Below are 72,089 nucleotides of genomic sequence, written 5' to 3' on the forward strand. Positions count from 1 at the left end.
CCATGAGACCTCTGCCTTATTTGTTGCGAGGCTGGAAGGTGTGTACCTATTGGGGTATCTGGGAACAGGTGGACCAAGATCCTTGCAAACCATAAAGCTTGCAACCTCAACCAAGGGAGAGGAACTATTGAGCCCAGTCAACAAATGATTACTCAGGTCAACAAATGAAAAAAGAGGAATGGGAGTGGAGGTCAAAAGTTGAAAATTAGGGAGCCAGAATGGGGTACTCCAGGCAGTGCCCACCCCTCCTCAAAGGCATCTAGGGAGGCAGTAGGCCCTGCCCACAGGACCTGCACTCAGAGGCATGATTTGGCAAGAGACCAGAAATAGGCACCACAGTCAGAGTACCACTCCTACCAAGCTAGCTTCCCTTGTTTTGTGATGGATGGCTATCTTGGCCACTGTCAGGAGGAGGTTGATGAGAAGGTTTTGTGACTTTGTGGGACCATGGAGCGGGTGTGCTAAGATAAACACAAGAGGGGAAAAGTAGAGCCAGTACCTCAGTAAGAGACTTGGAAGGATTCAGAAGTGGAGCTGCAACCCGACACATGCTACTTCGATGTGTGCCAGGGTTTCCCTCTTGCTGCAGAAAGGGCAGGTGTCAGGGGATTCCATGAAGTATGCCAGATACAAGCCTGTGCTCATAGCGTCATGGAGAAGCTGCCAATTAATATCCCTGACAGGCCATGGAACCACAGTGGAGTACAGATTGGACCTCCAGGGCTCGCTGCCCTCTCCAGTGGTAACAGGTAGTACCCGTTGGTGTCAGGGCAGGATATGAGGACAAGGAAGTGAATGGTATGAAATATGAGCATGTACAAAGATATTTTGGATGTGATTCAAAGATCCCATGGCTGGCTGACATTCAGACTATCAAATTGTGTGATGAGGATGGCCAGGGATCGCAGAGGCCCAATGAAGAACTCTGGAGAGCCGGAGGTGAGGGGGCGGATACATGCTTAAGAAAAGTGAGCAGGAGGCAAGGCTGCCCACATCTCCTGGAGCACACAACAGGGGATGTGCATAGTGGGCCACTTCATACACTGACTGAGCACCATGGAATCCACCCAATCCCTCTGATCATAGCCTGGAGGTCTCTAAGTCTGGGGACACCAGCCAGGACCATTCGCCAGTGCACCAATGAGGGAATCGCCATTCACATGAAGGTCTGGGTTATATAGCAGGAGTTCCATGAGGAGATCCTCCCCATCAGAAGCTGCTATAGACCTGGTTACTGAAACTACCTTCCTGGTCCCGGAATTAAAAAAAAACGGCAGCTAAGAGCGAGCTCAGGAGGGCCTCTCCGTGGAGATAACTGCCAGTCATATTGGAGCCTGCGGAGATAGTGGGGGTGGCGTGCACTAGCATGCTCCATGCTGGACTACCTGCACTATCAAGGAGTCTCTGCAGAGCCTGAAAGTTGAATATATGGACCTGAATGTGGATGCACACTGGGCCCTGTCTGCACTCCCTCAGGGGAGGCTCCAGACACCTGCACAGACACAGCCAAAATAGCTCAGGATTTTCTTCTGGAGGCTGGCCAAGGTTCCTGAGGGCATGCTCAGGATGCTGAACAGGTGCTAGAGCATAGACAGGACCAGCTGGCTGATCACCAGCACCCTCCCCAAACAGGAAAGGGACCGGAGCACTCTGCCCACCTCCATAACTGGTCAGATACCCTGGCCTCTACATCAAGCCAATTCTCCAGTGAGGCAGAATTGGTGACAGAAAGATACACATCAAGAAAGAGTAGTGAACCTGGACCCCACCAGATGGCACAAAGTGTGGTAGGAGGAAATACACCTGCCACCCATTCCCAACCATCAGGCTCTTGACCAGTTGACCTAGGTGGAGGAGGCCGCTGAATAGATGGCTTGGGCAAGCCTCTACCATTACCAGATGTCCCGGGCCAGAAGAAGCACATCATTGACATACACTGACAGGATGACCCGCAAATACAGCTCCCAAAGCATCAACCCTCTTATGGAGGGAAGGCTTGACAGTGATGATATATGGTTGGCAGGACAACGGGCATCACTGACACACCCTTTAACTGAAAGTGATGTATCGTCAAGGCCCAGTAGCTCTTGACTAGATACTCCACAAAGGAATCCAATACCTGAAGAAACCCCATGAAGCAGAGCCCAAAGCTGAATGCCCACAGAATATCCATGAGATACCTGTGATCTACCCTGTCAAAGGGTCCAGGGACAGAAGGATGAGTAACAGCCCATTCCTACAGGCTAGATGGAATAGGTCCAAGACCTGACAGAGATTGTCAAAGATGGTCCTGCCTGGGATGGTATAGGCCTGGTTGGGGTGGAACATGTCCACCAGCATTAACTTCAAAGCAAAATGGCTTTCACTGTAACTTTGTAGTCTGTGCTGAGGAGCGAAATTGGGAGTCAATTCCTTAGGTCACGGGGGTCCCCCCTTTTAGGCAGCAAGGTGAGTATGGCATTCCTGCATGACAGGGGGAGCACCCCACTCCCCATGGACTCTGTTCAGATGGTGGCAAGTTCTGGGTCAACAATGTTCCAGAATGTGCAGCAGAACTCCATGGTCAGCCCATTATGCCCAGAGGTTTGTTGGTGGGCATCAGACAGAGGTCTTCTGAGAACCTGGCCAGAGTAAGAGGTTGCTTTAGTTGCTCCTGGTTGTCCATGCTGACTACAGGGAGTTTTTCCCACAGAAGTGGGCAGACACTGGAGTTGGTCAGATCTGGGGAGAAGAGACTGGTGTAGCAGGCTTTGGCCCTTGTCCACATCTCCATCAGATCTGGGAGAGGGGTACCATCCTTCACCATAAGACAGGTGATGTGATATTGGCACACTCTTTTTCTGTAGGCCATAGAAGAAGTGGGAGCCATGATTCATCTATTGAAAGAGCTGGATTTAGTAATGAACAAAAATGTTGTGTAGGGCACCAGGGTGTAGGTTGTCTTGCTAGCGGTCACAGCTGGGCTGAGGTTTGCCCACCAGTGATGGGTGTTGCTAGGCTGGAGTTGGAAGAATCAGAAGTCAAGGTCCTGTAGACAAGAGTCAAGGTCAGAGTCAGGCCAGGATCAGAGACCGGAGATCAGAGGCAGTAACCAGGTTATAATTGAGAGGCAGTAATCAGGGTCAAAGTAAGGCTGGGTCAGAAACTAGGGATCAAGAGATGAGGGAAAGTCTGGCATTGCAGCAGGCCGAGGTCTGAGTGGTTACCCAGATAATTTCCTGGGATTAAATAGGGGCACTTGGCCAATTAGAGAGTGGCAAGGTACTGTCATTCTGTGTCTGTTGGGTAGTACTTCCTGCAGTGCCTACTCTCTACAGTGCCTGTTGGCCTTCCTGGTGGTACTGTGGGAAAATCAGCTGCCCCAGGATCTGCAGACCTGGTTTCTTACGCCATGGGCCCAATGGTCATTGAGGTCCTGGACTTTGTTCTGCTTCTCCTGACACTCTCTGCAGGGGCATGGATCCCTGAGATGAGAGGCCAGGCATGTCTCCAACTCCAAAATCTTCCACTCCAACTGCTCTATTTATTATGCTGACTCATAATGCAGCATACAAAGGGGCTAAGTTAAGGTTGCACAGCTTGTCATGTACTTCTTGTACATGGTAGGTTGCAGGGCTGCTACTAGCAGGTCAGACTTCTTCATCAGACATAGATTGACTACAGAGCTTACTTTTCAAAGTGATACACAACAGATCTGTTTGCTATAAAATCCTTTAATGAGCTGCCAGGTATGGCTAAGGTTAGCTTAAATAAGGTATTTTACACACAGCACCACCTGGTGGCTGAAAAATATAGTACACTTTAGCATTTCATTACATCTCCCTCTTTGAGTTCTACATTCCTACCATTTACAAAATATACATTACACTGCCTTTGAAGTCCAGTACACGTAAATCTGCTAAGTGTCTCTGAATCATACTATTTTTCTAATTATACAGTCCAAATGTGCAGCAACTTAGTCATCTGGTTGTCCATTAGTTGCAGTGAGTTTCAATGAGTCCCTATCAGGAGTTGTGCTGGACTATATCCAGCACGCTGCTGTTGGTGTTGACCTGTAATTCAGAAGAGGAAGGAATAGTTCTTCCTGCTGTAGGATTTTCTTGACTATCTATACAGTTCTCTCAGCCACCCAATTAATTCACGGGTAAAGTGGGCTGCTAGTAATATGATCAAAATAATATTTCTTTCCCAATTACTTAAATTCAGCTGCAGTGAATTGTGGTCTGTTGTCCATCACTAATTGTTTTGGAATATCGAAATGACCAAAAGTTTGGTTTTGCAATAACACTCTGACGTTATATCTTTCAAGTATATTATTTCTATATACTTGGAAAATTAGTTCACAGCAACTAGGTAATCATGTCCTCTGAATTCATATAAATCTGCATTTTCATAAACCACATTTTTCTGAGGTATAAAGTATGCATCAAACATAGCCAGAACCCTTTCATAAGCATTTTTGTGACTGTCCTCAGTAAAGTGAAAGGATTCGAAGATATTCTCTGCCTACCTTATTATGCATAAGTTAAAGAAAATACCTGAATATCTCCAGTTTCCTAGTGGAGCTTCGTAACAATTTGAAATCTTTCAAAATACTGCTTCCAACCAGCCACAAACAATGCTTCTGATTCCCCACACTGGTTATCAAGAAGCTAAAATAAAAATATACACAGCCCCCTTTACTGCATTTCAGTCTCTGGCTACCAGTCAGCCACTAGGTCCAGTAAAGAGAGAAGTTATTTAAAACTCTATGCTCTTTACCAAAAAGGTTCTTCTGATCCCAAAGGGTCAGAAACATTACCAGATCAATATAAGTTTAGATCTTGCCCAAAATACCACGCTGCCAGCCAATCCTTTAGTACCTAAAACTAAAAGTTTATTATAAAAGGAAAGAAACAAACTATAAGAGAAATGTTAAATGATTAAAGCAATCAGACACATACAATTGATTTGAAAGTCCATATATATCAGGTTTCTAGTAGAATTGTGGAGTTTGCAGGCTTGTATGGTCCCTCTGGTATACATCCAGTACCTGGTTGGGTCTCAGTCCTTTGATTCACAGCTTAGTTGTAGATGAGTTGGTTGATCCAGAGGTAGGTGAATGCTGAAGACTGAAGACAAAATGGATTTGGTGGAGCTGCCTTTTATGTCCCTTGGCCTTTGCCATGCTGATTGTGGAAATTTACAGGAATAAGATGGAGTCCAGGGTCACATGAGTAAGTCCTGGTGACTCATGAGGTATATCCACAGCTTCTCCCCTAGGGCCCATTGTACCTGTGCGTTTCTTTAATGGGCCATTAAGCAGGTGCCTGTGCTGCAGCCAGCCTGTCTGTGGTGTCGCCCAGAAACACGGCACAAGTTGAAATACAGATACAAACATATCCGTAACTTCCATTACATATATAACACATGAACATAAACATTAACATCTTACTTAGCACATTATAGCCTTTCTAACAGTACCTGACATGGCAGATCTCATATGAATTATTATGATTTTGACATATTGATGTTAAATAATATAACAAATGGCCCCCCTAATCCAGTCAGCATCACAACAGGATCCCTTTCCAGTCACCAGTGTTACCACACAAGGTTGCGTGCTAGCTCCCATGCTCTTTTCCATCCTTTTTTCAGCTATACTTATGAATGCATTTCATAATATTGACAGAAAAATATTTATCTGGTTCTACACTGATGGGAAGTTGGTCAATCTGCAACACTTCTATGCACACACAAAGTAGTGTATTTACTCAATAAAGGAGCATTGTGTATTCAAATACACTAAATGTGCGGTTGGGGTCCATTTTCATGTTGCAAGTTTTCATTTAAATGCACCTGCTTCAAACTGGATCAAAATTCCAGTGTTTGTTAAATTCAGTTTAGCTTTAAACTTGTAAATTACAAATATAATTAATAGAAATGGGAAGGATATTGTGTCTATGTACTGCCACAGGCAGCTGCATTCCAACAGTACAGCTGGTATCTCACAATCCTCTTGTTTACCAGAAATGATCTCAACACAGTTATTGATTTAGGTCATTAGGCCTTTTTTTTTTTTTTTTTTTGGACTATCCCAGTCTTTTCTCTTGTATCTTTTCCCATTAATATTTGTTATAATATTTTATCAACTTTTGACCACTTTTCCACAGTTGAACTCAATAACTGGAGCCTGATAAGCACATGTGTACAATTGGGGTACACTAAGTCTAATTTACTTCAATGGGACTTAAGTATGTGCTTAAGAGCTTTACTGAATCTAGGCCTAAATACTGATTAGCTGGCGAGGTTGCAATACTGAAAATAATATTGAATTATAGCTCCAGTGGGTAGCAGAATTATTTTGGAGTTAACTGAAATACATCATTTGTGATCAAAAGGTTTCTCCTCTAAATATGCCAGGTTGAGTGTAGAAGAATCCATCTTAACTAGAGCTATTAAAGAGGGAATTGAATACCCCAGGGAACTGATAATGACATTTGAAGCCTAAATCATCAGTTGAAATCAAGAGTAGCTGACAATTAAAATGTTATAACCCCAAACAGCCAACAGATTATATCTCTGTGTACTGAGTCTGGCTAGCCCAGAAATCAAACGATTTTGATTTAAAAAAAAAATTCAGTACATATCAATGTTTATTTTAAGCATATTTTTTGTTTTCCTTGATTTAAATTTTCACAGTTGCACAAAATTATGGGTTTTAAGCAATTTTTGATTTACCAATTTAAATGATCACAGTTGCAGGAAATTGTAGGGTGGTCAGACAATTATTTAATAACAGATGTTGAAATTCGAAAACTGCTAAAACACAAAGTATCAACATCACATGTCAAAATACACAAAGTAAATATCCTTAAATCAAACTCTAAAGTTTTCAAGCAGCATTTTTATTACTTTGCTTACCTGTAAATTTCAATTATCGATGGAAATGTTTTTTCAATGGTGTGTGTGTGCATGGTGAAATCAATGTATATTGACATCTACAGATTAAAATCTAAACCTTCCAAGCCTGTATCAACGCAATGTATTCCAAGCAATGTATTAATTTTACCAAACAAGAGAAAATCATCGCATCCACAACTGGCACTCCTTTTGGTGGTCTCAACATAGATACCAAGGGCTGAACATATCCGAAGCTTAAACTACCATCATTAGAGATGGTTCCTTCACCTCAGAGTTAAGAAAACATATGAGGCAGTGTGGGAAAGCTTAATCCTGCTGCTAGTCCTATTCTGTTCAGAGGCCTTCAGGCTATGGGGCTGTCAATCTGGTACTTTCCATGCATTAAATTCACTTTAAAAAAAATCAATTAAAAGAAAGCCCAAACATATAAACTGTTACCATCGCTATAATTTGACTAAGAATAGATTTGAAAAGACATTCTACTTTGATGGTCTGGACATAATGTTTTGGGGTTTTTTTGCAAAGAAAGGGCTAGAGTAACAAGAGGACTTAGACACCATCCACAAAAAGGAGGTCCTGGGGGTACAGGGTGCTATCACCCTTCTCCCAATAGCCCAGCTGTTAGGGCATTCACCTGGGATGTGAGACCCCCAGATTTGTATCCCTGCTCTGGAGCAGGGCCTTGGACCCTAAATATCTTCCCTCCTAGCTGGGAGCCCTAACTACCTGGCATAGAGTAATTCTCTCTGTGCTCCAATGACTATATAAACATATACTAGCAGCTGGAAGCCCATGCTGTCACACAGATGTAATTCATAAAGTAGTGTGTGTAAAAAATGGTTGAGAATTTAAAAATTGGATAGTAACAGAACATGAATCCTAGTGATGATTGAAGTTGGTGATATTCTAAAACAAAAAAGCTCTCAACTCCATCTCTTCATATTGATGTACCAGTAGACATTCTAGCTTCGGTATGATATTGCGGTGCATGACTTATGTTGTGCTGGGAGAATTCTGAGGATTTGTGCGTGTAGCAAATGGGGTGTGTGCTGTGATGAGAGGCTGTGTGTGTTTGGGGTTATATGTGCTGGCTACGTTGTGTTGATTTGTGTCTAGGAGGTTGTGCTGGGATATCTGTGTGGATTTGTGCAGGTGGCAGTTGTACACATGGGTGTGGCAGTTGGGCCAGATAATCCATCATCTGCGCAATCCCTTTTATACAGCCAATGAAACTCTTACATGTAAGTTAGCTGGACAGTAGAGTAGGAGTGGGTGTTTGGTTGAGTTACCTCTGATATCACAATGGTCTAAGACTTTTGGCATAGCATAGATAGATGCCTTTCCGTAGCTGTACAGTACATAGATGTATTTTATAAGTCAAAATGACTGAGAATTTAAACACTGGATGGAAACAGACTGTGAATCCCAGTGAAGATTCAGCTTGGTGATACTCTGAATGAAAAAAGCCCCCAGGCATGCTTTTAGCTGTTTCCTTCACTTCACACTGACCTCTACAGACCTAAGAGGCTTTGAAGTGACAACCCTGGAATCCTATTATATAGATACAAAATGCAACAGCTCCACATCAAAACAACACATAGGTTGGTGATTAGGGCACTCACCTGGGAGGTTACTGGATATAGGTGTGTGTAGAACCATCACCTTACCTCTTTTTCAGCTATGTGAATGGCACCTACATTTCCCTTATAAATCTAGCTCCTCCTTCCCAAATCAAAATGTTTTGTAAATGTCAAAATTAACTTTTGACATTTCCTTCCCCTTCTTTTTTCTAACTGAAACAATTTGCTGAAATCAACATGAATTCATGAAGTGTTTCAGTGGACCTAAATCTGCATTTCTCAGCCAAAAGAATTTCACTTGAAAAAATTTTGCCCTGCTGTAAGTAGAAGTTGAACAGCATTTCTCCCGATGGATCTGTTTTCTAGGAATACAAACCATTGGAGAAAAAGCAAGTATTCCTGTTTTACTAAACACACTGACCATATTCACGTGCTTTCAATAAATATCACTAGTAAATCTTCATACAGCATTACGAAACTGTAGCTATTCATATGGGCAGATTACTGTGGTGCAAGTCTTACCACACTGTATACCCGACACATGAAGAGTTACAATATAGAATGACAGATTAGATTATTTTACCAGTTTCTGACAGAGTTACAAATATTAGTTTGTTGGCACTCTTTAATTATTGTCTTCAGCTGTGCTAGCTACATAATTAGTGTGCTCTTATGTTAAATGAGGTCACAGATTCATAGATTCCAAGGACAGCGGGGACAACGGTGATCATGTAGTCTGACCTCCTGCATAATTCAGGCCACAGAACTTCCCTAGACAATTCCTAGAGAAGATCTTCCAGACAAACATACAATCTTGATTTAAAAATTGTCTGTGATGGAGAATCCATCACGACCCTTGATAAATTCTAATAGTTACTGAGTCTCACTGTTAAAAATGTATTGCCTTATTTGTCTTGCTTCAACTTCCAGCCATTGAATTGTTATACCTTTCTCTGCTAGACTGCACACCCCATTATTAAATGTCCCATGTAGAGTCAGCTCTTAACCTTCTCTTTGTTAAGCTAAATAAATTGAATTTATTGAGTCTTTCACTATAAGGCACGTATTCAAATTGTTTATTCATTCTCATGGCTCTTCTCTGAACTCCGTTCAGTTTATCAACATCTTTCTGAATTGTAGACCCAGAACTGGACCCAGCAGCAATCACACCAGTGACAAATATAGTAATAAAATAACCTCTCTACTCCTATTTAAGAGTCCTCTGTTTACAGATCAAAGGATCATATTAGCCCTTTTGGGCACAGTGGAGATCATGTTCAGTTGATTAACCATCACAGCCCCGAGTCACTGCTTCCCAGGGTCTAGTCCCACATTTTGTAAGTATGGCCTACATTCTTTATTCCTAGATGTATATATTTTACATTAATCATATTAAAGTGCATATTGTTTGCTTGTGCCCAGCTTACCAAGTGATTCAGATCACTCTGTGTCAATGACCTGCCTTCTTCATTATTTACCACTACCCGAGTTTGTGGGTCATCTGCAAACTTTCAGTGATAATTGTGTTTTCTTCCAGGTTATTGATAAAAATGCTGAATGGCATAAGGTCAAGAAACGATCCCTGCGGGACCCTACTAGAAATGTTCCTGTTAGATGCGGATTCTCAGTTTACAATTACATTTCAAGACCTATCAGTTAGCGATCTTTTAATACATGTGATGTTAGTCATGTTAATTTTATATAATTCTAGATTTTTTTTTAATCAAAATGTCATGCAGCACCAAGTTAAATGCCCTAAAGAAATCTAAGTATATTATATCAATACTATTACCTTTATCAACCAAACTTGGAATCTCATTTTAAAAAAGTTATCAATTTAGTCTGACAGGATCTTTTTTCCATAAACCTATACTGATTGACATTAGTTATATTACCCTTCTTTAACTCTTTTACTAGGTGAGTCCTGTATCAGCTACTTCATTACCTTGCATTATCTTAAAGAAACTGAAAACAGGATTAAATGTAGGCTTCCTCCTTTATCTTTTCTGGGTAGATCTGAACACCAAGGATCAGATCTTTAGCTGGTGGAAGTCAGAGTAGCTTCACTGATGTCAATGTAGCTATACTGATTTACATTATCTGAGAAAGTGCCCCTGGAACTGGATTTTCCATTCTGTTACACCAGCTTTATGTCAGTGTGATTGCATTTGCTAGAGAAGCCAATGGAGCCATTATCAGTCACAACTGGTTGAACAGAATGGCCATAACATTACTAGATTTCACAGGATCCTGTCAAAGGCAGCTTTAAGACCTACATAAATAAAGAGTGTCATACAAAATGTTAGGAATATTGTAAACATTTTATTGGTACACTTAGGCAGTTTTAAGTAATGTTTACATACAACAACTCATTCATTTAGTTAAAAATTTCAAACAAAAAAGGCAGTAGTTTGGCACAGCTTTTTCAAGACGGAGAAAGAATCTCAACTAAACTACAGAAAATCGAGTCGTACTACAGAATTCACATATAAGTAAGATGTTGATGTTTATACTGACTTAACATATTACATTGGCAAAAATAAGTGAACATATTCCAGATTGGTATAGAAAAGTGTATACCATGTGCATGGTAAACGGAATTAAAATAAGCAGAAAATGCCCTGTTTTAAAAGGGAATCTCTTTTCCAAATAGGTTTGTATTTTAGTGCATGCCCCTCCCACAGGCTCTGCATTTAGAATATTTCTATATATACAAAGAGGTACAACAAAATTGTTACAGTATTTATTGCAACAAACTAAGCATACCATAATATACACAATTTAAATACCCCCCCGACCCTGTTGATATATTGGCTTCTTATTCCTTCTCTCTCTGTTGATCTAAGATTAATTTCTCTCAATGAAAGGCACATACTTATCTGCAACAGAAGAAACAGAGGTGATAATCTTTAAATACAGAAACACCTTTAAAAACAAAAAAAAATTAAAATATTTTAGCTCTAACTAGTTAAACTGATCAAAAACCCAATAACTTCTGGTACTGATAATAGGAGTCTGCCTCATACATAAAATATCCTTCCCTATATCTCTTACATGATGAAATTGTGCATTTTGAAGCATGATTATTTCTCCGTGCTGGGTTCATCTTATTTCAGTCCAAACATGTTTACAATTATGATCTACTTAAGTGCCCTATTCAAAGTAACAAAGGGTTTTGTTTTTTTCCTGATTCACAACTTTAAATGTAAATTTCATGGCTGGCTTGCATCAGGATGTTTCACCTGAACAAAACAGATGCTTGCTTTTGCAAATCTTATTGTTGAGGACACGCTGAGGGCTGTATTCTAATCTCGGGGACTTTTGTAAATAATTTGAATGCCAACAAGTATTCTCTAAGCAAGTTGTCAGGTATTTGTTTTACACTGTGTTCTGTTGTTTTAGAGAACAGTGTGGCAAGTCTTTCCGAAGGAGCAATTTACAGTTTGTATTTTACCTGTTTTGTAAAATAAGATAAAAACACCTATTTCTCTATGACATTTGTCTATGGGTATCAAAGAGCCTCCCAAGTGGCTGTTATCAGGAACTTGGTTTCAGTTTTCAGTGCTGCTGGCTGTCTACTTACATGTATGTACAAATTGCAATCCCAAATCATCCTCAATCAAATCGTCAGGACAGTTCCAAATTGCCCTCCTTGTTCATAAAGCCCTCAATAGATAAACTTCAGTCTACTACACAAACCGTTTATTTATTCTCCTTCTACCTAGCACCAGCCTCACCTTGATCACTTCACACAAACTTGACATAGTGCAAGCACCTAAAACTTCGTTGCTCCTACGAACTAAAAAAAACCTGTATGTATTCTCAGCCTCAGTAGCACCATTTATTTTCAAAGCTGATCCAAAAAGTTATTCTCTCTTATTTCTCTTGCTCACTTCCGTTTTTTATTTTAAACTAGGCACCTACTTAACTCTAAGTTGTTTTTGGATAGTTAACACAGATGCTATACAAAATGAAATCAGATGCCATTTATTAGACTTTTGCAATACTTAAATACACATTAAGTAGTCATCCTTAAACTTGAAATTATGTTTCTTTTGTGTTACAATTTTAATTTCACTGTAGAACGTAGTAATTTCTGTTTTTATCTAAATCAGTAAATAAAAATGATGAATCAGTCTCAAAAACAGAAAAGGATTTATCCACAAAACAAAGTTTTTCCTATACAGTCTGGGTTAGAGTTGCAGCAGCTCTCTATGATAAAGATTTTGTGCACATCAACAGCACCAATGATAAAAAAATCCTTTGAAAGTAAAATTACACCAGTCAGCCAGATGTTCAGATACATCAAGTACCTTCCCTACAGGCATCTGCAAGATTCTCTTCCCTCCCTAAATCAGCTCTCCAGGTCTTTAAATCCTTACCTGTCATTCCTTCAAGAATCATACAGATCTTGATAATCATTAAACATACTGGTTGAAAAGTGCTGAATTTCAAAAGATTTAATTACACCAAGGCTTGTCAGGAACCCACCGAAGTCCCACAAGAGTCAACATGCTCCTAATCATGAAGATGCTCTGTTTAAGTACCCTACATCCAGGCTTCAAATTTCTGTACTAACCCTTGAAGCAATGCTACTGAGCAGCATTACGTAGTAAGTACAGTGTGTAAATGACAATGTTAATTTAGCAGCAACTATTTCAAATTCTACTCTGTACAAATGACTCAAATGGTTTACCTGAACAACTATGGAGGAAAATATTGTAAGAGAAAAAAGGATCCTAAAAAGCTGCTCAATCAATCTCTTGCAAAGGTTGACAGATTCTCTACTAGTTAAATAAATTGTGCTATTTGACAGCATGTAGCAAGTCTTGAGTTACGTAGATTTTCAAGATTAATCTTTTCTTATATTATTGACTGGATAAAATTGGAAGCCCCTGGAAGCAATTTGCCCTAGCTTTTCATCCTGAGATGGTGGCACAAGATACTTGAATAATGAATTACGACTGTGTAGCTCTTTCCTCTGCAATACACATACAAGAACAAGTTCAGTTCTCTGCAACACTTTTACCTTAATACTTCTTAAATGTGAGCTTTTAGCAGGCTATCTTTGGAGATGTTATTTATGCTTTGTGTTGTGCACATAGTACAATTATGATTTTCTAAATTGGTTAACTGAAACGCTAGGTCAGGGACACTGAGGCTCGCAAGCCACACGTGGCTCTTTAATGTTCTCCTTGCGGTTCTTTGCAGCACATGATATTAAAACAATATGTGATTGAATTATTAACCAACTGAAGTTATTAACCAATCAGGATGAATGCTGATCACTAATTTGGCTCCTGAACCACTGAGGGCTGAGAATCATTGCTTATCGTCTAGGTTAACTTAAATTTGGTTAAATTGTCCAGAGTTACTCTGTCTCAAATCACTATTCTTGCACAACTCAGACTCACTCTTAAGTTTTCAGCCTTGTGGAGTATAGCAACTCTACAGAGCAGAAAGTAAGCTACATTCTCCTCTTATGAAAATGGAAGCAAGCACATGTGATTTTTCAAAACATTGCATGAGCAGGACATCACCACCATGCTGGTATATTAAACAGCCAGTATAGGGATGGATCAAAATCCCTTTATCTGCATAAGAATAAGAGTATTTAAAAAAACTGAAGACAAACAGAAGCCCAAAGCAAAATTTGTTTTTGCAAAGATGTTATTAGTAACAATGCAAAACAATGGATTTTATAAAATAAATGCTTTTCTATCCAGGTTCTTTTACTATGCCCATCACTGTGGCATCTAAAGCACCTTAAATTGCGAAGTATATAACTGATTTCTAAGTGCGTATCACTTTCCATTGCATTGCTAGTATGGTCCTATAATCATTGTTTTACCATGGAGAAGTCACATTTTGGTTTTTTATACAAATGCCACTTCAAAGTAGCAGTGTGAATTTTTCTATGGATAGTCTATTCATAGAAAACAACTCCATCAAGGCATGACTGTTACCTTCAGGTCCAGGATATGCTGGTTCCCCATGACCACCACTCAATTTTCTTTAGTTTTTTTAGATTCAGAACAAAATGGCTGGTTCTATTTTGTGCTTGAAGCATCTTATCAGAATCTTCTTAGGCAGTAAAGCTCTCCAGCAGCAAGATACATTCCCCATTGTGTTACTTATTTACATTAACAGCTGCCCCAGTGTATAGCTGTATAAGCAGATAAGTTAAGTGTGGGTAATCTGCCCATAACATCTGTCATTCTAAAGACTACAAAATGTCTTTCAAATGAGCAATCTTAATTTATTTTCAGTCATTTCTATATTCTGCTTAATATGGTTAAGCTTGGTGATAAGTGATTATACTCTGCAGTGCATAAGTTCAACTCAAAGACCACAGAGGTGGAAATTAGGACAGTTTTTCCTCATATCAGAACACTGTATAATAAGTGTTCTAAATGACAGTCTGGTAGATGCCAGAGTGAGAGCCGAGGGCCAATCCATTCCAAATTCAGATCTTTGTTTGATTTAAATAATTGAGAAGCTATCTTGCAGTATGCTTACATTAAGCATAAAGTGCATGGATTTCAACAACTCTACCACATAAAACAATAAATAATGAAGCATAAACTAGAGTGGCCAAGGCATAAAATTATGGCATAACTGTCACAGTCCATATGGAGGGCCATCTTAAGAGGAAGGAAGGTTCCAGACTCTAGCCACTGCACTGGCAACCTAAGTTAGCTATCATAATGGAATAATTTTCTAAATATAAACATACTGGTTTAAGAGGACTTAAGTTCTAAGTGTTAACACTGGGCAATTTGATCCAAGAACAGTCATAAAAATAGAGGTCTTTCTAAATTCAAAGCAGCAAAATCTAAAAAGGAACAAATAGTTGCAATGACTTTGAAACCATCCTAATAACTACCAAAAAGACGGGAAGAGTAAGGTTTTAAAAAAAAATGGGGCACACAAGATGGTTTCTCTTAGTGCGCAGTAAGCTTCAAGCTATGGATTCGATTTTTTGGCATATTTGTAGAACGTGAATTAAGTTTAGAGAATGACCTACAAAGGTAGAAAGCGTGGTTGAGAGAACATTTAATACATATGCTGCAGTGTCAATATCTAGAAAATGTAATATAATCTGCAAAAGATATCTGAGAGGAAAGAAATCAGACTGAACCATATTGAATTCAGCCAAAACTAAGAAAAAAATATACAGGAAAGAGTTGCTTATCTGTACTTTTGTTTTATAAAGGTAACTCCTGCATGTGAGAGACTGGCATGGTCTGTAGCATTAAGCTTTAAAAACATTAAGCTGCCTCACCACTCAGAGAGACAAAGTGGGTGAAATAATATCTTTTATTGGATCAACTTCTGTTGGTGAGACAGAAATTTTTGAGCTTACACAGCGCTCTTCTTCATGTGTCTAAGCTTAGTATTTTAAGCGGTCTTGCACCAGCTATATATTCCTTTTAGATCAGATACTATACTTCTCAGCATGTGACATAACATTTAATCTCTTTATGAAGCAGAACTTGAAAGCATCTCAGATTCCTCCTTGCTTTATACAAGACTTGTTTACAGGAGTACAAAGTAAATTTAGAGCCACAGATACCAAGAATGGATATTTGTATCTAATTTCAGAGTGTAGCTTAGACTCCTCGTATACTTGAAAAAACTTAAATCCTGCCGTCTGGGTGGCATTTATTGGAAAGCTGATTAAAGCGCCTTCCCTATCTCTAACTACAAGAGAGAAAGTAAAGTCTTCGCATACCCCAAGCATTGGATTCAGGCACAGAATTGCAAGCACACTTTTTTCTACATAGAAGCGAGGAAGATTGTGGCACATATACCCAAGGGCAACAAAGTTAGAGTTTTAATAACTGTGCCACACAGTTTTCCCTTGGTATTTATCCCTGATGAAATCTAAATTAAGAATAGTTTTTTTCTTAAATATAGATCTAAGTGCCTAAATTTAGCATTCCCAATTCACACTGAAGCCAAGATTGTGGATGTACATAACTTCTGAAAACTAAGCCACTTTAAAGAGTCCCTAAGTTTAGACTCATTTTTAGTGTATTTATGTGGCCCACCAGACTTTCAGAATGTAAGCTGAGAGTCCAGAAAAAGTAACTGCATGTAAAATTGTAATTTGTCCCTCTATCGAATAAGTGTGACACCTCTGGCTTAACTACTTCATTTGAAAATTAGGAAGTACAGTACATTCTGTGTTTTTGAATATGTAGTAAAGTTGTTGGACCATCATCATTCCTCCACTCCTACAAGAGTACATTGAACTTGTAAACACTAACCTTCGAGGATGATTGGCATCAAACAGTGTTGTATCATCATCATCATCATCTTGTTCTAATGGTGTCAACTCCATATTTTCTATGTTGGTGTCCAAAACTCCATACCTTCGGGTCTTTCTGTTTCTTTTTCTGAGCCTGAAATATAATGTTTTTAAAGTTTAAGTCTTTGAATTGCTGGAATAGAAAGTTATAATTGTGAGATTACTGTATTGAAGAGAACAATATTATTTCCTTAAAATATAGATGTGTATTGAAATTCTTCATATTTGCAAGTTACATTTAATATATGCTAATAATTTAAAATATTTTCTTTATCTCAGTGGAGTAAAAGTAAAATATCAGAAAGTGACATTTCCCTGAGAGCCAAGTTCTCAGAACAGGAGGTGTAAAACTGAAAATAAACATATAAAACTGGGCATCTATATTTTTGTGCATAATTACTGTAACAGTGGTTCAAAGATAGGTAGTTGCAGACAAGTGATTTTAGGCATCTAACTAGCTACGTGCAAATGTCATCTGTGATTTGTGGTGATTATACATACAAAAGTAGGTATGCAATTGAGTATGGACCTCTGGTTCCGAAAACTCTCTTTAAGCCAATAGTGATTGTCAAAGTGGAAAATCCTGTTAACTTTTACATCACGTGCTGTACAATTCTATACTGAGGAGTAAATGAACAAGGCAGAGAAAAGATGTCTGGCAAAAGAGATTATAATGAAATTGGATCTTTCTTTAAAAAATTCCACAAAATGAGCAGAACCATAGATGCTGTAGTGTTTTCACTCAATATCTGCAACTAGACTAAGTAATAAATACTACAATTCTTATTAGACAACTATTTGTTTCCAAGCCAAACTATCACTATTACACATGCCAGTAAAAAGCATGTAGCTAAATGCCTCCAAAGTATAACAATCTATTCTTTATAGAAACAAGGACTCATGATCAGATACTTTATATCAGAGCCTTCATTTACTTATCTGCATATTCAGATTATGCCACTGTTTGCATTCCAGGTTCCTTTTTCCAGGCATTTAAGATATTATGGTAAAGAGAAGGTTACTCATCTTGTGCAGTAACTGACGTTCTTTGAGATGCATGTTCCTTTGGGTGCTCCATTCCAGGTTTTGGCGCATCCTTGATCAGAGATTTTGTCAACAGTGCCCATCTGGGTTGTTCTTGTGCCGTCCCCATCTTGCGGCGCTGCTGGCGCCTTTACAGCACTCGCAACCCGACCCCCTGTTCCTTCTCTACCACAGAGCCGTAACAACACGACTCCAAAGTAGAGGGGAGGAGGGTGGGTAGTGGAGCACCCACAGGGACACACATCTCAAAGAACATAAGTTACTGCACAAGGTTAGTAATCCTCTCTTCTTCTTCGAGTAGTGCCCCTGTGGGTGCTCCACTCCAGGTGACTCTCGAGCAATGCCCTCAGCTAGCGGAGGGAACTTTGGAGTTGTTAGGTTGAATGGAGGAGAGAACTGAAAGTCTGATTGCTACATCATGTCTTGATTCCTGATCGATTGCATAATGCTTTATGAAAGCGTGGGTCAAAGCCCAGGTACTGCTTTGCATATTTCAGTGATTGGTATGTTATGTAAGAAGTCTGTAATGTAGAGATTGATCTAGTTCAATATGTCCTGACCTTTTGGGGCTGTGTTACCCACTAACTGCGTGTAGCATGTGTTGATGCAACTAGAAATCTACTTTGATAGCCATTGGGTGGATATGGCATTGCCTTTGGAATGTTCTGTAATTGACACAAAAAGTTTGGGAGATTTGCTGAATGGTTTTGTTCTTTCTAGGTAAAATGCAATGGCTTGTCTGACGTCCAACGCATGGAGGGCCGCACACCATGCATTATCGTGGGGTTTTGGATAAAATGTAGATAAATGAATGATTTGGTTAAGAGGGAATGCGGATGTCACTTTGGGGAGGAATTTTGGACGATGTTGAAGCGTTACCTTATCTTTATGAAATATTGTATACGGTGGGTGGGCCATAAGCACTCCAAGTTCACTTATGCGTCATGCTGATGTAATTGCTACTAGAAATGATACCTTCATCAACATGTACATTAACAAACAAGTCGCTAAGGGCTCAAATGGTGGTTTGATGACAGTCCTTAGTACTAGATTGAGATCCAAAGGCATTGTGGGAGGACGCATGTCTGGGTACACATTTTGTATGCCAGTCATGAAACGTTTCACAGTTGGGTGTGTGAAGACTGTGGTATCATCTATGAGATCGTGTAAGGTAGTAATAGTTGCTAAGTGTACTTTAAGGGAGTTAATTGGTAATCCTGTTTTTTTTAATTTCCAAGAGATAGTCCAGTATAATGGGGATTGGCGTTACTATTGTGCTGATCTGCCTCTGTTGACACCATAAGAATCTACGCCATTTTTGAAGGTAAGTTTTCCTAGTGACAGATTTTCTGCTATTAAGTAAAATATGCCTTACTGGTTCTGAACATTGTAGTTCAGTTTGTCAGAACTAGTTAGGAACCATATTGTGAGATGTAACTTCTTCAAATGCAGATGGACAATGCATCCCTTGTCCTGGGAGAGGAGATACTTGAATGGGAAAAAGATTGGTGTGCGAATTGAGATTTGTGTCAGGTAAGTAAACCATGTTTGTCTGGGCCATGCTGGTGCTATCATTGTATCACCTTCGCTTTGTCTTTGCGTATTTTGTGCATGGGTTTGGATATCATGAGGATGGGTGGGAATGCATAAAGGAGACCAGTATTCCAGATGATAAGGAACGCGTCTCCCATAGAGTCTCTTCCCAGACCTGCTCTTGAGCAAAAGTAACGGCACTTGTGGTTCATTGTTGTCACAAACAGATTGATTGTGGGATAACCCTATTGTTGAAATATGTTTTCCAGCACTTCGTTGTGTAATTGACTCGTGATTGTTGCTGAATTGTCTGTGGTGGTGTTCTGAATACCGGGTAAGTATGCCACTGAAATGTGGATATTGTGGCACATGCACCAATTTCATAGCCTTATCGCTTCTGAGCATAGGATTTGGATCTTGCCCCTCCTTGCCGACTGATGTAAAACATACAGGTAATGTTGTCTGTCATTATTTTTACAGTTTTTCTTGCTATGAGAGACAGAAAATGTAGACAGGTATTGCAGACGACATACAACGCCATCAGATTTATATACAATTTCATTTCCTGTATTGACCATTTTCCTTGAACGGTGTGTTCTTGTAAGTGTGCTCCCCCATCCAATTAGTGATGCGTCTGTAGAGATCATGATGGAGGGTGTTTCCCATATGAATAGAATCCCTGTTTGAAGGTTGTTGGGCTGTGTCCACCATTTTAATGATTGCTTGATTTTTTTTGGCATTACCACAGTTTTGTATAACGATTGCCTATGTGGTCTGTAAACTGTTAAGAGCCACAATTGGAGGGCTTGCATGTGCAATCATGCATGTTGTACTACAAAGGTGGTGGCCGCCATGTGACCCAGCATTTGGAGGCATGTGCGTACTATTGCAGGGTTGATTGAAGAAAGACTGAACCGGGTGGAGTGATAAGGAGCATTTATTCGGTTACACCCTCTAGCCCACTTGTTCCCTTCGCCTCGCGACCAATGAAGTGAGCCCCGAGTGAACTACTTTACAACTTTTTATCTAAAATAATATGTAAATACACACACTTCTACAACGCCTCATAAAATACCTATTTGGTGATATAAATGGTTATAAAATGAATATTAATGGCTATAGGAGGCATATAATTATACTCACCCCTGTTTATTATTTACAGAATTACCTTACAGAGCGCAGGCGCATTACCTTGAACACAGTATGTAAGGGAGGGAAAGAAGATAATGCTTTCTTTCCACCAAAGGCCTTGTGCAGGAGGGAAGATAGTTATTCTGTTAGCCTCATCCCCCGGGCAGATAGCCAAGAAGGGAGGAAAAGAAGAGAGATAACAGACACTAACTAGAATTCATACCAATTAGCAGAAACAAGGTTTGCCCGTGCCATGACCCTGTTCCCATGGTACCCCTCCATAACTACAAGGCTAGGAAGGCTGCTGTGTGATTAGTGCATAATTTTTGCTTGTGCAGTACATGGCCTTTTTAGCCCAAGCCAGGGGTCCCGCGGAGGACAATTCATGTCCAAAGCCTGGGCCTAATTCCCAGCCCCCCCTCCAGGGATGTGTCCCAGCGCTGTCCTTCTTTGTCTCCACACCCATACCTAGGTTCAAGGTTGGACTGTTTTCTATTATAGATTCCAGGTTCACAATAGTATCAAATCTCTTTTTTGTTAGGAATGCCCTGGCAGTGAGAGAATCCAGGTGCATGCCCATAAACTCTAGTTGTTGCACAGGCTGTAGGGTGGATTTTTTGTCATTGATCATCAGTCCTAGCATATGAAATAATGTCCTTGTTGTGTGAATTGCTTGAACCGCCCCCATGCATGTGCATGCCCTTATCAGGCAATCGTCCAGATAGGGGAATATGGTGAGCCCTAGTCTGTGAAGGAAGGCTGCTACGACAGCAAGTATCTTGGAGAAGACCTCTGGGACAGTACGAAGGCCGAAGAGCAACACTGTGTATTGACAGTGGTTGTTGCCTAGTGTGAATCTTAGGAACCTTCTGTGGGCTGGGTATAATAATGTGGACATATGAATCCTGAAGCTCGAAGGCTGCAAACCAGTCCCCCTGTTCCAGCGCCAGTAATATGGTAGAGTGACCATCCTGAATTTTTGTACTCTTATAAATCTGTTCAGTTTTCTTGAGTCCAAAATGGGTCTCCAACCTCCAGTCTTCTTTTGGGTGAGGAAATAATGGGAATAGAAGTCTCTGCCTCTGTGCTGGGAGGGGACATGCTTTATGGCACCTATTTGGAGTAAATGTTCTACCTCCTTTTGCAAAAGATGCATGTGAGATAGGTCCCTGAAGAGGGACGGGGAAAGGGTTTGGATTGTAAGTATGGAGATAAAGGGGATAGTATATCCATATAGGATAATTTCTAGTACCCATTTGTCTGTTGTTATGCTCACCTAGTGTTGGTAAAAGGGGCATAGGCAATGTTTGAATAAGATGGTGGATGTTATGGGCTCTAGCTGTAGCAGGCGGGGGTGGTTGTACAGACCCTCAACTAGGTCCTCAAAATTGTTGTTTTGGAAGGGCAGCCTAAGATGTTAATGGCTGTTGGTTTGTTTGTTTGTTGGTGTCACCTTTGTCTGGAGCGTGGTTTTTCATACCATCTGTCTTGGGAGTAGTGTTGGTACCTGAAGTTATATGGCTGGTACCTAAAGGTTCTCCTTGTTGCAGGTGTGTAGATTCTGAGCGTGCGGAGCATAGCCCTAGAGTCTTTCATGTATGCATGACTTCATCAGTCTCATCTGTGAAGAGCTTTGCTTTGTCAAAGGAAAGATCCTTGATCTTTCCCTGTAGTTGTTCGGAAGGGCCACGGAGTGAAGCCATGATGCCCTATACATGACGACAGCAGTTGCAACTGTTCTAGTTGCGCTGTCCGCAACATCGAGGGAAGCCTGCAATGCGGTTCTTACAACAAATTGTCCTTTTATGAGAGACTGAAACTGTTGTTTTCTGTCCTCAGGGATGTATTCAATAAACTCAGACATCTTTGCGTAACTGTCGTGGTCATAATTTGACAATGCAGCGTAATTTATTACCCTCAATTGTAAGGTAGCTGACGTGTAGACTTTCCTGCCAAGTAAATTCAATCTTTTGTCCTCTTTGTCATGTGGTATTGATCTGTGGTGATGTTTGTTCCTCTGATTAGAAGCTTCTATGACTAGTGAGTTAGGAGCTGGGTGGGTAAAGAGGAACTTGGTATCTTTAGCAGGAACATAATACTTTTTATTAGCCCTTTTGCAAGAAGGAGAAATGATGGCAGGCATTTGCCAGATGTTATTGGCTGGCTCCATCAGGCATTATCCATTGAAAGGGCAATTTTAGAAGAAGCTGAGGTCTGGAGTATTCTCAGTAGTTTATGTTGTGACCTGCCACCTCTTGGGGTGGAATCTCTAAGCTGTCAGCCACCCTCTTAAACAGCTCCTGGCACTGCTTAAAGTCATCTGCAATCGTAGGTGGTGGAGGAACTATGGCCTCATCTGGTGAAGAAGATGACTTGTGTGCAGGTGGAGTTATTTCTTGGTCTGCACTCTCTATAGGACCAGATGTTTTGGTTCCTGTTAGAGTAGGTCTGTTAGGTGACGTTTCCCTGCATCTCTGGGAAGTTGATGGTCTACTGTGCGATGTTGAATAAGTAGACCAGATTTCCCATCCAGGACAGTGCATACGATATGGGACTGGTGGAGCAAACCATGGAGATCCAAGCCATGGATACGATGGACATCTAGAATGTGGAGTGTTTAGTTAGGTGCCCCCTAGATGATGGTTGTTGGGGGGGGGGGGGGATAGAGTACCCTTTTCACCATCAGACTCCTTATCACTTGAGAAGGAGATAGGAGAAATGGGCTCCTCCTGACCGAATTGCATTGGGGAGGTGTCAGTCCCGTATAGTGGTGATAGTGGGGAAGATGCTAAGAATTCTTCCTCTTTCTCATGGTGCCTGCGCTTTTCAGTATGCTTTCGTGGGGCCAGAGTTGTGGACTCCGTCGTTAATGTCATTGTTGCAGTCTATTCCGTAACATTTTTTGGTGCAAACGTGTGTTGGTGCCTTCAGCACCGTGGATATTCTTGGCGCCGGCAACTCGGTGTGTGCTGGTGCTATGCTGATGTTGTGGTGGTTACTGCCGTTTTGCGGACAGTTACTTTTAACAGTGCTGTCCCAGATCGGGGTTGTTGTTTTTTTTATATCTCTCAGCTCTTTAGCAGAGCAGTAAGAGTCTTTCCTTGTCATGGAGGTCAGTGTACTGGAGGAACCTAGAGCCTCTTTGGTATCAAATCCTTTGTCCATTCCCGGTGACCTCCTTCTCTTGTTCTGCTCTGTTGTCAGTGGAGTAGAGTGCCTTTTTCTAATTTATCCTGTGAGGAGCTGTAACCCTGTCCAGGGTCTGAGGCAGGTCTCAGAGACGTCTCCATAAGTATTAGCTTCAGGCAGATTACTTCAACCTGTTACGCCTGGCTCTAGATTTTAAGTTCTGCAGTGGACACATTTCTGGGCGATATGTCCTTCGCCTAGGCATCTGATGCACTCCGAGTGCCCGTCCAAAGCTGGCATAGCGTCCCAGCATGAGGCACACCATTTGAAGCCAGGAGAGCCTGGCATGATATTTCTATTAACTACAGGATAAGTCTGAGGGAAATTTTTCTTTGGGCAGGAAAAGATTGAGGTAAACTACTCTAAACTACAGGTAAAGTAACTAATTTCACAGGGGAAAAAAAAATTAAAGATTTCTGAAACGGACTGTGAAGAGCTGCTGAATGCTCCATCTCAGACCATGGATGGTTGAGAAGAAACAGACGGGGTCAGGTTGTGTGTGCTGAAAAAGGCGCCAATGGCGCATGTGCAACCCAGATGGGCACTGCTGACAAAAATCTCTGATCAAGGACATGCCAATACCTGGACTAGAGCACCCACAGGGACACTACCTGAAGCAGAACTGAAACTTTACACACATAATAAAACAGAAATAAACAAACTGTTCAGTCAAAATTCATTTTGGGAGCTGGCAAGAAAACAAAACAGTTTCCTTATCCAGGAGACAGGATCCTACCTCTGAACCCAAACACCTGCTGTTTGGCTATTAGTTCTTTTTGTTTGTCTATCAAACTCAGCCCTACATCCCTGTTGTAACGAGGACTTTCTGTATTTAAGAGGAACAACAATAGGCAGCAAAGATGGTGGAGAATGCATTTTGAGGTGCAAGCACACATGGGAAAAAGGAATTAAGTCAGTTATATTGCTATCAAGCCAAGAAATTGACAAGACTTATTCCTATAACCACTTCAAAATAGTTTGTGCTTTGATCCTTGTCACATTACCTAGTTAGGCCATGGTCCTGCAAAGAGGTACACGTGCTTAATTTTAATGCACATTAGTACATTCATTCGACTTATGGGAACTACTCATCTATCTATGTGAAGTTACTCACAAGCACAAGTCTTTGCAGGATCGGAACCCTCAATGGTGAGTTCTTTGGAGCATGGTACACATCTCTACTGTTCTGTGAGATGCTGGATTCTTATGTAATAATGCTACAAAAGAACTGCAACTTTTTAAAAAACTTTTTCTATTTTTAACTCCAATAATGGACTTAATTTTTTTTGTTACTATAATTTGATAGGCATTTAGTCACATTGTTACACATTGTCCTCTTTCCACAAAGTGCCAAGTAAATTGGTAGAAACAGAGTTATAGAACACTGAGATCAAACAGAGATAAAGAAAATTGTGCCTCTCAAATCCATTATTAGTATCTGTACTGCAGTAGCACCTATAAGCCCCAGGCACACACACAAACTGTTCTTCTGAAGGCCTTACAATTTAATCTATATAATTCTTTGAGAAGGTCAATAAAACAATGGATAAAGGAGAAGTAATTGATACAATTTATTTGTACTTTTAAAATGCCTCCAACAAAGTCCTTCATAAAAGTCTATTAAGGAAACTGACTATTCATGGGGTGAGAGGTAAAGGCACCATCATGCATTAGTCACTGTTTTTTTGGGTTGTTTTTTTTTTAATTTTTAGCAAGGCATGAAGGTCACCACTGGAGTGTCACAAGGATCTGTACTAGGACAAGCGCTGTTTAACATACCCCTTGATCTAGAAAAGGGACCCAACAGTGAGGTCGCAAACTAAACAAAGTTATATGTTAGTCAAGATTAGAAAAGACTAAGGGATGTCAGAGGGACCTAACAAAGGTAAATGAATGGTCGCTATTAGGAGATGAAATTCAGACTCAATAAATGCCAGGTGATGCATGCTGGAAGGAAAAAAAATGAAGTATCATACGTATTGTTGGGTTGCAAGTTAGCAGTGATCACTCAGGGGGAAAAATAGGCTAAAATACTGGGCTTCACTAAAGTTAACAACCAAACACTCACTGATTTAATGGGGAAAGATTTTACCTCCTTTTAACTCAATATGAAGCACTGGTCAAATAGGATAAACAAGAGGATAAAATTATAAAAGGATGGGATAGAAAAATGATACTAAAAATGCTATACTATTATGTAAGTAGTTGGTCCTCACCTTTAATACCGCAATTAGTTCTGATCACCCTGCCAGCCTCAGAGTAGGATATAACAAAAGTAGAAGGGGACCAATTATTGGTGACAAATGATTAGATACATGGAAAGACTGACATACAAGACACTGCAAATACTGGGACCATTAAGTTTAGAGAGGAGCTAAAAGAGAGGATCCGACAGAAGTGTATAACAATGAACAGCACATAAAAGGTAAATTAGGAGTTTCTATTTACTCTTTTCAAGTACAAGTTAGCATCCAATGAAAGCTAAAGACAAATTTAAAACTGAAAAGCTTTTTGTTTTTTTAAAAAAAGAACCATAATGTATAGCTAGTCTATGGAAGTCACCATCACAAGATACTGAGGCCAACATAGAATCCAAGAAAGGATTAGACTTCACATGGGTGACAACAACTTCTACTGTTATGTGAGGTTTTTTCTTTTTTTTGTTGGGGGAGAGGGAGGGAAGAGAGTATGGATGAAAGGACTTAAGGAGTATAAGTTCAGAGTTCCTTGCTATCCTCAGGTACTTGAAAATTGGTTTATGCTCGGAAACTTCCCCTATGGGAAGGTTATTCCCTAATGTACATTCTGGTTTCTTGAACTTGTATCTGATTCCTCTAGTTACACAGGCCAAGTATAATTAGACTATACAAACATTTCCAACAGTCCCTTTAAATAAATAAATAAGTAAAAAAGATGTGGCCGATGGATTATTTATCAAAGCAAACAGACAGGATGGATTTATTTATGTCACAGAACTTTTGTTTTTTGTTTAAAAAGAAAATCTTAACCACTGAAACAGCAATATGTCAGTATCACATATTAAAGAATATAGGCTATTAGCTTAGTATCGCTTTTGTTAGTGGACACATACCTTGTTCAAACAAACAATTAGATAGCTTGTGCACTCACACTCTCTCTCACCCCTGTCCACTAAGTCAAGAAGCTGCAGCAGCATAAAGGGGCTCTAAAAATCCCTGATCTAACAGAAGAGAATTCACTTGGGGTAGTAACTGAAGATAACTATCCAAGCCCCAGCATGTTGATGGCAGGGCTGCAGCACTGGGGCTGAGCAGTGCCGCTGCCCGTACCATAAGCAACTGGAAACAGGCTGACATAGCTTAGGTAGCCTCCCAAGAATGTACAAGTTACATCAGGGCTGTTTTGCTCACACAGCAACCCAATATTGGGTGGGTGTAAAGGTGGCATGAAGCCCCCCTAATGTCAATCTCTCTGGACTGCAAGTTCTGTGCTACAGCTAAGACAAACAGCACAGAATCTCACCTCTGGGATTCATCCAGATTATCCATTTTCCCATTAAGGTAAAAATGAACAACATTCCTAATTGCTAGATATTTATTCAATCATCAATACATGTAAGCTTCATTGTCAAAAGTAAATACAAATTACTAAAGCCCGTGTGTTAAAATGTTTTAAGAAGAGAGCGAAAGAACTTTATACATCAGTGTGTGAATCACATTACACTTAACTTCTTGATAAATTGAGAAAAATTGAACAGGTCTTTGCAATTCACTTCAACTAGTAATTTTTCCAGGATTGGATACTTCTGTCCACAGGTTTCACTAAATAGCTTAGAAGAATACAATTAATGCTCCTGATTTCTCACGTATGTATGTCAATTGCTTTTAAAACAAAAAACCGCCTCCAAAACAAAACCACCCCCTCAATCTGAAGGTTGAGAAATTCAAACTTCAGGCATTACCTAAAACCCCCCCAAACCCCCCAAAGAATATGAACTTTCTACTTTTATTCCTGGCACTCCGTGCTCTCACCCTATAAGACAAGTATTTTTCTGACAATTATTACAACTAGATAACATGTTAAGTGTCAAAAACCTGGGCTGCTCAGCCAGAAACCCTGCTGTTAAGAGGCCTCAAATCCCATACACATCATGAGAAGTAATCAGAGGCATATAGAGAAGTAGAAGCAGACACCACTACCCAAGGGCTCTGCTCTTCCTCATTCCCATCAGAGATGTCATCCACCAGATAATGGATTCAGGAGGGTTGTGTTTTGTTGTTTTGTTTTTTAGTGTAATATTCTAGCTTAAAAGTTTATTTAGGGGAAGGACATTTTGGGGAAGTTGATCACTTTTCTTGTGGCCACCCTGGTATAATGTTGTAAAGTCTGCCATTTCAGCCATTGGTCAGTAGCTTCATAGAGACCCACAGAGTCTGACCTAGAGTCATGCCAGAACCCCACAGCACTGAAGGAGAAAGTCAGATGGAAAGTTTATCTAAGAAAAAGAACCAGAGGTATCTCTAAATAGAGAGCAAGAAACTTCAGTATATGCTACTCTGGACTTCGAGGCTGCTCCTCTTCTGCAGAGGATTTACAGGTCTGTTACTCCCCTTACAGCATTAGAAGAAGATGCTCCGGCCATGAGACAAGGCTAAGCAGACCTCAGATCCCTAGAAGTTAAAGGAAGGATTAGTTCTAGTGAACATTCTTTTGGAGGACGGGAGTGGATCCAAGTAGTTTTCATATAAAATCTTCTCAAATGGCTAGAAGTAATGGCTGATTGCAAACTGACTCTGCACTCTAGAAGAGGAAGTAGAATAGTGGTGCTAAATATTCTCAAAACTAGGACCTTCTGCCATTTCCCCCCTCAATAAACACAGAAATCCAAGAAATGTACTTGTTAATAGGGCTAGGCCAAAGCCAGGTTTCATTAGTGTTGATAAGACCCACTTCCAGGCAAATTACCTGCAGCGTCCTTGCTTAAAGGGGGGGCAGACTGTTGGGCTGCTATAGTCTGAGCTATAGCATTTCCCCCCATCCCATTTGATTTATGCGGTGTAAATAAAATAGATGGTAGTTTTCTTTATGCGTCATGAATCCTGGTATGATGACAATTACACAAATGCAATGCATAACATACTGATTGAGCACAATGGACGAATATTCCCTGGTATCCTGTGCCTTGAGTGGTCATTTATATGTGGGCAAAATGGGTGTGACACACACTACTATTCCAGCTTGGTTGCATTTAACACTCATTTTGCCCACATGTAAATGACTATCTTTGATGCAGAGCAGCAGAGAATTAAGTTTACAGAGCTGAATTTGAAGTTTGCCTTCTTTAAACACCACATTTCAGGAACACCAATTCCTTCCTAACCCTAGAAGTCTGAGAAAACTGCTAACTAATTTGTATAAAAGGCAGTTCTGTTTGATGGGCAGTCCTGAAATAGCTTTTTATTGGAAACCAAAGTTTCATCATTATATACCCAACATAGACTAACACAAACTTCCCCACTTCATTAATTTTCATCTTAAAACTATAATTTTAGATAATCCTGAGAACTGCTTATTAAGATGATTTATAGGGTGCGATTCGCATTTTGAGGAGACACTTCTGATAGTTCCCATCAAACTAGTGTGCTAAAATTGATAGTGTGGCTGCAGTAGGATAGCCAAGGTAGCACAGGCAGTGGGGCACTGTGGCAGGGGCTAACCACCCCAAGTATAAACCTAGTGGGTACATACTCAAGTGTCTAGCCTGAGCCGCTACCCAGGCTAAGCAGCTATACAACTATTATTGGCATGCTAGCTTCATGACAGCAAGTGCAAGTATGTCTCCTTGAGCTGGGAATCACACCACAGCTTAAAGTGCAGGCATGCCCACAAGCTGAAGTGATTGGATAGCTATAGATTAGATGATATAGATTCACCACATGCCTTCTCTAAAGTGTAACTCTTCGGATTTGATCAGCAAATCTTTAGCTATGCTCCTTACAAGTAGTAAGATGACTTGTGGGAAATACAGTACTTAAGTAAGTGCATCATTTAAGTGTTTGGTGATCGTCCATAAGGGAGGACAACAGTTTAACTGTCTTGTAAAATAATTCAGTGTAAAGCAATTTATATGCAATACAGATTAATGTTCCAACATCACATACTACAAAGTATCAACTGCAGCTAATTTAAATTCCTCATTAACCCACATTTCTAACTAAACTAAATAGTTCACCATGCAGGGGGGAAAAAAAAACAATTTGTACCAAAAATCCTGTCTTAATTAAAAAACCTTATTCTATAAAATAAAAGTTATTCCTTGAAAGTGAGCAGAATCTCTCTTCCATGAAGGTTACTCATGAGCTGCAGGTTTTATACTCATGAGAGAAATGTAATAATCACCTTTCAAAAAAGATTTAAAATAGTTTCCTAGAAATGTTATTTTAAATTAAATCCATGACACGGAGTTTAATACTGAAATACATTTTGCATACTCTGTTCTGTTTTACTCAGCATGCAAAATTAAGTACTGCATACTGAAAACATCCAAAAAAATAAGAATCAAAAGCTGTATTCACCTCATTTGCTACATATTTATTTCCTCACTAACTTAAGAAAACCTATTTTAAGCACTAAGAGTGTTATTTCCCTCATGAACAGAACCAAAAGTCCCATGAAAATCAGTAAGTCTTTCTCTTCACCAGTAAACTAACAAAAACTTGGCCAGTACTGGTTTTCCTATTTCACCTCTTTTGTATATTTTTGGCTGATTTTTTTTATGACTGATATCAGGGTTTACAGCTATGGAGCAGATGGATTTGTTTCATGGTGGCTGACATTAGAAGGGGTCTAATAACTCAAACTAGTTTTCATAAGGAAATAAATAAAGAGCCAGCAAGTCTTCTTTAAAGCCACTGTATTTATTGAAATAACCTTGATATGAAATGCTTTTGTTTAATTTTTATTATTGCTTTAAATGGTTACTGCAAAGGCTGACTGAAAGGTAGTTTAGTTTTCTGGCAAGTGCAAAGCTAGTTCCCCTGACCAATGAGGTTTCAGTGCTAAAATGCTGACAAGAACTAGTAACTATGCCCTAATTATTTGTGCCAAGAGGGCAAACATCAGTCTCTTCTCCACTATTGAGTGGGATTTTCTTTTTAAAAAAAATAAAAATCAGACACACTAAAATTTGGCTAAGAATGTATAGATACTGCACCTTCCACAGCTCTTCCCTGAATCAAAGGCCTACCACACCTCTCTTCAGGGAAACATATTAAAAGTTGGTACGCTTGGTGATGTGGAGGAGGCTGCTTTTTATAACAGGCTTTTTGATTGAAGAGAGAGGGTTGAATCAGAGTTTATTTTCTTTATTTCACAGATTATTAGGGAAGTAACTCAGGGACATGCAAGTTACAACACTTCTCATTCTAAATACTGTCAAAAGTCACCTACAGCCACACATAGGTGCTCTTTTGGTCTTTTTTATGCTCAAATCAAAATAAGAAAGCCGAAGTAGATAAGACCAAGTTGGTAGGGCATCGGAGTGAAAGTCAGTCACCTGGGTTCTATTATTCCTGGCTCTGCCACTGACTTGCTGTATGACCTGGGGCCCTAGGACCCCCATCTGTAACAAGGACAGTAATATCTAACCACCAGTGTATAATAGTTTGAGATCTATAGGAGACAAGCACTATAAAAACCAAGTATATTTTACTGTTAACTTTGGCAAGCTGCAGCTAAAATACCAGAAGGAAGATGTTTGGAGAAACTTTGCAGAAGGCTGTCAGGAAATGTGAGAGAGAGGAAAAAAAGGTGTGTTTTCAGCCTTGTCTACAGCGGTGAAGGAGGGTGTGGCACCTGCACCAATGTAGCTGGAACAGTGAGAGCCACTAATGTACATTCACTGCAATGATATGGGTTATATTGTTTTTGAGCCAGAGAACACAGCACCGGTGCAAGTCAGTCGCTTTTCACATTGGTGCAGAACCCTCCTGTGTACTCAAGGTCTCAGTTCTCAGGGACTCCAGAGAGGATTAACTATTTTCACTAGAATATAGTTCCTTCTGGCAACATGGTCAGACAGCACAGGACGTCTTTGGGTTATAAAAGAAAACAATAGGAGAAGCAGAGGAAACTGAGAATTAACATTGTGGTTTGGTCAGATCTTGAGGACGTTGGCATGGATGCATGTTCTGCATTCCCAAGACCACCACCATAATTAAGGAATGACATCCCAAACAAAGTGACTATGACCACAACAGATTGAAATTTAATTACTTTCCAGGAATATGTAGCTACTCCCCATCTAGCATTTTTACTTTAGCCAACTGCCAGACAGCCAGTAAAAAACAAACATAATTCTAAACATCTAGACTATATGTGGAAAGAAAAAGAAGACGTCTCAGTGTAATTATGGCAGTCAGAAGGAACAAAGGACTATGAACAGTGGTAGACTGGAAGCCTTTCAGGAATATGACGACTCGACTATCTTTTCGGATGGAAATGCTGAAAATCAGCAATTTCACCATTCATAAATCTGCAATATACATCATCATCCCTTCACTTAGGAGGTCTGTTTCTATTACAAGAGCAAGCATTACAACCTATGTATTGTTGCCACAATTGCAACTGATGGTATAGCAGCTTTCAGAAAAAGGAGACTCCATCTTTTAAAGGTATTCTCAAAAGCACCATCCTCAGAGGAAGACGTTTAACCCTGGCTCTGATGATGGAATAAAAAGAGTAGTCTGGTCCTACCAATAAGCTGGTTCATTTAGGACTTCGAAACAAACATACAATTTGGCTGAGATTTCTTACCAGATTTCCAGGTAGAGTTGGGTGATTTTTGTTGGATTTAAGGACCAACTGACAAAACTGGATATTGTTAGTTTAAAGAATTAAAACAGAATCATTGCCACTTCAAGAAATGGGTACATAGCAACAGTACCTTAATAGAGAATAATAAGCTATTGGCAAAGGAATTTAATTGGAAAGTTGACAAGCACATGAACACTGTTTGAGGGTGGCGTAGGTGCCTATTGATTGAAGTGGGGATTCATAGGAAAGTCCTACATTGCTGTAAATCCATGCAGACTAAGTCTGACAGAGAAAATACATAAACACATATCTCCTATATGAGATAGTTTCTTTGAGAAGCTAGAGGTAAGCATTTGTTCCCTTTTAGCATCTTAAAGCTTTTGGGAGCTTCACGGAAGCCAGTAATAGCTCAGACATTTTTCAATTGGCTCCCAACCTTAAACAATTTCTTACATGGTTGTTGATAACAATTATTCGACCACAGGATCCAAACCCACAAACACACCTATGCTTAACTTCAGATATAAATAGTTCCAGTATGGAACTAATCATAAGTGTGAAGTTAAACACAGGGGCAATATTTATTGAATCAAGCCCATAGCACGGATATTGGCAATGTAACCCATAAACTGCCACTATCTACAACTTTTAATACATGAATTCCAAGTTTCTGGAATTGTCTAAAGAGCAATAATGTGACCTAAAATCAAACTCATTAATTAAAAAGAGAATCCACCTCAATGTTAAATTTTCACTATACAAACTTTTACAGCACCTACAAACTACTGAAAAATAGTGGTTTATGCATCCAAACACAATCCTCGTGGTAGCAGTAAATAATAAATGACTGAAAAATAAACCCATACTAAGCCTTCAGAACTAGACAAGAGCAAGCTAGAATCTATACGTACAAGTGGGCATACACTATCTGAGACTAACAACAATGCATTTTTTTTAATAGGACTTAAAGTCACATTTGCTGTTGTACATTTCAATCACCACAAAACTATCTTTATCCAGAATGCCAACGGAGGAACTGGGGGTGGGGAACACACTCTGAGCAGTCATTGTTTGAAAGAAAAAAAATGTTTTTAAAGCAATTCATGTCTTTTGCAGATCAAGTCCACTTTCTCAATGAGTCACCAACAGAGGGGGAAAAAAACTAATAAATCAAATAATATTTCATTACCTTACTGACAGTACTTTGAAGCAGATAAGCAGTCTTGACTAGGCAGCCTTTATTAAACTTCATCAAATGTTTGCAAACTGAAGTGTTTTATTGAAGAACTCTCCAAACATATCAAGAGCTGAGGTGGAAGACACCACTTTATTTATTAGAAATGAGTGAATTTTTTTCAGATTAATAGTTTATTTGTGGAAAAATGAAGTTTCAAATTGACCAAAACCATTCATGAATTTGACTCGGATTTATTGAATAGTTCCAGACAATTTTCTTTTCCAGCCTAGGGTCACAAGGGGGACTTAGGCCTTGGCTACACTAGAAAAATAATTACAGTAATTACTGTGATGTCCACACTGCTCTCCTTGAGTCGGTGAAGTGCATCCTCACCAGGAGAACTTCCACTGACCTAAGAGCGGCAGTGTGGGGAGCTGAGAGTCCCACAAGTTCACGGTGGGCTGCCCCTTCCCCCCCTCCCTGCCGAGAGCCAGTCCCCAGCTCCCCCCTCTCCCTGTTCACTGCCACTAGCTGGAGGAAACTGCCAGGAGCATCCCCTCTCCCATTCCCATGGAGAAGCCGCCGGGGGCTTCTCACCCCTCAGTAGTGGGGTCCACTTGCCCCAGCTTCTCGCCCTCCCCTGCACCGCTTGGCAGCCTTGTCAATTTCAAGGCTCAGCCATGAAACTGAACCAGGCTGCTTCTGCCAGGAACAGGCAGGTGCTTCTTCTTTCCCCTGGGAACCAGGAAGCCATGTCAATTTCAAGGCTCAGCCCCAGGAGTAGAGGGAGACCAGCTGGGAGCAGAGACCACTGGTGAAATTGACACGAATGACAGCCCCACCGCCAATGTAAGGGACACAGTGTCTACATTGATACTGTGACCAACACAAGCCCTATACGTCTGGTTGGGGTGGTTTTATTTTGTCAGCAAAGCAGGGGAGTTACATCGGTGGGAGGAGCATTTAAGTCTGTACACCTCCACTGTTTCATTGACAAAAGCTGACTTTTATCGACAAAACTCTCTAGTGTTGACCAGCCCTGAGGTGCTATTCACAAAACCATTAGAGAAGGCAGTGTTAGTGCCCCCTCCCCCTCATAGCACCATGGTTAGGGCACTCACCTCGGATACAGGAGACCTGGGTTCAAATTGTCACTCTTCCTGATTCAGAACAGGAATTTTAACTTGGGTCTCCCACATTGCAGGTGACGACTTTAACAGCTGGACTACAGAGTATTTGGGAGTGAGTCACAATCTCTCCTGTTGAAGCTATTCCATTTTGGATAAATAATTAAATATTAATTGAAGCAAGGACTGAAACCCAGTGACACCCTCCCTCCCCAATCCAGGTGAGTACTCTAACCACCAGTCATTCTTACCCTATGAATATTTATTATTTACAATAAGAGTAACAGCTTCAATAGTGAGAGTCCCACCGCAGAATACCATATAGTCTAGGGGTGAAGACATTCACCTACAATGTTGGAGACCCAACTTAAATCAGTGGTTTGAATCAGGCAGAATGGGGACTTGAACCCAGGTCTCCCACATCCCAGGTGAGTCCTTTAACCACAAGCTTATAGGGTATAATTATAGCAGCACCACCACTGCCAGTTTTGTGAATGGCATTTCCAAAATTTCCTTTGCTTTTAATTAAAAAATAAAAGTTAAAAATGCTTGAAAACAAAACATGTAATTTGACCAAAACCTAATTTTCTTCCAGGTTTTGGTTTTGCAGAGAAAACAAAAACAAAAAATCATTTGGGGTCAAGGCATGATGATTTCTATTAATTATTATTATTATTATTATTATTATTAATTTGACCAGCAAACCAAACGACAACTCTTACACAACGTTCCGCCCCCCCCCCACCAATTATTTGCACAGATCTGCTTATTATACACTCTATCGTATGAGATGTCAAGGGCCCTCAATTCCTCTGACTTTAATGGATATAAGAGGGAAATGCTCAAGCTTGTACTCCAAAGTGGCACACAAGGCCCCAGTCCTGCAAACACACACATACTTAACTAATGAAATCAGAGGGGTTATGCACATGTTTAAGATTAATATTAAGCATCTGTCTGTTTAAAGTATTGGGGCTTTTCAGTCAAATCCTATATATCATTAACCACAAATCATCCTTATTCCCATGAAATAGTCCTATTCAGTTCAGTAAAGATACTCACAAAAGTAAGGGCTTGTAATATCGGGCCCCCTAAACGTGTCAATCTACATTTGTTTAATTTGCTTTGAGTGAAATATTAACCACTGTAACAGTTTGATAAATTTCCAGATATCAGTCTAATAATATCCCTCTAAATATCCATGGATAAAGACTGATATGCTTCAGAAAATAAATTCTTTACACTAAAAGTAGAGTCTTGGATAACTAAAGATTAGAATTTTTTAAATATAGTTTTTTTCCCCACTATTCATGCTGTTTACTTTTGAATTTTTCTAATCTAGAAAATGAAATTAGCCTAGTTGGATTCCAGTCTTTAGCTTTGACATTGTCAGTGCTTTTTTTTTTTTTTTTTTTTTGCAAGAACTTCAGGGGAAGGTTTATTTAAAAAGAAATAATCATTATAACTGTTTCTATTGGTTCAGTTTTGCAAGAGGAGATTTGCTTGGAAACAGATCTTCGTTCCTTAGGAATTCATCTACACATTCCTCATCTGATGAATTGATAACACTTAAAAGTATGTACATTTGCTTCTTAATATCTCTTTTAAAAGTGAATGTCCTTGATCATGAGTGGGGCAGAACTGATTATAATGCACACTGAAGTTCTGGAATTAATGGACAATGACAATATGAGCACCAACACCATGGCTAACCCCTGTCTTGGAGGATTCTCTAGAGGTGAAAGGTATTGAAAAGGACAGAGACAGACTAAGGACACCAGAAATGGACCAATATCCACCACGAATTTCACAGTAACTTATTTCATATGCTGTAGGCCAGCCAATCATACTTCAAAAGATGACTTTCAATGACTATCAAAGTAGGTCAAATCTGAACCTGTGACCTTGACGTGAAAGCATTTATTTCCTCTCCAAGAGCCATCCAGTCTCTTTGCAGCTCTAACGTTACATAGTTTTCATGCTACACATATAACTTTGATCCTGAAAACCTTTCTTCATCTTTGCTATAAGATGCATTTACTTTACCACAAGATCTGCAAGATGTTTGTTTAGCAACTTGTTTACCAGAAGTAGTTAAAGAAGTGATGAAAGCATTAAATTCAGCATTCAAAAAATGAGGCAGTAATATAAAACTATCATTTGTGTGCCAGTTCTGTTCATACATGACAGAACATGCAGTGCATAACATTATGGTACTTTTGCCCCACCTTTGGACAGTGAACATCTATTCTGTAATCTAATTTTGTTTGCATTTGTAAAGGATTGCCTTTGTGTTTTGAAGTTATTTTTCAGTTGGATACAATGCATGAATTGTCCATGTACCTGATTCAAGGTATTATGGAGATGGGTGCTATTATAAGAATCTATACAGATAAGCAGAGACCATCTTAGCTCAAAGAGGGATTGATTGCCTTCTTCAATGACTGAATTTACATTAAGGTGAATAGGAATGTATATATGTGATTTAAACATAGCATTCTGACCCTTCTGGGGTCATTTTTGCACTTTCATTTCTTCTCTTCTGGAATAAGGATTCATTTAAAATACATGACTTGCTGGTTGCAGTGTTGGTGTAGCTGTGTTGATACAAGGATATTAGAGACAAGGTGGGCGAGGTAATATCTTTTGTTGAACAAACTCCTTGTTGGTATGTTAGTAAATATTAACCCTTCTAGTCCTTTCTTTCTGTATATTTGATTCATTTATATATCAAACTAATCTTCAGAATCTTTAGGATATTAACAAAGTTTGTTGAATTCTAAGGCCCAGAACACTGATTGACAAGTAACCCTATTCAGGAATTTTATGCATTAGGCTGTATTTAATAATTTGTGGTGCCTTCATGTCCATAAAACTCCAGATATTCTAAGAAACCCTCTCCTTCACATACATATATAATGCTTAGATAAGAATATATAGACTTGGGGAACTAATAAGGGATGGTTGTTGCAGCAGATGTTTTCTGTTGGGGGAATCAACAGGGAAGAATCATGGGATAAGAAGGACCCACTGAGAGAGATTATCTTGAAGAATTGTTGGTCCTCAGCTGCAAATAATTATGCCTTCACACATAAACCAGTTAAACGGAGAATACACAGAAATGACAACAGAACATGTTTCTCTGGCAAAGAGGGTTTTCTTTGTCTAAAACCATATATAAGGACAATGGTATGGAAACTTAGCTGGGAAATGAAACTGCACATCCCTCCAGATACAGTGAAGGAAACACACCAAACCAGCTTAGACAACAAAGAGCGGTAATATATCTATTCTTTCTGTATTTTGCATAGTGCTGTACTAATCTCTGATTGATAATCTTTCATTAAATAATTCCATTTGAGCCTGTTATTTGACAATCCTGAGTCACAATTATCTCAAATGTAACATCCTGTTGGTGAAAGAGACAAGCTTTCAAGTTTACACAGAACTCTTCTTCAGGTCTGGAAAAGCTAGAGTGTCACACCTAATACAGGATGGAACAGATTGTTTAGAATAAACAGTTAACATGTTGTAAGAGAACTTTCAAGGTGAAGTGGGCAGTTAACACCACTACAGTTGTAGGGCAAAGGAGGGTTAGTAGGTTATAGACTGTTGTACTGAGCCATAAATCCAATGTCTTTGAGTCCATGAGTTTTACTGTCTAGAAAAGTTATGAATTTAAGATCCCAGGCTCATCTTTTCAAGAAGTTGTGCAGGTTTCCTTTGAGGACGAGGAATGAGAGGTCAGATATGGAGTGATTGCTTTGTAGAACGTGTTACCCACAAGTGGTAGGATGTTTTTATCTCTTATTTTTCTGTGTGAGTTCTATCGAGAGCATAGTACTTGTCTCATTTTACCCACATAGCTGTTATTGGAGCATTTAGTGCACTACATGAACATGTTGTGATAGGCATATGTAGGACCCATGGATCTTGAAAGGTGTGTTGTGGGGGGTACTGATCAGCATAACAGTGGAGTTATGCCACCCACATACCCCAAAAGAAAATACATTACAGAAATTACAGAATCATTACAGAAAATACCCTGTGATCACACACCCTTAGTTGTCACCTATCGCCCTATGCTGAAAACCATACAGGGTATCATTAAACAATTAGAACCCAGACTCAATGGGGACCACATCCTGAAATAAATCTTTCCCAAGCCCCATCTTCTGGCCTTAAGACAACCGCCCCCCCTCCGCCCCCAACTTCATCAAGCTCATCAACAAAAGCAAGCTGTCCACAGACCAGGAAACACCAACTCAAAACAGCACCAGGCCCTGCCACAACAGATGTAAAAGCTGCACACATCTCCACTGCTTGATGATCAATACTCCCATAACATGCCTTTCAAAACATTTGGTGTACCTCATCCAGTGCACTAAATACCCCAATAAAAAGTATTACTTATAACAAGATTAGGAAAGACATTTTCAGAGTGAAGTCAATTTAAAATTGTCAGGTTACCTTAAAGAATCACATCTGAAGCTTGACAGCACTTGATGCATGAAAATGAGCCTCTCCCCCAAAACAAAACAAAAAACCTCCAAACCTTTCTGCAAGCATACATAAACAACTGGATTTTAAAAGAAAGTAATTTGACACTATGTAATGCTTTCATTCTCCATGTATCTCCAAACTTTCCAGCAAGTGATAAGTGGATATTTTTCTCATACACAAGTATATATGTTTGCTACCATTACTATTTTATTAACGCAGGAAAAGTGGGCAAGGACACCAGGCTATCAAAAAGGGTGGATAAGGGAAAACTAATGTCATGGAAAACACCCCAACATGCAAAATGGCATTTGTGCCAGACTACAGTTCAAAGAAATGTTTAGGAATACTTAACCAATTAGGTCATTCATCTTAAGGTACCTGAGTGTTCTGGAACCTACTTGTCCAAAAAGGGTAATATTCCTTTTTAGAAGAGATGTTATATAATGCAGTATATTGGCTACCATACTGCTGACGGGCTCAAATAGTAACTCTGAAGCTTACATCTTTTAATGAACAATGATCAGTTTATTACAAAAGTGAATCAACTTGGGGTATATGTTGAATTTTTAAGACATTTAGCAAGTTAAAGACTGGCAATCACGCAGCGCAGCCCTGCATTGGCTCACTTATTCAAAATTCACTCTTTGGTGATGTAAGACAAACCAAGAGCATTAAACTGAAATAAATTTTTAATAATGGGCTTTTCAGTCTAGCAGAGAAAGGTATAACATGATCCAAAGGCTGGAAGTTGAAGCTAGATAAATTCAGACTAGAAATAAGGCATACATTTTTAACAGTGAAAGTAATTAGCCACTGGAACAATTTACCAGGGGTTTGTGGTGGATTCATCATCAAGGACGATTTTTTAAATTCAAGACTGGATGTTTGTCTAACAGATACACTCTAGGAATTATTTTAGGGAAGTTCTATGGCCTGTGCTATGCAGAAGGTAAGACTAGATTACAGTGGTCCCTTCTGACCTTGGAATCTGAGTCTATTAAATGTGCCAGATTTTATTTATGTATCTGTCTCTCATGTGCGGAGCGTTACCCTAAATGAAAACTGGTAACCATATTTTAAAGAAATATGCTGAATTCACAAAATAGAGTAAGAAGGTGTTGCTACAGTACTAAACTTAGTCATTTTTCTGTTTTAGACTAATAGATTTTAACGTCAGAAGGGACCACTCTGATCATCTCCTGCATAACACAGGCCATAGAACTCCTTAAAATAATCTCTATTTGAACTACAGCATATCTTTCAAAAAAAAAAAAATCCAATCTTGATTTAAAAACTGCTAATGATGGAGAATCTAATATAACCATTGGTAAATTGTTCCAATGGTTAACTACCCTTTCTGGTTTTATGATGCAGATCATCTTTAATTTCATATAAAATGAGTGAGGCTCAATGCCAATTCATTTGATCCATATAACATACTTATATCAGCATCATCTGCAAGATATGTGGAATGGCTGCAGTTCTCCTGACTGAGGAGTCCCAGAAAATAGTATTGAGCAATTGTTCATCTGCCCTAAAAGAGGGCTCTTTAGTGTAAAAGACCACAGGGTGCTATCATATCAATACATATATCAGGCAACTAGGGCAGACAGTGAGATTATTCAACCTGCCACATCAACACTATACAAGTGACACTCAGCTCTGTCTCTCACTGAGCCCAGAATCTTAACTTTTCCAGTAGCAATATGGGATAGTAGCTTGAATGACAGATAGGTGATAGAGAAAATAATGATGATGCAGTTGGGGTGGGGAGACAAACAATATCTGTTCTATCAAAGAGGCATGTTAGCTTTTTGTTAATAAACCTTTTCACAATTAAGTGATCGTTTTGGATCCCATTACACCTGGAAATTCAGTGACCAGAATTGTCAAGAATGTTTTGTCCATCTTCATGGGGTGAAAAAGGTTAGGCTATTTCCTTTGAGATACAGACCTCACCTTGGTTATCTTTGCCTTCATCACCTCAAGACTGGAATAACGAAATGTACTCTACGTGGGGCAAGTTTAAAGACAGCTCAAAAACTTCAGCTACAGGAGGGGCACTCGAGCTGTTTCAGTGGTTCTCAGAGGGAACATTTTAAATTGTTCCTTGGACCGCACTGGCTTTCTAATTGCTTTCTGGGTTCAACTCAAAGTGTTGGCTATAATCTACGAAGTCTGTTCGGGGTTAGGTCCTGGCTATTTTACAAGTTTCCTTTATTTTTGTGCTCTACACAGCAGTTGAGAGATCAGCAGGAAACTTAGTTATTCTCTAGATTTACACATCTGGGTGTTTACTTTCCCCACTAGACTTCCAGAGCCCAAGTTTGCAGACTTTCAAAGCCTGCCACAATGTGTATTTACTCAGACTTCTTCCTGAAAGGGTGATTCTTGGGAGTGTTGATTTTCTACAAATTATTATTTATTACAGTATGGTAGTATCTAGTGGCCTGTCTCAGATCAGGGCCCACTTGTACTAGGCATTGCATGCACATATGGGATCTTTCTTCAGAAGAGCTTATAATTTGCATACACGGTGAGAGATAACAAGTGGATACAACAAACAAAAGGTGTGTGGGGAAGAATATGTAACAGTGATGCTGTTATGGTTAGTATAATAAATAGCAGTCACAGTACCACAGCTGCCTAACTATTGTGAGGTGTTTTGAAGGCAACAAAATACAGGTGGGTTTTAAGGAAACATTTAAATGAAGGCAATTCAATGGCTTTGCAGATTGTTACCTGCTGAGCGAAAGAAACAGCATGGGAAAAACCACAAAGCTCTTTGTTTGAAAAGACAAGTGAGCAATGAAGGGCAGCATTATTGGCTTGAATGGTACACAAGTCTTAAAAGTCCTCTGTGTCTTATCTGTGCCCCACCTTTTGAATCAATGTTTCTCCACAAGGACATTAAAAGTGAAGTCAAGTAGACGTGTGCTTGAGTAGACACATGCAGAGAGGCAAGGAGAGGAGGTGACATGGTCAAAACAAGGAGGATTCTTACAGTGAGGCTCTGAATGGGTGTAAAATGTGACACTGGCACTGCGGGGTTAACGTGTGACATTGCACCTATTGGTTAAGCCTCTGTAACTGCTACTCAACGTTTTCTGATACTTGACCTAGGACATTCAGTCTAAGGCAGGTGGCAGAAAGATTGCTCCTCCCTAAAAAGCGCTGTGGACGGGGCCCGCGATCAGTAAGACGAAGGCAAAGCAGCTAAGGAACCAAAGGTGACAGGCACCTGAGGGTGCAGGCTAATGCCAGCGCAGTGTGTCCTGCTGGGGATGCCCAGCGCGAGGGGCCCGTGCCATACCCCACTACGTCCCCGGGCGTCCCTAACACCTCACCTGGGCGCTCATTAGCAACCCCCTCGGCCCGGTCCGTGCAGCGAGACACCCTCGCGGCCCACGACCAGCCCCACTGCCCTCGAGCCTGGAGAGGGGAGGGGAAGGGAGAAGGCCCCTGCAGGAGAAGCACCGTCCCCCAGCGCCCGGCCGGGCCCAGAACCCCACGGGATCAACCCGCCCGCTCACCGCACGGTCCGGATCACGAAGTAGACGATGAGGGCGGCGCTGGCCACCACAAGCACGGCCAGGGCGCGCTGGGTCATGGGCTGGGTCCGCTCGGGCGGGCCGGACACGGCGGCCAGGCTGCTGCTGCTGCCATTGCTGCTGCTGCTCCGCGTCGCCTCGCCGGGCGTGCTGCCGTGCGGGAGCGGCGAGCGAGCCGGCGGGTCGCTGATCGCCGCGGCAGCCGCCGCGCCCAGGAGCAGCCCGGTCAGGAGCCAGCGCAGCGGCGGACGCATCGCGCCCCCTGCCACTCCCTGCCCGGCCTGGGCGCGGCCTGACCGACGACCGGCCTCCCGGGGAAGCCGCCGCGGCCTAGGCGGCGCCGCCGGGCCCTGCAGCTGCGGCAGAGGAAGCGGAAGTTCTCATGGCTCCGACCCAGGGCGGCCCCGCTGCCATGGAAGCTCCCTGGCCGCCGCGGTTGCTATCATGTGATCGAGGGGCGCGGCGGCGCTCCCTCGCGCCGGGGTTGGCGGCGCATGCGCAATTACGGCTCCAGACGGCTCGGCGTCATAGTCGGGGCGCGAGCGACTGGGGCTGGGTGGGCTGCTGGTCACGGGGGCGGGGAGGAAATGGTTGATTGGTTGCAGAAGTGCTGCCCTGAACAGCGGCCAGGTGCAGGGGCGGGCGCGGGGACAAGAGTGTGAGCAAAGGGGGATGCAATAGGGTGACCCACCCCACAGCCTGTTCTCGGGGGTAAGGCAAGACAAGAGCAGGAGGGAGGTACCTGTATCCCGCCTGTCTTTGACCCTCACCCCCAAGTTGCACCATCCGCCTCGTGAGCGCTGCCGCAGCTCGGATCTGGCACTGCGGTCCTACTGGATCCATTGAGAGACAGGTTTGTCTCTCACCCCTCAAGGCTCTGGGCAGTCCAGAACCAGGAACCACGTGCAGCACCGCAGCAGCAGATCCTACTGCGCCTAAAGCATTCCAGACCTTGAGTGTATGATCGTGCATGAAGCTAATAGATCCAGCCCCTAGAGCAAGATGGATTTTAGTAATTTTTGGCTCCAAACACCATACTGAAAATAATTTAAACAGAAAACAAATTATAGCTATTGCTAGTTCATCAGAAATATCTTCCTGCTTCTTGAGAAAAATCTGTCATCTGATGCATGGTGGTCTAATAACACTGGAAAAATATCCAGCTGGTACCTAGATCCTGCTGGTTTTTAATGCCAGTTTTTAATTTGTCTCTTAAATTCTATCATCCAAATAAAAAGAAACGTAGCAACTCCTAATGATCCAAAACTGTTGCAAACAGGTGCAGTAGAACTGTAAAAACAGGTTGGTTCCAGTTACTTCTTTTATCCCAATCCCCCACATTCTATTAGGTAAATCAAGAAGTGCAGTTTCTGGATTTTTTCAACAAACTGAAGATTTTGATGCAGCAATCCCACTTTTGATTTTGTGGAAGCCACATTTTCTGTTTAAAAAAAACAGAAATGGAAAATTTCCACCCCCTTTATCCAAAGTATTTGCAGCAGAGATAGAAAGAGCTTTTTGATAGTTTCTCAATTAACTTTTCTGAAATGAGTAACAGTTTTTGAGTTCTGACAAGACTGAGTGCTTTCTGTTTGATAGTACTCCCCTCTTCAAAAAGTAAATATTGACAATCAGTAGGGTTCCATATGCTCTCTACTTTTTCTCCCCCCAACAGCCATGGATTTCATGGGTCGGTCTCATTTAGTGACTTTGATTTTCTTCTGTACACGTTTAGGGCTTTCTGAATATGCCAAAATCTGGGATGGAGAGTGTCAGCATCAGTCTGGATTTTTCTGGTCAAGCAGGAGCAGCAACATGTATTTCTGTTTGATACTACAATTTGGAGACTGATGCCAAGATCCAACAGGCTTCACAGCTAGACATATTTTCTTTTCCAACAGAAAACGTGGCTTCCACAAAATCAAAATTTTCCAGTTTTTGGATTTTTCCAAGTTTTTTTATTTTATATTGGGAAAAGTGAAATCTAGTTATTTCAGCTAAGATTGTCCCAAATTGAAACATTTTGGTTTATTCAGACAAATAGAAACATCTATTTTCAGTTCAATTTGACATTAAACTGTCTCCCTGAACTGCTGTGGCAGCTCACCGGATTTGTAGTTCAGGTGCTTCGTGCTCTCATTCTCCTCTAGGTTCTGGCTCCCTTACTAGACTACATCTCCCATGATGCATTGCAGATACACTGTGGTCTCCCCTCTGGCAGTTGGCTCAACTGCCATGATGCATCATGGGAGTTCATGACTCCAGTGCATTACTGAAATTTTTTGAAACTTTTACTTCCAACCAAAGTTAATACTTCAACTTTTTGTCCCAGTTTAGGTTGTAAACAAATGTAGAAATATTGGAATTTCCTGTACATTTTGATTTTTGATCACCTCTAATCTTGAACCCCTCTCAGGCAAGTTTCAGGTAGGATATGTCATACAGACTATCCCGTTCACACTGCTGGATTATCTCCTCAATGGCCAAGGAGCATACATCTATATTCACATTACTGGATCTCTCCATAGCATTAATTACAGTTGTTTATAGAATGCTGCTCACCAATAATAAAGGGATGTACCAGAGTCTAGTGGAAATACTACATAATGCTTTTGACCTTTCATCACAGACTGATTCTAGGGGGTAATCATGGGCAACTGCTCCACTGCCTCCAGTGGAGGCTCAAAAAGGCTCAATCCTCTCTTCCCATCTTATTTAATACCTATACTAAGATGCTAGAGTATAACTTTGACACTGCTAGAAATATGTCGATGACAAGCAACTCCAATTATCTTTTGTATTAATTGTTAAGAGAAGCATCTCCAGTATACTCCAGTGGCTGAGTAAAGAGTAATTAGATGAAGCAAAACCCGAGAAAGGTGAAGATGATGATAGTGGGAAAAGGGAAGCGCTTGATTGAAGTGTTTATACTGTGTAAGATTGGTGCCTGAGATGAGGGCTAGCTTTCTGACTAGATTAAGATCAAAATAATTCCAGTTATTTTATTCTAATTGGAATTATCTTAATCTGGATGGATTGGAAAAGGAAATTTATATTTCTGTTTAAACCTGTTAATTGTACTGCAGTATGATTTAATATTTTATAGATACAAAATGTCTGTCCCAGGTTCACTGGCAGGGAGTTGGTGTGGATTCTGGTAAGGTCCCCATTGATAGAGGTGGAGAGTTTGCAGTGACAGAAAGCAGCCACTACTTTCTCCTCACTGGAAGGCCCAGAAGTGTGCAACACAGACTTAAAAACAAATGGTTCATGCTAGCTAGAAAGGTAAAATAGACAGGGAGGACAAGGTATATGCGCTTTTAATATCTTCAGACATCTCTGCCAATGGGGCTTTTTGCGGGCCACAGCCACAATTTTAAAATGCTCTCCTAAACAGAAATCCTGAGGGAGAGAATGGGGAACACTGCCTGTCTTTCCTCATGGTGAATCCCCCAAGGGTGTATGCGGGGGAAGATACATATAATGTACCATGCCAGTCTGAGTAAATCTATCCTGCTGATTCTAAATATTATGCTGTCAGGGTTTGGAGTGCCATTCAGACCAGTGAGAAGTTGTGTTACTGCCTGCCTTATAATCCTGTGTGCCTTAAATGCTCTGCTGCTGTGGCTCACAGCCCAGACACCAAACAGCACACAGACAAGCATGCAGTTTCCTGAGCATCTGTATGCTGTGAAGCCCTGGTTCAGTACTCTGACCCCAGCAGCCTGGCAACGCCACAATAGTCCCACCATGGTTTCCACCTGCTATAGTTACTATTTGCATGGTGACCTCAATACAATCCTTGTCCTGAATTTCCCTAAAACCATCAGCGCTGAAGTGTCCAGCCCTCTTCTGGAACACCCAGAGAATTAATAAAGTTTGGGTTTGTCTACACTTATGTTGGAGATTTGGTGGCAGTCGACCAGAGTTACACAAATTACGCAAAAAATGTGCGTAACTCCCGTCAACTTCTGTGCGCTGTCTTCACTGCACTGCGCCGACAGGAACCGCGATCCCGTCGACGCAGTGCTAAGCCACTTGAGAAAGTGGTCTTAGTACATCAACTTCTGGATCGACTGAGCGGGTCTTCACTGACCGCTCAGTTGATCCAGATAAGTCAATCTGATGGCGGCGACTTTGCTGCCATCAGTGTAGACATAGCCAAAAATCACATCTTATTACTTTAACTGGAGTTAATAATCACTTCAGTTCAGTTCAAAGAGCATTGGTTCAGTTTAGATTAACAGTAAAACAAGTTATTAACAAAAAGAGGTTTTCAGTGAGTTCAAGTACAAGGGGAAAAGAAAATGATTACAAGCATATAAAATAAATAGCTTTCTAGTGGCTAAGGCTGACCCTTGGTTCAAGATAGATCTTGTACCAATCTCTCTCTTTCCAGTCATGACTGACTTTCAGTCAGGACCTTCTATAAAAGTACAAGCTTCTGGTTTTCCTTGTCTACCTAGGTGAATAGTCTTTGCCTAAGCAGTTCTCACCTATATTCAGTTCCCAGAGACTTCAGACCTCTTGGTGGAAGGACCCATTTTCTCAGTCTGCAAGAGCTCTGGCCCCTTGTGTCTGTCCAGTGATGGATGCCAAGATGGCTTCTTCTGTCATCTTATATCTTCCCAAACTCACTGTTTTGGTTTGTCCCCAGATTCAGGATGATCTCATGCTGTTCTTCCTTTCCTGCTTCACATCCCTCTGCTGATTTATATGTAAATGGGGCTTCCATGGTTTGTGGTCACACCTTTCTTAATTGCATTCGGAAACCGGTAGATAGCTGCCTTTTCTCCTGTCTGGGAGAAAACCTGTTTCTCTCCCTTCATTTGGTCATAGATTTTAAAGCATAACTATTAGTGAGTATACATAATTCCTCACATAGTGTTAATACATACCTTTCACCATTATATTTATCACCATTGTGTCATTAGCTTTCATAAAAGCCCTACTTGATGCACTTCTATAATACAGTAATGTGACACTCTGCACCCCCATGTTCACCCTTATAGTGTAGCTATATTGTTTGATACAAAGTATGCCATCTAAGATGTTTTTTGAGTGCTCATGATGTACTGAGCATTATGGTTATAATAATGTTTGTTGCAATGTCATGTGTATGGTTATGAGGCTTCGCTAAGTAATACTCCCAAAGATGTGACCTCATGACTTAAAACATATCCAGGCAAAACTCTCCAGGAGTAGAGGGGCAGTTCACACCTCATCAAGGCTTGTATGGAATAAATCCAGCTCAGCTTTCCAGGAAAAAAAGGACTGGCCTAGACATCAACAAAGAATTCATTGGACTTTCAAGTAGTCACCTTCCTTCCCTTGGAACAATGATGAGGTAATGCTCACTGACTCAGGATATGGATGAAACCATATAAAGACATTGTTTTTCACCTGACCTGGAGGGAGGAGTGGCAAAGCCACAGAGGGGAGAAGGAACATTTTAAAAAGGGGAGTATAGAGGATGTGGCTTGTCCCTCCCTGGTAGTCTCAGAGGGAGGCCACACCCCCTCACTACACACCTGTGGGGGCAAACTTGATCTAGGGGATTAGCTCTTCAGTGTCTGTAACCCAAACCCTCAAGCAGGGCAGGGCAAGCAAGCAGTCTATAGCCCCGGCCCTCAGGCAAGACAGGGTGAAAAAATAGTCTATAGCCCCAGGTGGGGCAAATAGTCTATGGACCTCTGTGGCTTCACAGACTAGGATGAGGCAACCACCCCAGGGCTGGCGTGGGAAGGAGGGAGGGGGACACAGGCCCACCCAACTCCACTGCATCCCAACCCAGGGCCCTGTTAGTGGGGCTCTGGCCAAAACCTCATTGACAAAGGCTCAAGTGTGAGCGCAGCTGGACCTAAGTTGGTTACCCCTGGGCTACTTCCTCCACCCATGTACCTGTGGTCCAGGGTCGTCATCAGGCAGCAGCAGTCCCACCAAGGCCTCGCTGTCAGGATTGACCAGCTCAGGAAGGTCGGGTAAATCCTCAGGGTAACCAGGCTCCTCTTCAGCTTCTCCCTGTAGCAGCAGGCTGAACACATCCTTCCCCTACAGCAGCCACCCCCTTTCTGACCTGTAGGTCCCTTTCTTTCTACTTCCAGTTCCTGTCTGGGCTCCACCCCTCTGCTTCTGGCATGGCAGTCTTGGCTTATTTGGCTCCACCCTCCAGGGATTGAGTGGCAGTCCCTCTCTATCTGTCTCAGAGGGAGGCCACGCCCCCTCACTACAGGGGTACATTTGCCAAGTTCTGTCTCTTCCACCTCCATCCACTAACACCACCAAGCAACCCAAATGCTGACCAAGGGGGGGGAGCCTGGCTGAAGGAAAACCAGCCAGCCTGTGGTGAGAATCACTATGTTTGTACGGTTGCTGAGAGTGTTAAGCCTTGTTTAGAATGCGTTTTGCTTTTGTTTTCTATTGATAAAATCTGATTTGTTACCCTTGACTTATAATCACTTAAAATCCTTCCGTAAATAAATTTGTTTGTTTGTTTTATCTAAAGCAGTGCATGAGGGTTTTCACTGGGAATAACAGGGCTGGTGCATAAAAATGTCTTTGTTAAATTGATAGACATATGAGTTTACACTGTTCAGTGGGCATCACTGAACATTGTAAAACAGAGGTTTCTAGGATTGTATCTGGTATTGGAGTATTCTGTTGTATAATCCAAAGAGTGGCTGGCTAGAAGCACTCACTCACTCTGGAGCAACTTGCTTGCTAGTGGCTGTGCATGGACACCCCAGAAGTGGGGATTCTCATAGCAGAGCAGGATAGGACGGGCTCTGAGAGTGAGGGATTGGGGTGACACAGCAATACACGAGTCCAGACTGCCCTAGGGGAACGTCACAAGAAGTATTGTATGCAATCAGTTGATTCATTTCCTTATCATTTGAGATTCAGACCCCCAGTCTTTATTGTTAAGAGGCTATCTCCCCCCTGAGTAGGTTGATGATTTTGTTTACCTCTTATGTAAATGTGCCTTCTTTGTCTCTGCCTGACGACCAGGTTGGTCAGACAAACAAATACACATTCCTGTATCTAGGGTAGATTGGGTTTACACATTGCTTGCCAAACACATATTAAGAATGTAATTCTAGCATATATCCATAATTCTTTGTACACACACCATACATACATCATGCAAGAATATTAATGACCAGTGAGTTATTTAGTTTTCCAATGACATATTATATGCCACCTTTTGGGTATATATCATGACTGCAGTGTATTAGGTGTAGTGAGCATATCAGGCCTGACATGAGTTGCTGACAGAGTAGTGAATCATAAATGGGCCTCTAAGTCACATATGTACTGTCTGTTAGCATTGTTAAATTTATGAAGTGACACTACCGAAGGTAATGTTGTCTATCTCTGAGGTGGCAGAAAGGTGATAACTGAGTGGGAAGAACTCACATTTACAGTCTCACAAAAGTAAGGATTGTAATTTATCAGTACGTTCTTCACTATGTATTATGGGGTAGTCTGTCTAAGGCACTTATAACCACATTTCAAGTGGTTAGCTAAAGCATAGTTGAATTGCATTTGTGAGTTCAAGCAGAACATTGGTGCTTAGACAGAGGACAAGGATGTCTAACATGCCTATTTCATCAACTGCAATTTAAGCTCCAGGAAAACCGGTACTGAATAACTGGAATGGTCCTTGAACTTATAATTGGCAATGGTGTAGCAAACTGGCTCAATAATTAAAAATAATAATTACAAAACTGTTACGTTTATTGCTAATGCAATCATAGGAATTTGATTTCCGCCCCCCCAAAAATGAATAATCTTGACATTTTTAACACTCAGATGTCTGGAGAGCACACGGCTGTTAAATGGTCAAAATATGTTTTAATGAGATTTTAAAAACTTAAGAGTGAAATTTTTAATGTCTTATTGAAACACATTGCAAATTCCTTCATTGCCAGAATGAGATAAAACTGTTTTAAAGCTGAAATATGTGAGAGTTGGAGGCAGGTCTGAGAGCCAAATATAAAGCCAAATATAAAGTTGGCCAAGTTTGTAAGCTTGTTAGAAATACTGATTTAGATCTCCAGAATCACCTAGATGCCCCCTTAAGTCCAAGAACCCCTTCTGGTTAGCAGCTGAAGCTCTCAAAACCTCAGGACTATCATAAAAAGACATGTGGCAGAGGCTGTGGGGATAAGAATCAAGACCTGATCACAGATCCTACAGATCTCCCACCTGGCTCCACCAGTCTACATCAAGTATGGATCACAGCAAACTTCATCAGAAGCTGATATGGGCATTGTAATTACCTACTACACAAGTGGAAAAATGAAGGACAGCCCAATATGTGAATGTGGAGAAGACATTCGGATCATGAAATGTCTAGCAAACCACTACCCTCTAAGATCCTTCTTTGGAGGGATAACCTTGTTACATTCCATGTCACTAGAAGCCATAGAGTGATGACAAACTTGGGCATTGACCTTGAATTTGCTTTTCAAGTTGCCATATAAAAGAAAAAGACGAATGGAGTCCCTGAAAAGCACCTTACATGGGACCATGGGAAATGAGGAAGTATACTGTGGAGGTGACACTCTCCTAATCCATGTCTCTACCCTCAGTTAGGATTTGCAGATGCAGGCTCTCTTCATAGGAAGAAATATCAGGCCGTGAAACAACAGATACCTCATCCAAATTTTAACCATGATTATTTTATAATATCTAAGGAGATCACTCTCTAAATTGTCCTGGCTTCAGGCATGTAAGATGCATTATGAGAATCCAGTATACGGTTTTCATCTGAGTGCATTATACACCTGAGGGCATTTTGTCACAGAGAGGAGCAATTGGCAATTTAATTAACAATTCTTTACAAAGAAGGAAATAATTTATCTATTTTGCCTACATATAGCCTTTTTAGAAAAGACTTCTGTAGATACTTAGCATTGCATTTTGTAAAATTTCTCTTATTACAATGTTGACATTACTTCAGTCCCTTTGTGATGTGAAATTATCAATGGACCCATTCAGGATTCCAGTAGAATACCTAGTGTTGACATGACTATCTAGAAAGGAACACTGCATAAACAAATAAATGCCAATGAAAGTTCCTCTCCACCATATCCCCCCAAAAACAAACAAACAAACAACCCCTGTCTGCATTTTAAAAAGTTAAAATAATGTTTGGATTCTATACCATAAAAGCGCACACAGTATATTCAGTTAAAGCAGGCAAAGTACCTTCAGTTCAACCATGTTGTATTTCAAATTGCAACTGCACACACATTTGGATCATAGCCAAGGTTAAGAGTTTGTCATGGGCATTTTCAGTAAAAGTCACAGACAAGTCGTGGGCAATAAACAAAAATTCATGGAAGCCCACGACCTGTCCGTGGCTTCGCTACAAATACCCTGAAGGGAGGGACTAACAGTGGGAACCCCACCAGGGCTGACTGCCAGCCACTGCTTCAGCCCCACTGCTGCTCATGTGGCAGAGGCTGACCCAATCTGGCCACTGCTCTAGCCTCTGGGATTGCTCCAGCCTTGGGGGCTGCTGCTCCTACAGCAGTGGCTGCTGCTCTGGCCCCAGGAGCTAACGGTCGGCCGCTGCTCCAGTCCTGCCGCTGCTCCTAGGCAGGGACTGAGAGCTGTCCAGCCCCACCGCTGTGGGTGGTTGCAGCCAAAAGAGTCATGGAGGTCCATTAAAGTCATGGAATCCATGACAGAATCATATCCTTAATCATAGCACATATGTTCCATCAGAAATTGAAACACAAGTTAATGTTAAATATAATGTGAGCTACAGTACATACATTAGGGATGTAAAAATTAGTTTGAATTAAAAACCCATTTCAATGTTCTAAAAATAGAATGTTTAAACAGTTAAACACTGGGGAAGGGGCGGGGAGAGCTGTGCTGGGCTTGGCTCCTCACTGCCAAGTGAGAGCTGCCTAGCTGTGGCCCCACCGCTGGGCTCCGCGCCTCCCTGTGGGCAAGAGCTGCTCAGCTGCTCTTGTTCACGGGGAGCTGAGCCCAGCTGCGACTGCCTCCCCAGTCTCTGCTGGGCTTCATGCCTCCCTCCAGTTCGCGGGGAGCCGAGCCCAGCTGCGGCTCCCTCCCCTGATGGGCTCCATGCCTCCCTGTGAGCAAGAACTGCCCAGTTGCTCTTGCTGGTGGGGAGCTGAGCCCAGCAGCTCCTCCCCAGTTTAAATGGTAATCAGCTGTTTAAAACGTTTAAACAGCAAACTACCGTTTAAACGTTTAGTGGGTTAAGCTTTTACATCCCTAACATAAATACATGAGGTTAATGCATGAATATCTTACTGCTGTAGCTCTTCTGCTTGTTCCCCTGTGTTATAGTAATACATTTAACTAATTATCCAGATGAATATGTTGATTAAAACATGCACTTCCTCTAAAACACTATCATGTAATTTGGCTGTGTGCTGTTAAACAGCTGTCATCTTTCATTCAGCACTGACTGCATTTTGGTAGTGGAAGAGTGAGCCCTTCCTCCAGGTAACTGGTGTGTGAAGTCTTTGAAGCAAATCTGTGGGATTCTGATTGATGGATGGAACTAGGGACCAGGCTTTTATAGGCATTTCGGGACCAGGCTTTTAAAGTTATTCAAGTGCCTAAAAATGCAGATTAGAGCCTAGTGGGGTTTTTCAAAAGCACATAGGCCTAGTTCCCATTAAAATCAATGGGAGTTAGTCATCTAGGCACTTTTGAAAATCCCAGTAGGTACCTATCTGCATCTTTTGGTGCCTAAATACCTTTGAAAATCTGCCGGTAATGACTTAATTATTGTTTTATTTTTAAAGTTTGCAAAGCTACTGTCTAGAGTAATAAGACTATTAAATGTAAGGAAGGCAAAATGGGAAGCAGAAAATTCTATTTCCTAGCTGATGTGGCAGCCAGGTGAAATAAGGAATCTTTTCTCAGCTTTAGTAAATAATATCTAAAATACTCCACTGTTTTTCCTTAGAAGTTCTAGACCAGCTTCCTTCAAGCAGTTGGTTCCGCTAACAATTTTAGCATCACATAAGTGTGTGTATTATCTGTTACAATAGTGCCTAAATGCTTCAGCCAGAATCAGCTTCCCATTGTACTCAGCAACATAGAAAAAATAAGACACTGCTTTGCCCTAAGGAGCAATTATACCACTAAGGGTACATCTACTCAGCATTTTGGAGTGAGCCTCCCAGCCTGGATTGACTGACCTGGGCTGGCAGGGCTCATGCTAGCACTCTAAAAAGAGCTGTGTTGACAGTGTTTTGAAGATGCGGCTCACATCCATCCCCCTTTCTAGGCTTCCAAACCTGAGTTCCAGCCTGAGCTGCAACTTCAAAGCACTATCTGGACACCTATTTTTTAGAACACTAGTGCAAGCCTTATTAGCCTTAGTCTTATCGACCGGGGCTAGGATGCTCGCTCTAAAATATCATGTAGGCATATCCCAAAATCTGCTTCTTGTGCCTTTTATTGTGGTACTTAAGAGCGCACCATAATATTTTAAAGTGCTTTTCAGATGAGTGGTTTTGGGAGATTTTTTTCTATTATATTGCAGTATGTTATGCATTGTCTGTATTTTGCTTTTTGTCTTAAGTATCTATATAGAGAGTTAACAATAATGTTGCTCTGTTACAGCGATTTTGTAGAATTGGGTTGCTCAATGCAGTCTGCTTTTAGTGTAATGGCATGTTGCTGAAGGTAGGCAAGTTAGTTTTATCTGTTGCAGAGAAGAAAACATTTTATATATACCTATAAAAATTCCATGCATTACTACTATAATAGTTTATAGTACCCATAAATTGGCTTAAGGATTGTAAAAATGAATTCTTATTATTGGTCTGAACAAGTGTTGATTTGTAAAGTTTTCAGCGAACACAGTTGCTTCTAGTTCTACTGTCCTCATTACCCAGTTCCGCAATATGCTCACATGACCCTCAGATTTAGATCCCAATCCTTGGGTCTGACCAAGCTGTACTGAGCAGAAGGAAGAGGGAAAAATCACGGTGTCAACATGCCATCTTTGCAACCCTTTGATCACCAGTACAAGTTAGAGCAGTCTTTGGGGTAGTGAAACTACCCTGAGGGGCCATTATGTTTGCTGGGGATCACCAGAGTTACGGCATCTCTCCTACTCTGGCCACATCTCTGACACATTCTCTATACCAGAGGTCCCATGAGGGAATGCGTAGAGCCAGGGAATCCATAGGTGCCTGATTAGGGGAATTTTATGGTCCCTTGTTGTTCTGCACTACTCTGATAGCAAACATACCAGAGCCAAGGATCTGGCCCAGAAATTGTAAAAGAAAGGCATTAGGAGGCCTGTTTTTTTCCTGCTTTTACAATGAATTTCCTCCCTCAATCATGTGAAAACTAGGGGCAGTGGAAGACAAGGAAAGTATTCTAAAAAGCAATTATGTGGAAATTGTTTTTTAAAAGAATTTTAAAGAGATCATGCTACTGCATTCTGAGTCAACTATACATTTATGTTTAGGAATGTAGGAAGAAACTGACATGTCAAATAACACCAGTGATCCGTCTATTCTGACTTACTGTCTCCAGTGGAGCCCAGCAGCGGGTGATTCAAGAGACTGCATAATGTCCTCCTCTTCTCCAAATGCACATCACATGACTATGATAAAGATTCTTTCTAACCCTAATTGTTATTGGTTGGCTTTCTCCTGAAGCATGAATGTTGGTATTCCTCATCAATTTTTATCCTAGTATAGCTGTGGTTGATAGTTTTCTTAGTCACTTAAATGTATAATTCTTCCCTGAATCCTACCGAATTTAATAATCTTAACCTGTGAAATTCACTGCCACAACTTTGCACTGTGTGAAAAAGCATTTATTTTTTATAAAGTTTTAATGTGTTACCTTTTAACTTCTTGAATAGGCCCTTTTTCTTTTATTCTGAGATTGTAAATAGGAAGCTCCAATTTACCATCTCCGTACCATTAATTGTTTTGTATAACACAACTCTATCATGCCCCCCATTTGCCTCCTTTCTGAACAAAATTGTCATAGGGCTTGATTCGCCTCAGGCTGTAGCCTCCTAGAGGGGGGGTAAATTCTTTGGAGTTGGGACACTGACACAAGCTGCTCATGTTCCTATTTCCCAAGATCTGGAGCAGCTCTCTCAACCTTAAAAGTGGGCAAAGCTGGGCAAAAATGAGCATTGATTTAGTACATCGAGTAGGGTATGTACCACTAAAGAAGCCCCTCATGGGACCCTAACCACATTTTACACCTGGCTTCCCACGACAGAGCTCCTGTGGTGTACCACTGATTAATGGTATTGTGTGTGTCTGTGTCTGTGTCTGTGTGTGTTTGTGTAACTGCTTCTGGGTACTGAACAGAGATTTCACTGTGCTGTGCAAAATGCCTCCCAAGTCTTCTTTCTGAGCCATTCATTTAGAAACTACAATGTGTATAAGTGATTCTTTCGATAGGCATTATCTTACATGTGTCTGAACTAAATTTTATCTTTCATCATGTTGACCACTCTGTTAATGTTAGATCCTTCCAAAGTTTTTCACATTCCTCTCTGGACTTGAGCAATTTAAGTAATTCAGGGCCACGTTTCCCCATGTAGTCACAGCTGGTGTGGGGAAGAGGAAAAGTTTCAACCAGCCTACTTTCAATTATTTCAGTGAGGAGTGGGATTTGATTTGCTACTCATGGGAAGAAGCTTTTGTTTTCATCCCCTGAACCAATGGGTCCCCTAAAGTTTTCCACATTCCACAAGATCTGTGTAGGAGGCAACAATGCCTACATAGATTCTATTCTTCTCTGCTGCCCATTTCCACTAGCTCTCACCAAATCCTGGACAGCTTGCTGCTACAGGAGCCATGTTTCTAAGGACTTGCCTACTTTGGCTGCCCTTGGAATAGCCCTTAAAGATGAATTCCACAGCACAGGATTACTAGCAACTGTATGTAAGCCTCCAGTGGAGCTATGTTGATTTACGCTAACTAAAGATTTGGCCCATCTGTATGTATTAACTTCTACTGATTTCTCCCACACATTTGGCAGGGGAAGAATCTGGAATAATTTAGCCACTTCTGTTAGTGAGAGAGACAAAGTTTCACGCTTAGGACTGAAGAAGAGCTCTGTATAAGCTCGAAAGCTTGTCTCTCTCACCAACAGAAGCTGGTCCAATAAAAGATATTACCTCCCATACTTTGTCACTCTCGGGCACTCTACCTATTTCCCTGAGAGTTGGGAGAAAAAGATGGCATTTGCCAAAAAAAATTTAGCTATTAAATAATAAATCAATAAAATTACAAGTTTCAATAAAATTATTGTCAAAGAAAATCCTTGTGATTACAAATTTCCATTTACACAGTAAGGCCCCAGTTCAGGAAAGCACAGCAGGACATGCTGAAGGTCATCCTTATTCAACACAGTACTTCACTTTAAGCACCTGTTTCAGTATGTGCTTTGCTGAATTGGAATGCTTTCTTGGGTTGGGACCTAGATTCTGTGCCTGAGAGCTAGGTGGTGATTTGCTAGCTCACATTTTGCAAGCAGTCTATTAATTTGCAAGGGAAAGTGCGTGCACTTGACTACATATTCCAGAAAGTCTATGCAATAAATGTTATAATTGACTTTGAATAATAGTTTCCTGCCACAGAAAACTTTGGTTAAGCAAATAAAACAACTTGCAGTAGGAAAGAGGCCATGAAGGTTGATTCTTTTAATAGGCAGCTATTCTAAAATAAATTACAGTGCAAGGTCACAGTTCTCCTGTACTCTCAAAACTGCCAAGCAGGGGAGAAAAAAACATCCCCTATTAACAAACAGCCCCCTTGCACCTCCCCCACACAGTCAGAATGTGACTGGCCTTTTACAGTGAGTGAAAGAGGACAGCCTTCTTGTGCCCCCATGCATGTCACTGTTTTCCTCTCTCTATTCAGCTGCTCCACTATAATCCATTACTTCCTCTATAGGGTGCTTGGTCAATCAGAGGGCCACAGGGTACTGTCACTCTGGCTGCCTTGGCGGTACTTCCTGCAATGCCTGTCTTCCACAGTGCTCCCTGGGTGTAGTGCCAAAGGGAAGTCAACAGCTGTCCCATGCTCTGCAGACCAAGGCTCTAGTCCCTGTATCATTATAACCTTCCTTTCCCCTGATACATTACATCTATCAGGGTTCATTGTCACAGACAGGAATCACTTGAGTTTCTCTTTTCAGCAGTGAGCTCTATTCTCTCCCAGCTGCACATACATAATGGGGGTTACAAATGCCCCATGAGGGAAGAACTCTTTAGATATCAATCAAGAGTATCAAGGTAAAATCTCTTTTTAACAGCCTTTTCACAAGCTGCTTTCAAATGGAACTGCTTTTGTAGTGTATTAGAAGGACACCCCCCTCCCATGGACCAAAAAACCTGAAGAAACCGAAAAAATATGAAAAGCTTGTCTCTCTCACCAACAGAAGTTGGTCCAATAAAATATATTACTTCACCCACCTTGTCTTTCTAATGCCCTGTGACCAGCATGGCTACAACAACGCTGCATACAAAACAAAAGCTTTAACATTTTATTTTAAAAGTAGCAATTCTTCAGACAAGTGCAACAGTAGTTCTGGTAATAAGGCTGTCAGTTGTTCTATGTTTTCAAGGGCAAGACTCTGCTTAGAGTGAACTCATTCTTTCTAGAGATTAGCAGCCTTACTTAGTCCCAAATACCCTGAAATCTCCTGTGGCTCTCTCTCTGCTAAAAATCAGATACATTCATGTTTCTGGCAATGCAGAGGGACCAGGGGATCAGGGGACCAAGAATCCTGAGGGGGGTGGGGTGGAACAAAACAAAAAACCCAGACTAATTTCAGGTCATCTGGAAGTGCCTTCTCCACAGGTCTGCTTCGTGGCCTCCCATGGTACTTGCTATCAAATTATCTGAGGAGAGGAAAAGAGAAAGAGGCGGGGGGAGAATGCAAGAGATAGGGTGGGAGGAAGCTGGAGTAAACAACCAGTTGGTCACCGGACACAACAACTGTCTAGAGTCCCAACTGTAAAACATACTGTGCTGCTATCAGCATCCAGGGACTGTAATGGCTTTGGGAGGTCAAAGTAGGGTGTCCCTGATAGGCCTCTCCTTGCCCAAGTACAATTTCTGCTTTTCCTGAATGGAAATCACTGCTGTTACCCCTCTGCAGACTCCACCTCTTAGAGGTCCTGCTCTGCTCCCCAGAGAACATGATGGTGGAGAGTCACAAAAGGGTTTGGCCCCTGAGGCAGGATCGTTGCTTCTAAATCAAAGTCTGGAAAAAAAGGAGTACTTGGTCAACCTCTAACAGCAGCAGTGATGTAGGGAATTTCCCCGCTTCTCCTGGATCTGGCTTTTTCTCCTCCAGGCCATGCCTCATTTTACTCTGCAGTGCTCTGTACCATGGAGAGTCCAAAGCACGAGTCCAAAGTTTTCCTATTATGTTAGTAGCTTAATAATTAGTTCCCTATAAAGCTACTAAACAGGGAACAAGACCAAAAAAAAAAAAAAAGATACCGATCAGCCCTTTTGCCCTGGGGATTTCATGTCTCCCAGGAGCCAAGAACGTTGACAAATTTTAAAAAAATCACCTATATATACAGCTTAGTTTAAAATAGTCCAAAAAGGTTATCTATGTGCTATATAACAGCAGTGGATTCCCTGTAAAGGAGTTCTAAATAAAGCAATTCAAACCAAGGAGAAGACTAAAGTGAATTATCTAGCAATATTAATTCCAGAATTTCAGAAGGATACTACAATAACCAACTCTTAATACCCTTGTACCAACACAGGGTACTGTAAAATCCATAGTTTTAAATATAGGGCTCCACCAATTGAGTATACATGTCAAAATGGTTAATCATATGTATATACAGAGGTTCAAGCAGATCCTGCACACACCCTTGCAGCCTAGTGTGGCTTGCTGGGTATGCCGCATCTTGATTTCCCCTGATTAGGCAGCTGTACATTCACTTGAACAATCCAGGACAAGGAGAAGCCAACACACACTAAACCAAATAGCATGTCCCCTCTTTTAATAAGGTTTCAAGAGAGGAGTAGTTACAATGAAAAGTTCATAAGCGCCTCATCTAAGAATCCTGGATATGCTTCCCAGTTTAAAATTCATAAAGTCTCTAGTAAAACTGGTCCCCAAGAGCCGGAGAAGAAACAACCACAGGAAGCTGCATGATTTCTACTTCCCTCTTCCTTACTCAGCTTCCTGTTCCTATTTAAATAGACCAGCCTTAGTGTGGGGCAGGAGCTTCTTAATTATACCCCAGGCTGTACTACTTGTAGGGTCCAGTCTGTTCCTTAAAGTGATAGTATTCTCTTTCATAAGATCAAATAACTACAAAGGAAGCTTGACATTTACCATTTAATATCTGTGCTACCACATCACAGATCTCATTACATCTCCATAATCAAACAAAGGTTAGAGCAAATATTTGACAACATAACAGATTGCTCAGCCATCAGCTTACAGGTTTTAATTCTAAAAGTTGGATACATTTCCTGCCATCCAAAGGGAATATATGAAAAAAGCCCAGATTACAAAAACAACCCACTTTTGATCGGGTCCCCAAAGCATGTTTATTGTTTTAGGTGCATTTTAAATAATCATATTATAGTATATTGTTAAAACATCCTTGCATACAATTAAACTAGTTGCCTATAGTTACTAATTGTCATCTTTTGTGTTGCTGAAATAGCATTAAAAAAATTGTCCTCTGCATACACATGGATTTTCAGAGTTATGCGGATCGTAAAAAGATCATTAGCAAAAATTGCAAATAATATGGTTTTCTGTGGTACTTAAGTTCTGAAGACTTAGCAGCTTTGATAGGCAAGATCCACCATTTTTATAAAAAGAAAGAATTGAATCATTCACTAGAAAAATGATGACAGCTAAGCTTTATTGACAACAGTGGATAATTAATCATATCAAAGGTTTTACACAAATAAACGTTGCACCACCCAAAGCTTGATGGCTGTCACCTGTAATTTTAGACCAATTAATATTTGCTGACTGACTTGATAACAGAAAATCATATTCATTGTTCCAATTGCTCATTTACGAATATACTTAATATCTCCAATATTTGAAGAAAGAAATTGAGTGGTTTGGCATAGTACTATAGATTCCTTTCCAACCCTATGAAGTGAGATGATTCTCACTAGTCTTCTGTCTCTGGGGAAATCTTAAAGAGGTTTTAAAGACACATTAAATATTTTAGTCTCTAATTTTAGGGATATTTCCCCCCCTTTCCATTTAACAAGTGTGATTCTTTTACTAGGTCAGTAGGAAACGGAAGCCTAAAAACAAATCTGTCACTGTCTAGAGACCAATTTAACAAATCAGTCTTATGTAAATTAAGTTTAATCAATCAGCTGACAATCCTTAAAGGAGACACTATTTTTTACTTTAGGCAGAAGACTGGAAATATGAGTTTGATCCTTATCTTTGGAAGAATTTTCAGTGGGCATAAGAGCTGGTATAACTGGACCATGCTGATAGACCCTGCCATATAGGCTGTAACAGGATTGAGAGGGGCTGTGGCCAGTATGCACTGTGCTCCAGCAATACCTAGCTGGTGGACTGTTGCACGGAGGTTGTTGCAGTGGGGCATAGTTCAGAGCAGTCCCAAGGCGGCTCTAAACTATGCTTCTGATCCAAGGCTTAGGGAGCTATAACTATTACCTTAGTGTATGTTAACTATTGTATTAATTTAGATGGAATATGTGGGCTCAAAGAGTTAAAAGGTGTCACTGTGCAACATTAAACAGTTTTAAAAAGGGTTTGGTATACAGAGGTCTCAGCCTGCTTAGTACCATGGCAAACATAACATTCAAAATCCTTTTAACCTTTCACTAATGATACAAACAACCCAAACAAACAGTTAAACCATTTGAAATGTAAAGCGTTCAGTATTTGTTCACTTTCTTTTTAGCTGTAGAGAGTCTTTAGAAGGAACTCTTTCCCCCCACCCCCTTGTTTTACAGCTTTTTAGATAGTAAAAACTGTCCTTTTTTGGGGAAAAAAGATTACATTAGTTGAAATAGGCTGGAACTGTTTTTGTTGCTAAAGTTCAGTCCCATTTCCTAAAATGGAAAATAAGAAACACACACAAAAGGAGAGAGAGAAAAATAGCAAAGAGAAAAACTGCAGCTTCTGTCTCTGATGTTGACACTCATTTGCAACTTTACGGCTGGAAAATAACACAAGCCTGGCACACAGTCTTATTAGCTATTCTGGCAAACTTGAACCAGTCCAGCTGTTTAGGACATTGCATTTCACTGCCTTTTTGGTCACAGGCTTACAGCAGTGTTGCAAAATATGCAGTCCTTGTCAGCTCAGCCAGACTCTCATTAGACAGATGGAAAAAAGAGAACTCAGAAAGAGATGAAATAATTCCAGGGTGGGAGAGAAAGTCTCACATCCCAGATGGTGTTCAAGATTTAGCAGGTGCAGGTGAAGGTGGCAATGTCATCTGACTCCGTTTCTCTGGCCCAGTCTCCAGCTGAGGATGAACGTCTGATGATGTTACAGTGGATCCCAGTGTTCCAGGAGATAGTGGGGGTAGCAGCCATGATTGTAAAGCTCACTGCTTCCCTTTCTTTCATGGCTGCACTTTGCTTCACCAATTTTCCTCTCAAAACCCTGTAATTCAGACAATGGGGTATGAATAGCAGTGCACTCTTGTGTGTTGTGCTGTAACTGCCTTGAGAAGACGCTGCTGGTCTGAACTAAAAGGTAACTAGTTTGCATTAATATAGTCCTCTTTCAAGCATAACTATGTTAATGCACACTGGGTTCCTTTTAGTTCATGCCAGCAGTATCCACACAGGGTAGTTACAGCACAACACTTTAATGTATGCAGCAGTTCACACCCCTGTTTAACTCTGAACTGTGGTGCAGAGTAGACATAGCCAAAGTTTCTTATTTTAAGGATCCAAAAAAGGAGAGATGAGAGGAATAGCCCATCCTCTCATTATTTTGTCCACTAATTAGGCCTAATTTCTGGCATACTGATTTTGGCTAATTGATTTCTGCTCCCACACTTCTCTTGTTCACCAGACATAATTTTAACATAATGCTTGAGTTACAAGAATAAGCCTTTTTGTTTGTGCTATTATAGTCTCTCACCCCCCTTTTCCATCAACATTTATTGTTATAGATAGTGAAAATTCATAGTGTCACACACTTTTCACAGTTGAGCTCACAATTAGGGCAAATTTGTAGGCCCAGTACACAACACTACACTCTAGCTGAGAGGCTCCCTCACTTGTGCAGCAGAAGACAGAGTCCTTTGCTTATAGCCAAATATCATAGCACTAATGAATGTAGGTTTAAATGCAAAAACCTGTAAAATAAATCCTATCTAATCTGATCCCTATAACCCAAACTACACCAGTCACTATGAACAATGGCTTATGCATCTGCAAAATGGGAACTGAATGTTTGGAACCGTTACAACCATGTCAGTTAAATCTAATTCCAATACTCTTTCCATTTGCTGAAGAACATTAATGCTATTTTATTGGCAGCTCTGCACAGTAAATCATCCTCAGCTACCCTACACATTAATCCAATGTTTTAAGGGACTCTTCCACTATTGATCCTTATTTTAATATTATTGTGCAATAGAATAAACGTTCAGCCTAGTATTTTCACTCCAGAGATCAAAGGAATTGCTGCCAATCAGTGATTTCAGCTATTGTTCATGATCATTCACATGCTTGGTAGAATTTTTTCATTCACTAAAGCTTGACAGAGAGAAAGCACAGTTCTTTTCTCAGATGTGCCAAGAGATGTAGAAAAACAGGTTATTTGATGGGGGATAAATCAACCACTCCCTCCATCTACATTCCCCTTTAACCATTTTTCAAAATGAGGTACTTTGATAAATAGCAGTTCTTGCCACTATACAGATGCACTGATGTTGAAAAATCACCATCATTCTGGTCAATTGGATTTGCAGTTAAAAACCAAAAACCAAAATAGTCCTTAATTGTATCATTACTGTACATTTGTATTTGCAAAATTGGGTTCTACAGAACACTATTTGACAGCTATTTTATTAATTTACTTTCTTGTACCTTTATTATTCCCTATGACTTTTATCTTAATAAACATTTGGTCCTTCTCCAAAGAGACCTTACAGCCTAGAGTTAGACAAACACTGGAAAGGAAAATATAGAAAAAGTGTATGTGTGTGTGTGAGAGAGAGAGAGAGAGAGAGAGACAGTAAGAGTCAAGCGTTAACCTGTGAATTAATACACAGGGATTTTTTTTTATATTGTTTCATCATTACTTGTTCAGCTGTTTTTGAAGAAATGAATCCATTTAGAAGCTTTTCCCAGGTAACTATATTTTCTTTCATTTGTTTTGCTCTTGTAATTTTCTTTTGTTTACCCTCTCTGACACCATCCCCAAACAGCCTATTGATCTCATAATGAAAAATTAAAAGATGGGGAAAAAGTACTGAGCATTTACAATGCAAATGCAATTAAAACAGTCTACTCTTAAATAAGACTCTGCTTAGAGATCTGTGTATTTCGTCTGCTTCTCCTCTCACACAGTTATAAACCAGTAGTAACTCCATTGAGATGAAATGGAATTACTCCTGGTTTATAACGGTGAGAGGAAAAGCTGGCTCTTATTTATTTGAAATCAATGGACTTACAGCAGTGTAAAACAGGTTAAGTGAGAGGAGAATCAGGTCTATTGTTCATTCTACAAGTATTAGAGGATAGATCCAGCATTAGCATTCACTTCCAAATAAGACGCATGAGTGTATACATACATATGCACATAGGGAGTGTAGGTGGACGGGAACGTGTAGACCTTAGAATTTTTGCACAGATCTATCAAGCTACTGTATAGTGTTCTACAACTAAACAAACTACTTATCAATATATCTGTATTGCAAAAAAGATGATCAGGTTAAATCAATATAGTCTTTTTACCCTCTGGATGATCAATATCTCGAATTCTTTGACTCAAAAGATACAGGTTGAATCTTTCAGCAGGAAACAGCAGAGATGAACTAGATCTGTTGTCTTTTTCTTGACTAGCATCTATGATGTTCTAATAAGATTGTTTAGTTTGAGGAAAACAAGGCATTACGTAGATGTCAATGGCATCTCAGGTGATATATGGAACTCATGATTTAATTGTGGTGATCCTGGCTCAAATGCACAGGATTGAACTGATAACCTAGTATGGTGGTGGGATGGAATTTCTTCACATGGCATGTTGACATGGGTCTCAGTGAGGAAGAATAAGGGTTGGGCAGTTCACTTTTCTCTGAAGCACTGAACAAAAATAATCTCAGAGGACACGGTGGGCATGCCAGTGGAGTGTATCCCAAATTAATTTCCTGCAATTCAGAAGGGCGAGATTAGTGGAGATCAGTCTTTCTGTATAATATGATCCATAGAGAAAATAAGGAGTGGAGAGAAAAAGAAATGCTCACAGAACTATTTGATTCAGAATGATGTTTGAGATTTATGGGCCTTTACATATGGGAAATATTTTCCATCTCTCCAAACCGCTGTGAATTTTGACATATTACTGCACACAATTAAATTACATTTCCTCAATAGCCCCATGTGGCTACCCTAAACTGCAGTAATTCTTCTGCTGGCACTGCTGGCTGTTGTGTTCACTGCCCTTCTGTTCAACTTTCCCTGTCTCTGATGATGTTCTTTATTATTTTTGGATATTATCAATGTACTGTCCATATGAAATTGACATCTCTCTGTAGAGATAGAGAACTTGTCTTTTCAATCCTAGTCCAACAAATTGCAAAACATAGTTTATTCAATAAATGTCATGTTTTTAATTGTTTGATGGTCTGAAAAATCTTTGAATTTACTTGTTATTAAAAATGATGCGCAAAGTTGTTCAGTAAATGATTCTTAATATGCCGTCCATTGCAAATATTTTCATTTTGCACTGTATTGGTTGATTATATAAGTCATCTGGTATTGTTTCTGTTCTCTGATTAGTAACATAAATTATCCAATCAACACAGAACAAACTAAGAACTGAGAATGTAACCACTGGATATTTGTGTTCTGTTGATTAATTACATAGCAATAAAAGTCAGGTGTTATTGTTTCTATTACCTAACTAGATGATCTATGCAACTAATTCAAGATCCAATCCTTTAAGGGGCTGAGTGCCTTCATGTAGGTGCTGAGCACGCAAATTCCCAGTGATTTTAATAGGAATTGAGGGTGCTCAGAACCAGTTCTGTGCTCAGCACATTGTTGCACCGGACCCTAACACATGAGCTGCGAAGCAAGAATGCCACGATCCAACATAGCACTCAGAATTTGCTTTCTATGAATATTCAAGCATTCAAGCTTAAAACTGGCATTTACTGTGTATTCACATCAATAAATCTCAAGGACTCAAATATTCATGGAAAGTGACTGTGAAAGGTAGTTAATATGGTTGAACTGAAATTCACGTTTGAATAGATATTCAAACATTTCCCCCTCCCCCTCCCCCACTATTTGCTCAGCTGTAGTCAGAGCATAACTTAAATACTTGATTTATCCATTATTGCATGTCAAAAATCAGATGGCTGCCTCTTGAAACTTTATAGAACTTACTTGATTATTTTGTTTGGTTAGAATACATGACTAAGTATTTTACCTGTGTTTTCCTTTAAGTGGAAAATGATTGTGCGCTCAGACACTCTGATACAATGATGTTCAAATGTCCAAAGACAAGAAAGGGTGGAGAAGGGGAAGCTTTTCCTTATAAAGTGCAAAATACTGCTAGTGGAATAGTTCACCCAGTGATATGAAAGTGTAGCTATTTGTTTTTTGTTTTTTTTTTAAATTGAAGTCAATGGAATGCTCTGGTACTTAAAGTTAAGCATGAAAATATTTGCAGGATCCTTGGGCTTTATTTTCCACATAAAACCACACAGTTGAATGAACATTGTATGTTGTCTACCAAAGATCATAAGTGTTAATATTTATATTATGGAGTTTGTGAGCAGTGCCTTTTGTTTTAATACATAAAACCTCATTAAAATTTTATTCGTGATTCTTTTGCCAGATAAGAAATAGAACACTTATATAAAGCCGTATATCCTTACAGCCCTTTTCATTAAGTTGTGAATGTCTCTCTCTCTTTACCAGAGCTGAATGTATTAAATTTATTTTTGGAAAATGCAATATAAATTCTAAAGATTAAATCTCTTATGTGGTTGTTCTCCAAAAGAGACTTTTATTTTTCTCTCCCCCAATTCTGGTAAAATGAAGGTTTATTCATATAATATTTTAGTTTAAGTTATTGAAAGATATCAGCTAGTATAGCCGCTATTTCTTTTATTGTTTGTAATGGAATAATCTTATTGTTAATAAACCTTTGAGCTGACTGAAATGTCATGTTCTTTTCAAATGAGGTATTATAATGTTGGAGCATCTGTTCTTTTTCAGAGTAGAATTGTCTTTAAGAGTGAAGGTTAAACATTTCCATGCTGCTATTTATGGCTATTGTCTCATTATTTAGAAAGGAGGTTTTTCTAAAATAGGGTCATTTAGTCCATCTAAATCCAAAGAAATTATTTAGGTCAAATAATTCACTTATAGCTACTTATGACTTAGGCACCTAAATAACTAGCCCTGATTTTCAGAGGTGCTGTACACCCATCGCTCCCATAGATTTCAACTCATTAATGAATTTGACCAGTTGTGGAGGACATTAAAAATTTGATAAAACAATGGAAAACAAAAGCTGCTCAAGACAATCTGCCACCCTAGCCACAAGTTCAGTTTACCTTTCCCCTACTGACCCTCTAGAACAGAGGCTCTCAACAGGGGGAGGGGACCTGCCCCCCCCCCCATAGTTTGGGGATTATGGTCAAGGATATGGTTTGGTCACAGTTTCCATGATTTCTCAGGATCTCTGTGACTTCCGGGGCAGGGCTGGAGCAGCTGTCAGCCCTGGGGCTGCTGCCGAATAGCTGACCGGCCAGCCAGCCCACTGGAGCAGCAGGCTGGAGCAGCTGCAAGCTCCAAGAGCAATGTTTCCCCCCTCCTCCAGGATATTTTTAGTAAGAGTCAGGGACAGGTCACAGCTTCCATGAATATGTGTTAATTGCCCATGACCTGTCCCCGACTTTTATTAAAAAAATTCCCATGACAGAATCTTAGCCTTAGTTATGGTAGAGGGGGAGGAGAGGCAAGTGCCAGGTTGCAGCTCTCAGGTTTGGTGTTGCTTCCCCTTCATCATGATGGGGTGGGGGTGGTGGGGGGAATGCTGGGACCAAATTTGAGTCAGTGGCACTGTGAGCTGGACCACTGGGTCACAGCACCACTCATGTTTGGCCTGGGTGCCCCTGCCACCTTAGGAGTGCGCCTATCATGGATCCTCAAGATTGGTGCTATGCTCCCAGCTTTGGCACAGTCTCTTGGAGGAATCCCTTCAACATGCCAGATCCCAAGGGGTCTCACTCTTCCTTCTGGTAGGCCACCACCTCCTGAGACTGAAGCTTCAAGACTTCAGCACTCCTGCTTCATACCATGAGCTCTGTTCAGCCTGTCCAGCTCAGATAGACATTGGGTAGAGATGTACACACTTCAGGGATTAATGCACCTCACTAAGTATTTACAGTGACATTCAAGCAGTATTTTCAAAACAGCAGTTAAGTGGAACAGAGGACAGGAAATCCATAGGTTAGCACTGAGAAATGAAGGTTAAATTATAAGCCATTCTGGTCAACCCAGGGCCCCAGCCAAGCTGTAGTGGTTTCCAATTTCAGGCTGTCTCTCTGTCTTACCTCCATCAGATCCCAGCTGAGAGAGTTCCCAAACTTCTTTCAGAGCTCACACTAAATCCCCTCCACCCCCACACACCCCACTCCTTTGTTCTCAAGATGGGGGTCACTGCTTAGCATCCCTGCTGACAGTGTCAATCACTAGTCATTGGAACTGGCATTGTCTTTCTGACCCCCTTGTTGATCAGGTTGGTTTCAGCCAATTCTTTAATAACTATTCATTTAGGGTGACCAGATCAGAATAGTAAAATATTGGGATACGTGGGGGGGCAGGGTGACATACTTTTCATACATAAACGTGTAAAAACATTGGTATTAATAGTAATAATATATGCATAAGCTCAACAATTACAATATAACATCACTAACAATATATTGTAGATGTAAATTGATAATTATGTTATCAATGATAATTGTATTAATTAAAAACTGGTTTGATTTTATTATCCTTGAGCAACAGGCATAGGGATCTGGCACTCCCAGCCACCACTAGCAGGACCCCTGCACTCCCAACTGCCATGCGGGCTCAGAGCTCCGGGTCCCCCCACAGCTGCTGGGAACTGAATATTCACCCGAGTCCTGAATATCAGGACAAATGGCGTCCCAATCATACATCAATTGGGACATGGGACAAAGGATTCAATCTTGGGATGTCTGGTCAGGCGCACACACACACAAGAACAAAACCTAATCCCTTTCCCAGCACATAGTAAGAATGCAAGGTGTTGGGGAAACTGAGGCATACACAGGCATCATAAAATACTACAGAAAATTCCCACTGCATCACACTGTTACCCTAGGCAGCTGCCTAGTTTGCCTATGTTTTGAGCAGACCATGATGGAAAATGATTGGCTTTATAAAGAGATTCTATCCTTGCACTTAAACCCAGACTGCAGGTATCTGGGTGCAGAAAGTCCTCCTCGGGGTGGGTTTGCAGCTGTGCAAGCCATCCATAACTCCTACAGGGCTGGGGGAGGGAAGACGTAGAAGCAGCCACCAAAGCACACACAGTAGTTGGTCTGGATACCCAGAAAATCTGAAGACCCCAGTTAGAGTTTAAACCTACTCCACACTGGTGAAAACCTCATTTTCAAAGATGGTTACCTTTACTATAATTCTTGAATGTCTTCACTGTGAAATCTCAGATGTTGAATACTAACATTCAGGGGATGGGATCATATCTTTTGGAGTTTGACTGTTGAGACTCTGTGAACCCTATTTACCTTGTAAAAAGCTCCTCGCTGTCTTGTCTCATGTAGAATCTGTCTAAGAAATACTGCAACAAGTTTAACAATGAGGTGGTGGATTGTCCATCATGTGACATCTTCAAGACTGGATATCTTCCTAAAAAAGTCATGCTATGGCTCAAACAGAAGTTATGGATTTGATTCAGAAATTACTGTATGAGGTTCTATGCCATGTGTTATGCAGGAAGTCAGATTTAGATGATCATAATGGTCCCTTCTGATCTTAAAATCTATAAGTCTATGAATAAAATCTAATAGAGTTTGCCCTCCATCAAGTTATTTTATGCTTTGGTTCATCAAATTGCATTTCTATCTACTATTTTCCAAAGCCTCAGTCTGTCCTATAGAAAATTCACATTTTAAAGTCTGCAAAGTTTTTATATGGCTCCATATCCTTGTTCCCTACATCACTTTGTAGTGTCACATCTACATGTGTCTAATGTATCCTGAATCTACCTTCATTTCAACTCCTGGACTAGATTTGTCTATACTAGAGGGTTTGGGCATTGCAAGTTCCTGCCATGCTCATAATACCCCTTATGTCTGCACACAGAGGTGTGCAAACATGGACAGGTTCTCTCACCACCATTGTGATTGCACTTGATTCCTGACCACTGTTCAGAAAGCTGGTGCTGTCATTAAGGGTCTGCATTACTGCTTAAGTCAATCTAACTTCCGTCACTCAGGGGCATGAAGAAGAGACCGCCTGAGTGATGCAAATTACAGTGATCTAAGCCCTGTCCACACCAACGCTATATCTCCCACTGACATAGCTTCTGCCTCTTGTGGAGTAATTGTGCTTATGGGAGAGAATTCTCCCATCAGCATACAGTGCCTTAACCAGATGTAGTGTGGCTGTGCTGCTGTAGCGCTTCTAGTGTAGGTCTGCCCTATGTTATTCATCCAGATTGCATAGAGCTTTGACAGCAGCCAAGGCCATACTCTTGGCACTGTGGTCCCCTCTATTCAAAGCAACCTTAAGAGCAGCTAAGGTGATGCACCCCTTATACTCAGCTCTCCAGAGAAGCAACTCAAATAAATCATACACAGAGATAAAATAGAAAACAGAACTATTTTTTGTTACTGTCTGATGGGACCAGAGAAAAATAGACAGGAGAGAAATGAAGTCACTATTATGCATGCAGGTGCCCCCCCCACTTCAAAGTGCTTCCTTTTCTGAAGGCTGTCCATTGCCTCACACAGTCTAGCTCAACTCCTTGCCACCAAGCAAATCCAACTTACTACCCTGTACAGCTTCAGCACCTGCTCATTACCCGCTCCTCTCCAGAGGACCGATCCATCCACCAGGACCCTAATACATTAGATGATTTGGTTGTCAGAGGAAACTTGCTTGGCCATACTGCAGGGCCTGGAGGGAGGTCTCCTCTCTAGCTGGAGAAGGCTGCCACAAAGTGCTGTAGTAGTGTGCATGATCCCCTTGCACACTAAAAAGCTGAAGGAGCCACCTCAGAATGCACAATTCCCTCTCAGCATTCCTCCTAGGGCAGCTCCGTTCAGCAGCACTCCCCAATTCAGACCAGAGCTAAATGGCCAAATTGGCATCTATTTTATTACCTGCCTGCCTTCTCCATACAGCTTGTGCTACTCTTAAAACCACGAATATCAAAACATTCAAATTCCCTTTGGTATACTATCTATTTTAAGTACTTATATGGCACCTATTACCATAGCAACTGAGCACATCACAATCTTTTCTGATGTATTTATCTTCACAACACCCTCTGAGATAGGGAAATATTATCATCCTCATTTTACAGATGGGGAAGTGACAGAGAGAGACCAAGTTACTTACCTAAAGTCACACAGCAATTCTGTAGCAGAGAAGGCAATTGAATGTCTCTTGGGTCCTAGACTAACACCTTAACCACATTCTTTCTCTCCACATACTTTCATTTAGTAAGTGAAAATACACAAGTTATTTAAGTGCATGATCTCAATTTCTAAAGTCTTTAAGTTTTTATTTAAGTTTATATAGTCCTGTACAATTTCCTGCTCAACGTTAAAAAAAGTAGGCCTCTGATTACTTAGAACTGTCTAACTTCTAACATGTACAGCATCCACTGAACACTTTTCCCTAGGCCAGACTGTTTGGAAATGTGGACTACCTTCAAATGGTCATTCTCAAGAACTGCCACACAGCGAACAGATTCATGCCTTACCTGAACTGCATTGAAGTCAGTTCCTTTACACCAGGGATT

At 40.7% G+C, this 72,089-nt stretch overlaps 1 protein-coding gene across 1 annotated transcript; it reads right to left on the reverse strand.

Annotated features, from left to right (window-relative positions):
- Positions 1-10,785: 10,785 nt before the first annotated feature.
- On the reverse strand, positions 10,786-43,320 carry FAM174A (family with sequence similarity 174 member A). Its single transcript, XM_067568948.1, has 3 exons — positions 42,828-43,320; positions 16,757-16,891; positions 10,786-11,362 (listed from the first exon to the last, which is right to left on the reverse strand). Exons 1-3 carry the CDS (start codon positions 43,097-43,099, stop codon positions 11,359-11,361), a joined length of 411 nt encoding a protein of 136 aa, XP_067425049.1. The 5' UTR covers positions 43,100-43,320; the 3' UTR covers positions 10,786-11,358.
- Between the last annotated feature and the right edge of the window lie 28,769 nt (positions 43,321-72,089).

The sequence above is a fragment of the Emydura macquarii genome, unplaced genomic scaffold (genome assembly GCF_026122565.2).
Source record: "Emydura macquarii macquarii isolate MOO-44397 ecotype Brisbane River unplaced genomic scaffold, CSIRO-AGI_Emac_v2 contig_2897, whole genome shotgun sequence".
NCBI lineage: Eukaryota > Metazoa > Chordata > Testudines > Chelidae > Emydura > Emydura macquarii.

What these genes read in the sequence shown, in the direction of transcription:
- FAM174A (XM_067568948.1), bottom strand. Translation starts at nt 43,099, where the DNA reads ATGCGTCCGCCGCTGCGCTGGCTCCTGACCGGGCTGCTCCTGGGCGCG. An exon ending in TTCGTGATCCGGACCGTGCG is followed by an intron (nt 16,892 to 42,827) that starts GTGAGCGGGCGG and finishes ATTATATTTCAG; the next exon opens with GCTCAGAAAAAGAAACAGAA.